The sequence below is a fragment of the Nuphar pumila genome, chromosome 17, assembly GCF_984573655.1.
Source record: "Nuphar pumila chromosome 17, dmNupPumi1.hap1.1, whole genome shotgun sequence".
Taxonomy (NCBI): domain Eukaryota; kingdom Viridiplantae; phylum Streptophyta; class Magnoliopsida; order Nymphaeales; family Nymphaeaceae; genus Nuphar; species Nuphar pumila.
This window is the reverse complement of record NC_143265.1, coordinates 51924447-51996535: the sequence shown is the minus strand read 5'-3', so window position 1 is coordinate 51996535 and position 72089 is coordinate 51924447. Positions and strand designations below refer to the sequence as shown.

At 37.0% G+C, this 72089-nt stretch overlaps 2 protein-coding genes across 2 annotated transcripts in view; both read right to left on the bottom strand.

Annotated features, from left to right (window-relative positions):
* The window catches only part of LOC149811961 (mucin-like protein), a 23425-nt gene extending 20263 nt beyond the window's left edge, over positions 1 to 3162 (bottom strand). Inside the window, exon 1 of the mRNA XM_089992668.1 lies at positions 2620 to 3162. Coding sequence (XP_089848794.1) covers positions 2620 to 3143 — 524 coding nt within the window. The 5' untranslated portion in view covers positions 3144 to 3162. The remainder of the gene's footprint in view (positions 1 to 2619) is intronic.
* Positions 3163 to 55664: 52502 nt separating this feature from the next.
* On the bottom strand, positions 55665 to 68789 carry LOC149811960 (transcription factor BHLH062-like). The gene is made up of 5 exons (XM_089993148.1): positions 68667 to 68789; positions 67299 to 67390; positions 64016 to 64125; positions 63094 to 63221; positions 55665 to 56724 (listed from the first exon to the last, which is right to left on the bottom strand). Exons 2-5 carry the CDS (start codon positions 67364 to 67366, stop codon positions 56137 to 56139), a joined length of 894 nt encoding a protein of 297 aa, XP_089849274.1. The 5' UTR covers positions 67367 to 67390; positions 68667 to 68789; the 3' UTR covers positions 55665 to 56136.
* Between the last annotated feature and the right edge of the window lie 3300 nt (positions 68790 to 72089).

Sequence of the window (72089 nt, the reverse complement as noted above, 5' to 3'; positions counted from 1 at the left end):
ATGTGGGCTTCGGTATGTTCTACTATCTGCTGCGATAAACATAAGGAAAAGACATAATGCCATCTAAGTATGCTCTTCTAGTGAAATGACAATATAATATACTTTGTATGTTCATGGAATTTTGAATTTTTGGCTATATGAATGGCACTCAATTGTCACAATAGAATTCCATCCCACATGTCAATTTCACCCCCATAAACTCGGCCATATTATTGCAGCAGCAGTTTGAGTTATAGTTCTATACTCAGCTTATGCAGTAGACAATGTCACTCTCTGCTGCTTTTTATCCTTCTAAGAAACCAACGAATCACCCAAGAAAATGCAAAATCCAGATATAGAATATCCATTCTTAGATGATCCTCCAAAACATTAATCAAAATATGCTCTCAGCTCCAACTTTGATGATGCAGAGAAGAACAATCTATGATGCATGACATCACAAACATATTGAATAATCCTAAGGACAACTCTCAAATGAGCAGACCTAGGTGCACTCATAAATTGATACACATCATGCAATGCAAAGGTGATGTCTGGTAAGGAAATGATCAAATAGATCAAACTTCTTACAAGCTTCCCATATATAATATGTTTCTCCAACAACTCACCATCATCATGTCTCAATTTAGTTTATGGGAGTATCAACATGTTTATAGTCATCAAACAATTTAGACTTTCTATCAGATCAGCTGCATACTTATGCTGAATCAGAAGATATCCTCGTTTAGAATGCAACCTCAATGCCTAGAAAATACTTCAACTTCTCCAGGTCCTGCATCTCAAATGCATCAACAAGCCTCCTCTTTACATTTGCAATAACAAGTGGATCATCACTTGCAATGATCATATCATCTACATAAACTAGCAATAGGCAATGTCCAATACCAGATGTTGGCACAAATAAGGTAGATAATGAAAACTTTGCCTAAAACCAAGATTCTTTACCACAAAGCTGAACTTTTTAAACCATGCTTAAGGAGCTTTCTTTGATCCGTACAAAGCTTATTTGAGTATGCAAACTCTTTTTTCTTGATCTGTCACCCCTTGTAATAACTCCATATATGAAACATCTTCAAGGTCTCAATTCAAAAATGCATTCTTTACATCTAACTAATACAAATCTAAACACTTTGTTGATACTACCAATAGAGTTTTAATGGTGGTCATATACGCTACTAGTGCAAAGTCTACACCATATTGTTGACGGTACCATTTAGCTATAAATCTTCCTTTGTACAGTTGAATTATCTCATCAGCTTTGACCTTCACTTTACACACCCAATTGCATCCAACCATATTTCTTCTTTCAAAGGAGTTTCACTAGATCCCAAGCTTTCATTCTTTTCAAAGCATTCAATTCTTCACTCATAACTTGCCGCCAGTTAAGATCCACAGTAACTTTATTAGATGTCTTGGATTCATGGTAGGAATAAACTAAAATAATTAAAGTTTGATGAATAGCAGAAAAAGACAAAAGAAACAAAATGAGTATGAGGTACGCAGAACATGTAAGGACCCCAATTAACCCTTGTAAAAATAGTGAATTTTTTTTTTAAACAATTGCGGAAACTCACCCAAGGATCAGGGGCATTACAGATTTAATATACCAAACCACAAATCATATCGTGTATTGAATCAACTAAAGAAATAAATCAAACTTTATTAATTTAATCAAACTGTCAAATAGTCTAAAACACAAAAATCATCTATATCAATTTGAACCATCTTTTCAGAACTGAGAAACCAGTCACAAAGCTCGCAGTCGCCAGCCAGCAAGTCCAAGACATCAGTTTTAAGAAAACGGGTACCAACCGAGTGCTCGTACGAATTCCTCTGAAAATAGGCTCTTTTATAATAATTTTTAAACTATCAAAATCATGTTAGCCTATTAAAAAAGGGGGCAATTAACTATTTAATAATCTGAAAATTATAGTAAGTTTTTTGTCTACCATTGTTTCTTAATCCTTAAGTAAAAGGATATTTAACTAGAATCATTTTTAAAGTTGTCCCTTTAAGTTTCCTAATTTAATTGAGTACATATTTGGAAACTAAGTTGTAATCTAGTTAAACATGGACACTTGGTTTTCTGATTCAAAATATTGTAAGAGCCCATTTAGAACGCCCAATTCTGTTCAATTAAGATAATTTAATTTGATTTACTAAAAATATATATATATATATACAAATCTAAATCTAGATCCTGTTTGGCTCTGCCTGACGATCTCTACAAATATCACAAGCATCACTTCTATGCAAAAAAAGAAGTCGAATCAACATAAGAAATAAAAAAATAAGACCTATACCCTTTACTAATCTGATTCAAGGAAATGCACTAAAATATGAGTTCTCCGTCAAAAGAGTTGAGAAACTAGAGAAAACCCGCGAAGAAACACAAAAAACCAAAAAACACCCACACTAGGAAACAAGAAGAAGAACTTACTCGGACAGCTACCAAGAAAAATGGATCAAAACACAATAATAAACACCAAAACCCAAACTACGCACAAGAGGAAACACGAAGAACTCATCGCCCCAGGAACCAACCGAGCAAAATCCACCAGGAAAACCAAAATTCGAACCACCCACAAGAGGAAACAAGAAGAATAGAAGAGCACTCACTCAGAGCAGCTATCGAGCAGCCGATCGATGTCATCGCGGCCACCGGCGAGCGTCCCCAGCTTCGCCTCCGCCTCTTTCGCGATCTCCTTCATCCACATACTAGCGTGGATCGCCTGCTTCCTTGGTCTGTAGTCCTTCGACGGGTCTTTCACGGGCAGCGCTGGCGGGGGTGACGGCAGGTCGGGGCCCTTCCTGGAGCTCCTCCGCTGGTCCCAATTCTCGTTCATCTCCTCGACGAAGGCCTTGGTGTCGGGATCGAGCTGGGAGGGGAAGACGACAGAGGAGGGCCCGGTGTCGCAGTGGACGTCGGCCTCCCAGGGGGCTCTGCTCTGCGCCACCACGTCCTCCGGCAGCCAAGACGACTCCCACGCCTCGTTCCATTCCTCGTCACCGCCGACCTCGGGCCCTGTGGTCGTTCTTCTTCTTCCGGAGGAGGAAAAGGAGGAGATAGTCGTGGAGAGTGGGAGTGGCGGTGGTGGCAACAGGCGCGATATGACGCCCGCCTTGCTCCTCAAACTCTGCATTCTCTCTCTCAAGGACCAAGGGGTTGAATTGAAACTGGAAACGAGCCGAGGCCAACAAAATTTTAGGTTGTTCTTGGTTTGCTAAAAACCATCCGCACACGATATTGAGCTTGTCTCCGAACTAGGGTGTCAACAGGTCGGGTTTGGTTGGAATCAGGTGGAACCAGACTTGGACCCCGCTTTGGGTACGGTGCAATCAGGTTTATTATAAGAAAAACCATACCCAGACTTGATAATAACTACATGAACCAGACTCAGACCATACTTGGTAAAATCATATTTTTTATTATTTTTATATTAAAAAATTATGAGTCTTAATCAGAACTCGGGTTGGGTCTGAAAAAAAAAATTTACAAACTATACACGAGTCTATGTATTAATCGGACATTCAAGTCTGGATGCAACGTGTAACGCCCCGAATTTTCAAAAGAAAGCTAAGTTAAAATTTTCATGAATTTCTTTTTTTTTCTTTGCAGCGAAACTTAGAAAAGCTTTTAGCAGCGAAATCAGACGATAATGAGTCGTCGGTTTTAGAAAACTCCAAGCACGTTGCAGGTATGTGGTCAAGCAACTCATTGACCACCTAAGTGTTCCATTTTATCGAAAACCACATGTTTATTACAACATCACTACTTGAGAAAGCAGTATAGGTTCAATAAAAGGAAGTAGTACAACTCTGTCTAGAGAAACCATGAAACTCGATGCCGCCTTGCTCCGCATATCGTCACGTAGGTACAACACCTGAAATTCTCATTAAACGGGGTCAGAACCACTGATGGTCTGGTAAGCATGCAATCATGTAACCATTCAACTCAAGCAATGCGTTTGACCACTCAGGGTCGCAGTTCGTAATAGCGACCCTCAAGCCTCCAAAACTTAGCGTATATCGCAAGAGCCTCCTCAGGGCTATGAGTTGAACATTTGCTCAAGTCTTCACGACTTAGCCTTGACCTCTCTCGGGTCTCAAAGTGATGTCTAGCTCAAGTCTTCATACTTGGCACATCCGCATCCCACGCATCTAAGGACAGCTCCTCGAGCTTCGCTTAGTCGTGCAGATACAACACAGGTCTTTGCCCAGTCGGTCCAGTAGTATACCGAACATGACACCTTCACAAAGGTTATGCGGGACTGACACAACAACGTCATCCACTCATACATTCAAGCATCGCTGGACCTAAGTTAATGCATTGTTTCGGTATTTGACCTCTTCCACCCTTGGTACGCGGGCGAAACATTGTCCGGGCATCAACGCGACGTTCTGGAGGTTGATTATTTTATGTATTTTAGATACTTCAGAGGCCTGTTGACCCTATCCATAGTAGGGCAGTGTGTTTCAACTGGGAGAACCCTACTAGGCCCATATTCGGATGCATCCTCTACTTGCAGTAGTTGAGTTCAATCCTTAGATCTTAAGGATAACCACGACCCCAAAACCCATGAGTGACTGAGGCCATCGTGGACTCTATCAGGTCCAAAGTAAAATACGTGTCACTCAAGGTTGTACCATCACTGTCATTCCACAGTGAGCATAATTCCTGAAGGGGTCTGCCAGTCTTACAATTACTTAGACAAAATCTACATGCCATTTAGGCAGCCCGTGCCTTAGCACTACGGGAGTATGTACCCGACCCCATTCAGTCCGCTCCAACACATTCATTACTGAGGGGGTACCCCTAACACGATTTTCAACCGTGGGGCATGTGCGACCTTAAGTCTTATTCATTTGCATGCAGAACACCGCTCTTGGCACTTCGGCCACCACGAGCATCACACATCTTTGGGTGGAAACAACACACTCTGGCTCTTCGGCCCTTACGAGTTTGGTTGCGTAATCATTCTCAATGAGCATGCATATGACTCGATCTAAATAGATCGGCTACTCGGCGTATTTTTATGCAACGAGTCCAAACCTAACCAAGGCGCAACCTCTACTCCGGCTCAGCGGCCCTTACGAGCAAGGTGCCCTCGTAGGCACAAGGATACGAGTCGTTCTGGCATCGTTCCATCAACGGACATCATTATGCCGTTCAACTGGTTCTGGCAGCTCTTCTGTCAACCATTTTGTCAGCACCTCCCCTGCTCTATTGGCAGCGGTGCGACGAACCTTTCTACGTTGTAGAAGACATTCCATGAACCGGGTAGCACTCGGCTATATGCCAGAGTATCCTGCTACGTTCTTTCTGAGCTATTCTTAGCTTCTTCAGAAATTTCTGCAGCACTTCCTCTCTTTTATGAAGAAAGCGTGCGTTTCTTTTATCTATTTCAGCAACATCTCCCCTCTTTGACGGAAAATTGCTACGCTTAACTCGGGAAATGGATGCGCACCGTTGTGCGTACGTTGCATCCATCAAGGTTGCAGGAACCCTGGGCCATAGTCAGGCCATACGTAAGTGACTTAGTCTTTACAAAAGAGCATTTTGCCAAAAAACGAAGCCTTTCCAATAGGAGCTTCATTCGTCAAGCAGAATCTTGAACGACGAGCGGTCAGAGAATCACATTGGCGATTTGGAGTTGATCTACATTTAAACGCTCATTTACGCGTCATATATGTAGTATAAGCATAAGCCTGTGCTTTATACAGCGGCGTCGTAAAGGAAATGTATATACTATTGTTCAGGGTGTGTAACTGAACGAAATATTCTACATATATAACAAAACAAGAGCCTTGGCGTCATTCAATGCGACAGCGTAAGTAAATACATTGCAGAAAGCAGAAGCCTTGGCATCATATGACGCAACGGCGTAAGTAAACGCATAATCGGAAGTGCAATAATCGTAAATTGCAGAAAACAAGAGCCTTGGCATCATACGACGCGATGACAAAGGTAAATTACATAGCCTGTGCGATATAGGACGCGTCGGCAGAATCAACAGATATACACCTAGATTCGCATCCAACGATAGTTGCGAGGTGAGCGGGTGAATACCGAAGTGTTCTGAAGGGCTCAACCAAGAACTAGGGTGAGATACAATTTTTTTAAAAACGCATATACTGCGTGTTTGAACATAGATATATCCGACTATAGTTACGCGACGAGCGGGTGAACACCGAAGTGTCCAAAAAGGGCTTAATCAAGAACTAAAGCAAGATACTACTTCAGAAAGTATATGCTATATACAAACAATCAAATACTTGAGAGAGATGGATCAACGAAGCGAACTTACTTCAAATCGTGGAAGAAACGGCTCCGGGTTGCTTCTTTGGCTTCGAGCCTTCCTTCGAGAGGTCAGACTAAGTCAGATGAAGCTGACTTAGTTAAAAAAGAGGTAGAGCAGGTCAAGCTACTCAACCTAGGTGGTTTGAACCAAACATGGTTCGTTCCCAGTCAACTGGGTTCAGCAGGTTCGAACTCAGCTCAAGTAGGCTAAGTCTGGGTTCAAAAATCCAAACTAGAATATAGACCAAAAAGGACTTTGACTTTGACTTTAAACCTAACTAGGTTCAAGTCAAGTCAACTAGGTTTGGACTAGGTCAAGTGGGTTCAGACCAAGGTCAGGTGGGTTAGGACCAGGTCAGGCAGGCTCAGGCTAAGTCAGGCAGGCTCAGACCAGGTCAGGTGGGCTAGGCTAGGTAGGGGAGGTTTAGGAGAGAGAGAGAAGGCAAGAGAGAGAGGGGGGGTCGAAATTATGAGAAGAGAGAGAGTGGGGAGGGCTATTTATAGCCCAAGCCCACCTCCTCTTGGGAATTTTTACCCCCCTTTTGCCCCTTAGCTTTATTTTAATTCCAGTAGGTTCCTTTTGAGGTGGGGCCCACAAGATATTTCCATAGGATATTTTGTGGGTTCCATAAGATATTTTCTGAGGAATATTTTTGTGGGTCCCACCAACATTTCCGTGGGTCCTGCAAAAATTTTGGGTTTTCGGTGATTTTTTTCCGAAAAATTTTGAGTACGACATTCTTTTCGTATTGACGTAACTAAGAAAGTTGGATCAAGGAAATCCTTTAATTTTGTTTCGTTAGGAAGTTATGGCTTTCAGAGTGTTTGAGCATATATTCGCAAAGCGACGAATATCTTAAGTATAACTGGCTCACAGAAATTGATTTGTTTCGCATTCTGAGAAAAAATACTATTTTTACCAATAAATGCCTCATGAATTTTATTCAGAGATCATCTGAAAAATTGCCGGTCTTACATCATTACCCCCTTAAAGAAATTTCGTCCGCGAAATTCAGTTAAGAGTACAAAGTAAAGAGTTCAGGATATTTATCCCGCATATCCGATTCGGGCTCCCAAGTGCAATCATCGATTCCATGATGCTGTCACCTCACTTTAACAAGTGGAATGACCTTCGTCCTTAGCACTTGCTCCCGGCGGTCCATGATCTCTACTGGCCTTTCTTCCACAGTCATATCTTCCCGGATGTCAATGTCTTCATGTTGAATGACGTGAGAATGATCATGAACGTACTTTCTAAGCATTGACACGTGAAATACATCATGTATTTGCGCGTATTGCGGTGGCAATGCTACACGGTAGGCAGTCTCTCTGATTCGGCTCAAAACTTCGAAGGGACCAACGAATCTGGGGCTGAGCTTCCCCTTCTTTTCAAAACGAAACACACTCTTGGTTGGAGAGACCTTGATAAAAACCTTATCTCCAACCGTAAAAGTAAGCTCCCTACGCCGCCGATCGGCGTAGCTCTTCTGTCGACTCTGAGCAGTCAGTAGCTTCTTTCTGATCATATGGACCTGCTCAGTGTAATGCTGCAACACAATGTGCGAGTCCAAGGTTCGCTCACCCACTTCACCCCAATGGATTGGTGATCGATAGGGTCGCCCGTACAAGGCTTCATATGGTGCCATCCCAATACTAGCGTGGTGGCTGTTATTATAAGCAAATTCAGCCAACGCTATGTGGGAATCTCAATCACCCTTCCATTCCAGCATACAGGCTCTTAGTATATCTTCAAGACTCTGTATGGTTCGTTCTGATTGCTTATTTGTTTGGGGATGGAATGCTGTACTGAACTTGAGTTTCGTCCCCAGGGCTTTCTGAAGCTGCTCCCAGAAGTGAGAGGTGAACTTCGGGTCACGATCAGATATGATCGATATCGGCACTCCGTGGAGTCTGACGATTTCCCGAATGTAGATTTCTGCCAATCGCTCTGTTGAATACCTAGTGTTGATTGGCAGGAAGTGAGCAGACTTGGTGAGTCTGTCCATGATTACCCATATTGAATCATGTTGTCTCTTGGATCCAGGCAATCCAACGATGAAATCCATCGTAATGCCTTCCTATTTCCATTCCAGAATCTCGATTCGTTGCATTTTTCTACCAGGTCGTTGATTTTCGATCTTTACTTGCTGGCAGATCAAACACTTCGAGACAAACGTAGCCACATCACGCTTCATACCCCTCCACCAGTACTTTCTCTGCAAGTCCCGAAACATTTTTGTACCTCCAAGGTGGATAGTGTACTTGCTACTATGAGTCTCCTAGAGTACTTCCTGTCTTAGCTCAGGGTTATTTGGAACCCAAATCCTTTCTTCCATCCATATTCCTCCATCTTCTTTCAAATGGAAGAAAGTGTCATCTTTTTTAGCACGAGCTTTCAATTCCAAGTACTGAGGATCCTTGAACTGTTTGGCTACGATGCGATCGATGATCACGATATGGATCGTCAGGCATGACAATCGAATCTTTCCTGGATCAACCAAAAATGGCTTCCAACTGACGAAATCCTCCATCAGCTTCCATTGTCCGGTGAGGCTGGCCAGAGTGCCAACAGTCTTGCGACTAAGGGCATCCGCTACGACATTCGCCTTTTCAGGGTGATAGGAAAGCGTGAACTCATAGTCTTTGAGGAATTTCAGCCATCGGCGTTGCCGCATATTGAGTTCTTTTTGAGAAAAGACATATTTTAGGCTTTTATGGTCCGACATGACCTCAAATTTCTCTCCATACAGGTAGTGTTGCCAGATTTTAAGCGCAAACACTACCGCGGCAAGCTTCAAGTCGTGGGTTGGATAGTTTTTCTCATGGACTCTCAACTGTCGTGACGCATAGGCGATTACTTTGCCGTGTTGCATCAATACGCAACCCAGACCTGTTCCTGAGGCATCAGTATAAGCAACGAAGTCTCCCTGACCAGAAGGTAAGGTAAGGACAGAGGCAGTGGTAAGCCTCTGTTTGAGAAGCTCAAAGCACTCCTTACACTGGTCAGTCCATTCGAACTTCACTCCCTTTTCAGTAATCTCGTCATGGGTACGACGATTTGGGAGAAGTCTTGTATGAACTTCCGATAATAACCGGCAAGTCCAAGGAAGCTACAGACCTCAGTGATATTTTCTGGCTGCTTTCAGTCCATCACAGCTTCCATCTTCGCAGGATCCACTGCGATTCCATCTTTTGAGATCACATAGCCAAGGAACATCACTTTGTCTAGCCAGAATTTACATTTTGAAAACTTGGCATAAAGCTGATTATCTTGAAGGGTTTTCAAGACGATTCTCAAGTGCTCCGTGTGTTGTTCCTCATTCTCTGAATAAACGAGAATGTCATCGATAAAGACGATGACAAAGTTGTCCATTCATCAGGTCCATGAAGGCAGCAGGCGCATTAGTGAGTCTGAAGGGCATTACTACGAACTCATAATGGCCATATCTCGTTCTGAAGACAGTCTTGGGTATATCATCTTTCTTTACTCTAAGCTGATGGTACCCAGACCTAAGGTCGATCTTGGAGAACACCCTCGCTGTTCTGAGCTGATCGAACAAGTCCTCAATTCGAGGCAACGGGTACTTATTTTTAACAGTTGCCTGGTTAAGCATCTGATAATCGATGCATAACCGAAGGGATCCATCCTTCTTCTTTACAAATAGCACCGGGGCTCCCTACGGTGATACACTCGAACGGATGAACCCTTGTTCCATCAGTTCTTTCAACTGACACTTCAACTCACTGAGTTCAGCAGACGCCATTCGATACAGGGCTTTAGATATCGGCGTTGTTCCAGGTAAGGATTGAATTCCAAATTCAACCTCACGAAGTGGCGGAAGTCCTGACAATTCTTCAGGAAATACATCGGAAAACTCCTGCACCACTTCCAAACTCTCAAGGGGTTGTTCGTTGGATCCTTCCGCCGAGAGACTCAACAGGAAGGCCACACATCCCTTCCTAAGGTATTTTTGTACCTTAAGTGCTGATATGAGCCTTTTTTGTGGAACTGGTTTAGATAACCGGTATTCCATTTTATGCAAACCGGGTCGAGATAGAATTACTCTGCCCTCGCGACACAGAATCTTGGCATTATTCTGAGCCAACCAATTCATTCCCAGAATTACATCGTACTGTATCATATCAATCAGGATGGCGTCAGTAGGCAAGTGTTGCCCTGCTATCTCAATATCCAAGTTCTTCACACACCGGATACATTTGGTGCGTGAACCCAACGGGTTATATACTTCGATCATTTTATCAACCGGTTGCACCGAGGCGTAGAGTTGTTCGGTGAAATCATCAGAGATAAAGGTATGAGTAGCACCACAATCAAACAAGACGTAAGCTGCATGTCCATTAACAGGTACAGTGCCTTCAATCAGGTCACCATTTTCGACTTTTTCAGTCATTACAACATATACACGACCTGCAGCAGGCATTTGTTCTACTCTAGGTGGAGGTCGTTGAAACTAAGAACGTTGTGGTGCTGGTCGAGAGGGTTCAGCAGATCTGGCATTACTCCTCTGCTCATCTGCAGCCTTCTTGGCACAATCCCTTATAAAATGGCCCATCTTGCCACAATACAAGCAACCACCAATGTCACGAGGACATGGCTTTTCGGGGTGGTTCACATGACACCTTGGGCAGCTGAAGTTGGACTGCTGACCATTCAGAGTTGTGTTCTGTCTTGGCCTCACGACTTGTTGAGTGTTGTTCCCTCCTTGGAACTTCTTCTTTTAAAAGGGTTGTTGTGAACCCTGGTCACTTGGGAATGTCCTTTTACGATTCCCATCATTCACTATGGGCTTCTTTGCTACGATCACTTTAGATCGCGCCCAATCCTCTTTGATTTTTGAAGCCACTGCTACCGCAGCCTGAAAAGTCGAAGGCAAGCTTGTTTCCACCCTCGATTGCAGCCCTTCGCGCAGACCATTCACATATTTGTCAGCCCTTTCTTGGTCTGTTTCGAACAATCGAGAGCAGTAGCGCTCTAGATTCTAAAATTTTGTGGTATAGTCCATCAGACTCATACTGCCATGTTCCAACTGCAGAAACTCCATCTTTTTCTTGTTTCTGGAATGCAACGGGAAGTAGTTACCCATAAAAGTCCTTCGAAAGTCAGTCCAAGGAATGACTTCGACTTGTGAGAACTGGATAAGTTTAGTGGTATCCCACCACTTCCGTGCATTATCCTTCAATCGATACGTGCCAAAGTTGGTCTTCTTCTCTTCTGGTACTCCCAGTACTGAGAAGGCACATTCTGTCTCTTCGATCCAACTCTTTGCGAGCTCCGAATTGGCTCTGCCAATGAAAACTGGCAGGTCAAGCTTGAGGAACTTCTCATAAGTCACTCCTCCCAGGTTCTCGTTTCGTGGTGCGACTGGTTATGGCCTCGTTTCACGAATGGTTGTAACCAGGTTGTTGAGTGTCTCCAGCAGGAATCCTTGCGTATGGGACTCCTCAATTGACATGGTTCTCCTCGTCGTAGGAGCCATTTATCTAATCACACACAAGCACTTGTTTTTAGTTTCTCGATGTATATGAGGAAGTAAAAGCTTTATTTACTTAATATACATCACATTTACACAAGCATTGCCTTAAACAAAACGTCATGTTGTACTGACACACTTTAGGCGTTGAGAAACTATATACATGAGTCTACTGACTCCAAAACATCACCAGTCTTCTTAAGACCTGGATTTCTTTGATGAAGACGAACTAAAAAAGGTCCATTTATTGCCACATGGCCTTGGTGCGGGCACTACTATCTTTGGCTTGGGCGGCACTTCTGCACTCTCAAGCGAATATTGGGGATATATGAGGGAAGCCAGTCCACTCTCCCAGTCGGCAAGATCAAGACTCTGGGAGTCTGAAATAATGATCGACGATCGAAAGGAATCCCCTCTTTCGTTCCTGCCATTTAAGCTTGGCGTATGTGATGTCGGATGGTAGCTTGGCGAGTGATAGACCTCCGCAGGGAAGTTCAAATCAAAATCCCTCAGCTTTGGTAATTCATCAGAAGATGTTGGGGTATGGTTGCTCCCAACACTAAAGTGATGCAGTCTACTGACACACGAAGTCTCATCCTTGAGACCCTTTGATGACCGCCGACCCATATCGGCAGTACATTTCCTTTGGCATTCGTTGGCGGAATGCCCATCTTCCCCACAATATTGATAGTCTTGGACTTCATACGGGCATATCCACTCATCGTGCATGACCTTACAACGATAACAGTATCCGCGCGAGTCATGAGTTGCCATCTATACAAAGATGCACCCAGATCAGAACAAAAGTATAAAAGCATATACTTATAGTGCGATATCGTGAACATGATGGATCTTGAACCAGGTTTCCCAGACACATGCTCTGATACCAATTCTGTAACGCCCCGGATTTCCAAAACAAAGCTAAGTTAAAATTTTCATGAATTTCTTTTTTTTCTTTGCAGCAGAACTTAGAAAAGCTTTTAGCAGCAAAATCAGACGATAATGAGTCGTCGGTTTTAGAAAACTCCGAGCAAGTTGCAGGTATGTGACCAAGCAACTCATTGACCACCAAAGTGTTCCATTTTATCAAAAACCACATGTTTATTACAACATCACTGCTTAGGAAAGCAGTATAGGTTCAATAAAAGAAAGTAGTACAACTCTGTATAGAGAAACCCTTGAACTCGATGCCGCCTTACTCCGCATATCGCCACGCAGGTACAACACCTGAAATCTTCATTAAACGGGGTCAGAACCACTGATGGTCTGGTAAGCATGCAATCATTTAACCGTTCAACTCAAGCAATGCGTTTGACCACTTAGGGTCGTAGTTCGTAATAGCGATGCTCAAGCCTCCAAGTCTTAGCGTATATCGCAAGAGCCTCCTTAGGGCTATGAGTTGAACATTCGCTCAAGTCTTCACGACTTAGCCTTGACCTCTCTCGGGTCTCAAAGTGATGTCTAGCTCAAGTCTTCATACTTGGCACATCCGCATCCCACGCATCTAAGGACAGCTCCTCGAGCTTCGCTTAGTCGTGCAGATACAACACAGGTCTTTGCCCAGTCGGTCCAGTAGTATACCGAACATGACACCTTCACAAAGGTTATGCGGGACTGACACAACAACGTCATCCACTCATACATTCAAGCATTGCTGGACCTAAGTTAATGCATTGTTTCGGTATTTGACCTCTTCCACCCTTGGTACGCGGGCGAAACATTGTCCGGGCATCAACGCGACGTTCTGGAGGTTGATTATTTTATGTATTTTAGATACTTCAGAGGCCTGTTGACCCTATCCATAGTAGGGCAGTGTGTTTCAACTGGGAGAACCCTACTAGGCCCATATTCGGATGCATCCTCTACTTGCAGTAGTTGAGTTCAATCCTTAGATCTTAAGGATAACCACGACCCCAAAACCCATGAGTGACTGAGGCCATCGTGGACTCTATCAGGTCCAAAGTAAAATACGTGTCACTCAAGGTTGTACCATCACTGTCATTCCACAGTGAGCATAATTCCTGAAGGGGTCTGCCAGTCTTACAATTACTTAGACAAAATCTACATGCCATTTAGGCAGCCCGTGCCTTAGCACTACGGGAGTATGTACCCGACCACATTCAGTCCGCTCCAACACAATCATTACTGAGGGGGTACCCTTAACACGATTTTCAACCGCAGGGCATGTGCGACCTTAAGTCTTATTCATATGTATGCAGAACACCGCTCTTGGCACTTCGGCCACCACGAGCATCACACATCTTTGGGTGGAAACAATACACTCTGGCTCTTCGGCCCTTACGAGTCTGGTTGCGTAATTGTTCTCAATGAGCATGCATATGGCTCGATCTAAATAGATCGGCTACTCGGTGTATTTTTACGCAACGAGTCCAAACCTAGCCAAGGCGCAACCTCTACTCCGGCTCAGCGGCCCTTACGAGCAAGGTGCCCTCGTAGGCACAAGGATACGAGTCGTTCTGGCATCGTTCCATCAACGGACATCATTATGCCGTTCAACTGGTTCTGGCAACTCTTCTGCCAACCATTTTGTCAGCACCTCCCCTGCTCTATTGGCAGTGGTGCGACGAACCCTTCTACGTTGTAGAAGACATTCCATGAACCGGGTAGCACTCGGCTATATGTCAGAGTATCCTGCTACGTTCTTTCTGAGCTATTCTTAGCTTCTTCAGAAATTTCTGCAGCACTTCCTCTCTTTTATGAAGAAAGCGTGCGTTTCTTTTATCTATTTCAGCGACATCTCCCCTCTTTGACGGGAAATCGCTACGCTTAACTCGGGAAATGGATGTGCACCGTTGTGCGTACGTTGCATCCATCAAGGTTGCAGGAACCCTGGGTCATAGTCAAGCCATACGTAATTGACTTAGTCTTTACAAAAGAGCATTTTGCCAAAAAACGAAGCCTTTCCAATAGGAGCTTCATTCGTCAAGCAGAATCTTGAACGACGAGCGGTCAGAGAATCACATTGGCGATTTGGAGTTGATCTACATTTGAACGCTCATTTACGCGCCATATATGTAGTATAAGCATAAGCATGTGCTTTATACAGCGACGTCGTAAAGGAAATGCATATACTATTGTTCAGGGTGTGTAACTGAACGAAATATTCTACATATATAACAAAACAGGAGCCTTGGCGTCATTCAACGCGACAACGTAAGTAAATGCATTGCAGAAAGCAGGAGCCTTGGCATCATACGACGCAACGACATAAGTAAACACATAATCGGAAGTGCAATAATCGTAAATTGCAGAAAACAAGAGCCTTGGCATCATATGACGCGACGACAAAGGTAAATTACATAGCCTGTGCGATATAGGACGCGTCGGCAGAATCAACAGATATACACCTAGATCCGTATCCAACGATAGTTGCGAGGTGAGCGGGTGAACACCGAAGTGTTCTGAAGGGCTCAACCAAGAACTAGGGTGAGATACAATTTTTTTAAAAATGATATACTGCATGTTTGAACATTGATATATCCGACTATAGTTACGCGACGAGCGGGTGAACACCGAAGTGTCCAAAAAGAGCTCAATCAAGAACTAAAGCAAGATACTACTTCAGAAAGTATATGCTATATACAAACAATCAAATACTTGAGAGAGATGGATCAACGAAGCGAACTTACTTCAAATCGTGGAAGAAACGGCTCCGGGTTGCTTCTTTGGCTTTGAGCCTTCCTTCGAGAGGTCAGATTAAGTCAGATGAAGCTGACTTAGTTAAAAAAGAGGTAGAGCAGGTCAAGCTACTCAACCTAGGTGGTTTGAACCAAACATGGTTCGTTCCCAGTCAACTGGGTTCAGCAGGTTCGAACTCAGCTCAAGTAGGCTAAGTCTGGGTTCAGAAATCCAAACTAGAATATAGACCAAAAAGGACTTTGACTTTGACTTTAAACTTAACTAGGTTCAAGTCAAGTCAACTAGGTTTGGACTAGGTCAAGTGGGTTCAGACCAAGGTCAGGTGGGTTAGGACCAGGTCAGGCAGGCTCAGGCTAAGTCAGGCAGGCTCAGACCAGGTCAGGTGGGCTAGGCTAGGTAGGGGAGGTTTAGGAGAGAGAGAGAAGGCAAGAGAGAGAGGGGGGGTCGAAATTATGAGAAGAGAGAGAGTGGGGAGGGCTATTTATAGCCCAAGCCCACCTCCTCTTGGGAATTTTTACCCCCCTTTTGCCCCTTAGCTTTATTTTAATTCCAGTAGGTTCCTTTTGAGGTGGGGCCCACAAGATATTTCCATAGGATATTTTGTGGGTCCCATAAGATATTTTCTGAGGAATATTTCTGTGGGTCCCACCAACATTTCCGTGGGTCCCGCAAAAATTTTGGGTTTTCGGTGATTTTTTTCCGAAAAATTTTGAGTACGACATTCTTTTCGTATTGACGTAACTAAGAAAGTTGGATAAAGGAAATCCTTTAATTTTGTTTCGTTAGGAAGTTATGGCTTTCAGAGTGTTTGAGCATATATTCGCAAAGCGACGAATATCTTAAGTATAACTGGCTCACAGAAATTGATTTGTTTCGCATTCTGAGAAAAAAATGCTATTTTTACCAATAAATGCCTCATGAATTTTATTCAGAGATCATCTAAAAAATTGCGGGTCTTACACAACGCTCTAATTTTTTATCCTAAAAATCATATTTTTTTTAAATGTTTTAAAAATCATAGCAACAATTTGAAACTGAATAAAAGCTTTGTGCGAGTTACAGATCCATCATATCATTCACATGTAAATTTAAATTTTAACAGCCATATTTAATAAAAGTCCATTACAAAATTTTAATAAATAATATCAAAGTCTTATTCATAATCCATAACATAAATGTGAATGTTCTCAATGCAAAACACTATCGTAATTAGAAAAGATTTGGTTCAGTTCCCTCCGCAACCTTCCACTATCACATTGGTCCTCTATTCACTATCTAAAAATAAAGTTTTCATAATAGGGTCAGACATTTCAACACTCATATACGTAGATATCAATATACTTTAAAGATACATATAATGTAACGCTTTACACGATTTACAACCATTCACACTTGCATATTGCTTTCAATACGAAGTAGTTACATATTTATGAACAAGTAAACATGCATGAACAATAAATAATATATGCATTTACTATTGCAGAACGATAAACTATTTATGCATGAGTGGCTTTATTATCTTTAATTACATTTTTTTTAAATGATGCATGATATAATATAATTAAACGAACAATCTTAAGTTCTCACTTTTTAGCCCCGTGAGTATGGTCACAGGCTTAAACCTTGATCAGGGTTATGGTGCAAGTAGTATATTCGTTCAATTGTGGTTCTGGTCGGGAACCTTTCACCAGTTTTGGGTGAGGGACGACCAAAGCGAGAAAGGCGCCCAACATAATCAACCAGATACATCAGACTTTTACTCATGAATTTCTTATCCTCTACACTGCAGTCTAATGTTGAGGGTTCTCGTATCTTCATGGCTGGGGAGGAGCAACCTTCCGTGCTCAAAATCTTTATCCACGAAGCCATACATACCACTTACCCTCTCCTTAGTATCATATTTTAGTTTCACATGATTAACTTTTTTAATTCATTAGTTTTATGCAACACACACTTATGAATCAAATTTAAGGATTCGGCTTCTTACGGGGCAATGGATGCACATTCTTAAAAATGCAAACTTTATCAATTATGTATCAAAACATTTTTTTATTATTTTTGGCTTAAGCACTCATTTATCAATAGGCAATGATCATAAACAATTTGATGCATACTTTATTCACTTAAATATCATTTTGCATTGTAAATCATTTGTGCCACAAACACCATAATCATATCATATCTCTAATTAGATACTCAATACTTGGATACAATCAATATTTGATTACATATGCAGTACCAATCATTTCACATAAAAATATGTTTGAATGTCTGGCAAAATATCGCATGCATTGCTAACCCGGCCCTTAGTCGGTTTGGGATTCGTGGGACCCCTAATTTGTCTAACTGTTACGACTATCACAAAATCGTGTACAATTTGTGGACAGAGCTGATTTTTTCATATTATAAAAAATTATGTAAGCTTTCTGATACCACAAACTATTCATAAAAATTCCTCCGTATGAGAAAGATATGATCAATTTAGTGTTTACCTATACATTTATGTTCTAACTATCATTGTTTTGTGCGCAGTCTTGGAATAGAGCCCAAAATTTCACAGTCTCTATAAAATTTTATTATCTTTTCAATGCAATAAATCGTTCATAAAAACTTCTTTGGACGAGGGAGATACAAATGATCTACCGAACGAATATCAGGCTAAAAATACGAAATAACGAGAAACAAGCATTCGAGTGAGTAGAAATAGGCCACCCAAATTGAAATTTTGATAAGTTCTCAATAATAGTACTTCATACACTATTTCAAAATTCTCTAATCATAACAATACATATTTTTTATAGACAAAACTTATTTTCACAACCATTAGACTGAAAAATATGATCCGGCTTCCTAAAAACTATTTTCTCAAAAAAGTTTTCGGCATTTTTCTTAAATTCATGCATATATCCATAAATTGTTTCACAACATGGCATAATTTCAAATTTTCTATATTGACATCATATAACATGGATGCGAGAATTAAGTCAAGCACACTAACTAAATTTTTCACGCAAAAAAACTATTATATAACTCCCTATTACATTCGAAACCAATTTTATTTCTGGTAAAACCCATCATGAGCGGTTGGCATAAAATCTTAGGTTCTTAAATAAAAAAATTCTTTCTACGGACTGAACTGACTCCCACTGAGTAATCTGATTAGTCCCTTCTTAATTAACATATTTTTGGATTCATAAAGGGTTTTCATCAAAAAACCCTTCATGGCTCGAATCCGGGGTAATCAGTTATGCCTGATTTGCTCGTATTCGAATACAATTTAACAACATATATTTTCTTTTTTTTGTTAAGACTCGAGACCCGTCTTTTCTCACACATATATGTGTGTATATACTTTTGATTCAAAGTGTATACACACATATGCGTACCAAACTCTAATCTTAATTAAGACTCCCTAAATCTGATTTTGACTAAACTAATTTTTTAAAAAGTTTTAAATTTGAAAATTGTCTGTACTCTAAACATGATAAATCTGACGTTGAATCCTCACATTAGAGGTTCAATACAAGATATATCTATTTCGAATCAGAATAAACTCGTGTATAAAAGTTTCAATCTACGTAAAGAGAATAGAACCCCCTACCTCGATTTGTCAAAATCGGTAGACGCGATAACCAAATGACCGATTCATTGGCTAGAACCGCACAACTCCTTCGAAGTGTGGCTGCAATACCTTGGTTGAACTCCCTCTAATAAAGTTCCAAAACTCCTCAACAACAATGGAGGGAGAATGAGATGAAAAGAGGGAGAAAAGAGATAAGAGAATTGGAGAGAAGAGAAAGAAAGTAGAGAAAAAGGAAAAGCCAAATAGAAGGGAGGGGTGTGAACTCCTCTTTCTCTCTCTCTCTCTCTCTCTCTCTCTCTCTATATATATATATATATATATATATATATATATATATATATATATATTCAACCTAAGCCAACCTTCTTAAAAATCTTCACTCAATCCCAGCTTATAGTTTCCAAAAACACAATCATATTTCACAAAAAATAATTCTCTTGCATATATCACACTCTACTAGATATGTTTATATCTTTTGTTTCTAAGTTTAAAAACCTATATATGAAGTTATACAATATAAATATATAGTATATAGATATATCTACGTATAGTAGCTTACCTCATTATAAGAATTCTGCAGATTAGCGACGGACGCTATCCGATGATAATTTGTCGCTAATCCATTTAGCGATGGATTGGCGACGGCTTAGCGATGGATAGTGTTCGTCAAAATTTCCTGGTCGCTAATTAGTGACAGAACTAATATGTCGCTTCTTTCATCGCTAATTCGCGATGGATTAGCGAATGTCATGATCCATCGCTAAATAAGGACTGATTTGGTTTTGCGACAGATACATATCTGTCGATAATCCAATGCTAAAATTTAACGATGGATATGTTTCCATCACTAAGTTTCGTCGTCAATTTATCGACAGATTCACAACGGATTACATTTCATCGCAAAACATCGGCTGATTTAGTTTTTGAGACAGATAAATATCTGCCCCTAATCTATCGCTAAATTCATGATGGATATTAGCAATAAACAATATCCATCGCCAATTCATCGTAAAATTTAAAAAAAAATATTTGAAATATAAATATCAAGAAAAAAATTTCTCGTTATACAATTTATATAACCTGTGTATAAAAAATAAAGTATACATAAAAAATACATATACAAAGCCGGTGAAACAAATTTAATACAAGTTATAAGTGAAACAAATCTAACAACCCACTATAATCATCGCCAAGTTCAAATTAGTTACAAGTGAACATATACAAAGAGTTTCGTTTGAAACAACAAGTACGTGAAACAAATTCAACACATGAATCTAATCATCGCCAAGATTTGAAGCATCATCCTCTTCATTGTCTCGATCTGCCCCTTCACCTATGCCTCCATCAACTTCTCTACGCTGATCATCTCCAGCATCTTACAAGAGAACCGAAATGTTAGTAATGATAAACAAAATATAATGAAATAAATTATATGCAATGCACCTAATCTAAGGCAATCAAAATAACAGGGTTGAATGACACATAGACTAGCAATAAAGTGAAGGACATTAACAGAATTCAGATATGTGTTCTAAGGCTGACAAAAAAAATTCATAGTGATTCAATCATGCAGATATGTATTCTAAGGTTGTCAAAAAAATGTCATAGTGATTCAAGAATGCATATATGGTTTATAAGGTTGTCAAATAAATGTGTTATGTATCACAATCATGCATATATGTGTTATAAGGCAGTCAAAAAACTTTTATAGTGATGAAATCATGCTTATATGTGTTTTAAGGTTGTCAAAAAACTTTCATAGTGATAAAATCATGCATATATGTGTTATAAGGCAATTAAAAAATTTTCATAGTGATGAAATCATGCTTATATATGTTCTAAGGTTGTCAAAAAACTTTTATAGTAATTCAATCATGCATATATGTGTTATAAGACAATAAAAAAACATTCATAGTGATGAAATCATGCTTATATGAGTTCTAAGGTTGTCATAAAACTTTTATAGTAATTCAATCATGCATATATGTGTTATAAGGCAGTAAAAAAACTTTTATAGTGATGAAATCATGCTTATATGTGTTCTAAGATTGTCAAAAAACTTTCATAGTGATTCAATCATGCATATATGTGTTATAAGGCAGTCAAAAAACCTTCATAGTAATGAAATCATGCTTATATATGTTCTAAGGTTGTCAAAAAACTTTCATAGTAATTCAATCATGCATATATGTGTTATAAGGCAGTCAAAAAACTTTCATAGTGATGAAATCATGCTTATATGTGTTCTAAGGTTGTCAAAAAACTTTTATAGTAATTCAATCATGCATATATGTGTTATAAGACAGTCAAAAACTTTCATAGCAATGAAATCATGCTTACATGTGTTCTAATGCTAGCAATAAAAAATTATAGTGATTCAATCATTCATATATGTATTCAATCATGCATATACTAGCTTAAAATCTAACAACATGAAACAAATGACATGAAACTTTATACCTGACGAGCACCATAGCTCATGTTGAATGCAGACGAAGTTCCCCTATCCCAAAAAAAGTTGCACAACTCACTATGGACAAGGTTGGGAATGACTTCATGTAAAAAGTCATGCATTGTGTCCTGAAGAAGCTGCCAGACACTATCCCAATAAACAACAGGGTCAATCAGACGGTGGGAGTTGATGATGGTTGGAGAACTCTGAGATCCCTAACTGCAGGAGGCAACGACTGGTGTGGTGTTCATGTTACTCCTAAACCTGAACACACAACCCTTTTTTGGTTCACCGGTTGCAGTCACCCATGCTGCAGGATCAAAAGGCGGATGCTGAGTGAAGTTATCACTGTATCTCTCTACCATTTGTTGCTCGTATGACTCCTACAAAGTAATGATTATAGTATAAATTAATAATTAATAATTATAATATTTATGATAATGTAATTCATGGTAATTTATATATTACAATATTTATTAATACAATAAATACATATTGTTGTCGCTCTCGCCTTCTCTAATACGAACTCTCTCATGCTCTTATGTTTATGTGTTTCAACAAACACATCCTTGTAAGGCACAATGCCTCATTTTTTGGCTTCCTACAAAGTTAAATGATAAAAAAATCAATTAGAAAGTATGCAGAAATATTTATAAATTTGACAATATATATATATATATATATATATATATATATATATATATATATATATATATTGATGAGTTACCATTTTCTTCTGGTGGCTCTCAAAAGTCCTAGAACCACGTGTGTGTAGATGGGCATCAGACATTTTCGCTCGAATTTGTACAGACTTTACTGAGCGGTTTCGAAATTCATATCTCGCCCACTTGTCACATATTGCATCTCAATAATTTGTCCTAATAGTAGAAGAGTCATGGCTCTTCCACTGCAGTTGATCATTTATCCCACCAGCTGCTTTTATTGTTGCAATCTTCATATTATGCAACATATTGGCAAATCGACTGACAGTCACCTTCTGCCATACTAGCCTCACGTTCTGCTCCTTCGCAGTCGCGAAGCGATTCTAAGCCTACAAATAATTTCAGAAAGTTAGTGCATATGATTATAACAAAAAATTAAATATGAAACACATTAGCTATGATAAACAATTATATATCATGAATGAGGACCATAATCTTTCCAACACCTCCTTCGGGTACTCTTTTCATTAAGCGACCGATCCTGATAGATGCTGAACTAGTGACTTCCTAATTTCTTATATTACTTTTTATAGCTCGAACCTCACGCTGCACATGAATTGGTATACATTAACAATCGACTATCGATATACACTATTTATAAGATAAGTATTAGACAAGTGACAATGTAATACTTACGGTCGACTATCGATATACACTATTTGAATAAGTCATCATGTGTCAGACTGAGAAGATCATGCATCTGCAGTTGTCTTGTGAAGTGTCTGAGTAGCTGGTGTAAGTGGGCCATGTGCAGGCAAAACAACATCTACAAAATAATGAGTTCAAAATTTATACAATGCATATATAAACTAATCAACTATACAATTATTTAAATGATATACCTATTGAAGCATTACGTGAAGATGAAAGCTGAGACTAGCTATCACTGAGCTGGGATCTTATAAAGACGATTAACAAGTAATAATTTTTATATCAATATATAAGCAAAAATATAATGAATTTCTATATTTAAATATAACACAAAGACATCTACCTAAGGATGTTTCACAGCCTCCACTTGATCCTCGACCACTGGGTGCTCGACCACTGTAACCTCAACAAATCATATTTTAATAAATAAAAATATCATTTGGATCAGTTACATAACTCTTGATCTTAGCATGGACATGACATATGCATGAAATGTAAAGATTTAAAGGTCCTACATGAATCAGTTTTATAACTATGCATGAACTGTGCATGTACATGCTAAGTATGCATAAAATGTAACATGATATGCAATTTCATGAACATGGATACATAATCAAATCAAAAATAACTTCATGCAATCATGCATACAGTCACATCAAACATGACAATGCATTCAAATCATTCATATCACAACAATGTCAAACATGTACCTGCAACACACACACTCCAATATCCCGCTAACTACAACCATGACTAGCATGGTCTCTGAAATACAAACATAAGAGCATATGTGAAAGTGATGTGGTATATATTACAAGATATATTTCACTAGCTCGAGTATGCTTTCTCATCACTTGTTTGACTTTCATATTCTTCTTCTTTCTCCCCCTCCTCTTCGCCTTTTTCTTCATTGGGCACACATCTACTTGGTATATCATTTGGATCACATTCTTCCATACGTATGCCATCGAACAATAGAGATGTGTCATACAAACCATGTGTGACATCGTGACCATAAGAGAAGTCATACATATCATCTGATTGATAGTAATCACCCTCTTCAACAATCTTGTTTTCTTGTAACTGATCATACTCGGAGTATAGTTTAGACTTCACCTTACAAACCGCCCACCATTCATTTCTATCTAACTTCCTTGTATTCGGATATGAAGTATAATAAACTTGTTGAGCTTGCGATGCTAATATGAATGGTTCATATGTTTCAAACCTTGATTTATAATTCACCTTCATAATGCATGAGGCTTTGTCGACTCTTGTTGTTGTGGGATCAAATCAGATACACTAGAATAAAGTTACAATGTTCTTCAATAACACCATAGTAGTCAAGTTCATTTTTATCGTAACTGCTACCCTTGACACACACCACTATTCATCATTGACTTATTTACATCGTAGTCTTTTATATGAAATCAATAACCATTTATGATGTACTTGTTGTAACATTGCACAACTTTGGTCGAACCATTTTGTAAATCACATATTTCTTGATCATTAACATCACCATGGCGGACCTACAAGTATAAACAATGACTGTAATTACGGCCAATTAAGTAACATATTATTGTTTACACGAAAATGCATGTCATCATTTTTACCAACTCTTTGAACCATGCCCCAAACTTATTTTCACGTTCTTTGTGTACTTTTGAATCAGTGAGATGTAGAAGCTCTCTTTGCAACTTCAGATCAAATCGTCTATACTTAACAAATATTTATATTACTGAATCATGTAGGCACGTAGAGAACTTAGTGTTACATATTAAGTATACTTACTCGATGTAGGGGTCGATCGCTGATCAATTAAAAAGGATATAGATTTGTGTTGCGTCTTGCTCTCGATCTTTCAAGAGTCTTGATCGGCAACTACCAAAGGCATGCCCAAGTGGTTTAAATATTCGTAGTTTGTCAACCACAGTAACTTGTTCTCCATCATCATTACGAGGTGGGCAAGTGTAACGTGTTGGAATGTGAAGTTCAAAGTACATAGATGAGAAATTTAAAATCTCTTCTAAAGTATACGTCTCAGAAATTGAACCCTCCACTCTTATTTTATTCCGAACCTTTTTTTTTAGGTCAAATATGCATCTGTCAATAATATATATCTCGTAATACAATAAATTCCCAATAGCATTAGAGAGAAAAGTATAAATAAAAATATACCTTTCAAATGGGTACATCCATCGATATTGCACAGACCACCAACCCTAAGTTCATATGGTAAATGTATGATCACATGTTCCATAACATCGAAGAATGCTGGAGGAAATATATTCTCTAGCTGACAAATAGTAGTGATGACAGAATCCTCGAGATTCTTTACCTCAGTTACTACAACTTTTGATGCACATAATGTTCTAAAAAATCTACTCAACTTGGATAATACCCCCCATATAGGTTTGTCTACCATATCATGAAATGCTAGGGGAATCAACCATTGCATAATGACATGACAATCATGGCTCTTCAACCCATATAATTGTCCTTCATCTATCTTCATAGCCCGAGTGGTTGCTCTTTTGTAATCGGTATTTTAAAACATCTTTTTCATTCAAACACTTTGGAAAATCGACAACCAAATAATAAAACCAACTTTCCACTTTCGTGGTGAGTATGGATCGATTCACAGGGAACGAGATATACTCAATTTGAATCTAAACTTTGCACTTTATTGATATTACAAAATTAACTTGTTCAATTACAATTAATAATACAACGAACTCAAAATTGAACAAGTATAAAAACAAAACTACGAAGTGACTCAAGCGCTAGGTTATAGGGGCATTGTCATCATTTCAATGATGAATTACGCTAATCAAACTTTGACAAAATGCACTAACCTGCAGCTGTGTACCACCTACAAAACAAAAATTAAAGTTAGCAAAGGTTATGATTATACGTAAGAAAACTAAGTCTATGTGAATGCTAAAGTTAACTATTAAACCAAACTATGCTTAAAATGAAAATAACAAGAATTAATTATACTAACTAAACTAAACTAAGCTGAAAATAACACTGCAATTATACTAAGACTCTGCTGCTAAACTTATAAACAAAATTACACACTTACGTAAAATAGAAAATGATAATTCTACCCCTGTGCAACACTAAACCCTTGCAGAAACTGAACAGTTGAATGCTTAAACGGAGTTTAAACGGAGTGATTCTTGTTTTGTTGAATTTCTGACTCATCCAGAAATCCACCAGAACTTTCGGAATGTAAAAATCACTCCGGGAACTCTAGATATAGGCATCACAAATTCAGTTAAATTTCTGTAACGGGACTATCGTAAAAAATAAATTTGCAAGGAATAGAAACTAATGACTCTCTACGCTAGACTCCTAATTACACTAACTTAAACTCACACCCTACTATATACTAACTAATTAAGCTGCTAAAACAGTGAAATGGCAAAGAAAACATAGATTGTACCCTTCCTTAAAATCGTCAAACTCGGCTAGACGAATCTAGCCGATTTTGACACAAGGGTTTTTACACTAATCAAATGCTTATAAGAAGAACTAATCTACACTAATATTCAAGCTTAACAAGATAGGATATGCTAATTAACACCCTACTACATACTAATAACAGCAACACAAAGGATTTTTTTTATCTTAAAAACCGGCAAAACCGACTAAAAGGACTCTAGCCGATTTTGACATGTGAGGGCTAAAACGAATGCACCCATGCACAAAATGAGCAAAAGGGAACTAATCTAACTTAGCTAAATGAAATATTCTAAACTACTCTAAGTAACACTAATATACTGCGCTGCTGTTATGAAAAACAAACTGCATTTACCTTCTAAAAAAATGCCTAAATCAGCTAGAACTACTCTATCCGATTTTTGGCATAAGGGCTAAAATAAATGTGCAAATGCATAAAATGGAAGAACTAAGCTAAGCTACGCTTAAACAATCGAAATCTCAAAATCTATGCTATTTAAACATAATTAAAACATGCTGTTAAAATGAAAAATAACATAATATACCCTCTCTAGAAAAATGCCTAAATCGACTAGACTACTCTAGCCAATTTTGACATAGGGGCTACAATGCATATCCGTATGAGAATGTAATCGAAAAGCAATGAAATACAGAACTAAAGATAATTATACATGCTTAAAAACAATGCTAAACTACATAAAATAAACTAATATCACCCTCTTTGAAAAACGGCAAAACCGGCTAGAACTACCCTAGCTGATTTTGGCACAAGGGTCAAATACACTAAAACTAGCACAAAAACACCAAAATAACTACACGACACTACTTAGACTCGATCTTAGCATGCTGGTCTGAGCACATTTTACTACACTAAGGTTGAATAAAAATAAGAATCTATGAAGAAACAAAAATACTACGACTAATAGGTTTTAACTAGAAGAAAAGGAGAAGAGAAAATACACCTCAAATGGGCCATCTTACGAATGGAGAGGTAGTGGGGAGAGGTTTAGATTGTGGAACTACGCTGCTAAGCTCTATGGTGGCTGTGCTTCACGTCAACATGGTGGTGGCTGTGTTGCAAGAGCTGCATCCAAGAAGGTACCGAGTTGTGGAGTGGAGAACCAAGCCGTGCTCGGGTGGAAAAGAGGGTCAGAAGGGAAGGGCTGGCCATTCCTAGTGGTGTAGATGGCACACCATCTGGGAATGGCACCTCCCTTGGTCTGCAAATCGTGCAAAATACAATAAAAATACACGTTAAATATGGAGCACAAGGGAGAGAAAGATGATGAAAGTAAAAGAAAATGAAGAAGATGAGAAAGAAGAGAAGAAATGAAGAAGGGTGATTAAAAAATGGAGAAGAAGAAATATGGCATGGAGAGGGTGGCGTGGAGGAGAAGAGGGGCTTCAGCTGGGCATAAATCCCTAGGCAAAAATGATTGCCTAGGGTTTTGTGCCAATTTTTATACTAAAATCCATTTTTTTAAAAATGCCAAAAAGAAGATTAAAATGGAAATTTTAGCTAGGCACCTTTTTCAGAGGGTTTTTTTTTCAAATGTTTTTTGAAATGGGTTTGGGTCTTGTGTGGGTTGGATCTTGGTGTTTATGCATTGATCCAAGACCCAAAATGGCTATTTGGTCAGATCTTGATCCGATTGACCTCGAACTCCGAACCCGTGCACTTAAAATGCAATAACTTACTCAATTTAACTCTGATTCGAGTGAAATTCAAATTGTAGCTCATTCGTGCTCAAATGCATCTAAGTGTGGGTTCTAAGCCTATGAATATTACCTCAATGCATGAATAAATGATTAGATTGATGCACATTTCATGCCTCATCACCAAGCAATGTTAGAGATGTATCTATCTGAAAATCTCAACTATCTCAACCACTGACATACCTGCTTTACTTGATCTGGTCCAAGCATGTACCTTGCCTTTGGTTTCAGTACTTTGCCATTGTACTCTTAGAGTTTCAATTCTGGTCTTTTACATATTACTTTTAAATTCGTACGAGCCTTTGGATTATCCTTCGTTTTCCCTTTGACATTTATTACCGTATTGAACACATTATTAAATATATTTTTTTCCACATGCATAACATCCAAATTATGTCGTATCAATAAAGTTGGCCAATATGGTAGTTCTCAAAATATAGATTTCTTTATACAATTGTGATCTTTCTCAAATCCAAAGAAGGAAATCAGACTACAAGCATTTGTCAGTTCATATGAAAGTATCACAATCGTCTTAAAATCTCTATGCTAGACAACCGTGTAGGTGGACCTTCTATTTCAGTTGTGCCTGCTCGGAACACATTCCTTTGTCATCGAAACAGATGATCGCTGAGTAGAAATTGACGGTGACAATCAAACCAGCACGACTTCCTTCCATGTGTCAATCTAAAAGATTTTGTATCCTCCATGCAGTACGAACATGCCAACCTCTCATGTGTGCTCCAACAAGATAACATACCATATGCAGAGAAGTCACTAATTATTCATAGAACAATAACCTTTATATTGAAGTTTTGTTTTTTGTGGGCATCGTACGTGAGAACACCGTCATCCCACAATATTTTTAGTTTATCAATCAATGACTTTAAATATACATCAAGATTTTGGCCCGGAGACGTCAGACCAGGGATCAATAGAGACAAAAAAATATTTTGACGCTTCATACACAAGCTTGGAGGAAGGTTGTATGGGGTGACAAATACTGGCCAACACGAGTATGGGGTTGATCTACCCCCAAATGAATTAAATTCATTTGTACATAAACCGAGCCTAACATTTTTCACTTCCATTGCGAAGGTCTGATGAGTACGATCAAAGTGCTTCCAAGCTTTCGCGTCAACAGGATGTGTGATCCTGTCTTCATCATGTCAAACTTTATTTGCATGACATCTCATGTGTTTAGCTGTCATCAAAGACATATACAGTTGTTGCAATCTAAGGTTGAGAGGGAAGTAGCGGAGTGACTTGTATGACACTTCTTTTGACCTCGTGCTAGCATTGCCCCTTGTCTTTGGCTTGAACCAAGGATGCTCACATGATGAACATGATCTGTTATTTTCTTGATCTTTGAAATACAACATGCAGTGATTTAGACAAGCATCTGTCTTTTGATACCCTATACCTAGATCGTTGATCATAACCTTCGCACAGTAGAAATTTTATGGTAATTTCTCATCTTTGGGCAACATAGTCTTCACAATAGAAAACAGACGGTCAAAACATGATTGGCTCAAATTATACTCTGACTTTAAATTCAGTAGTTGAAGAACTGCAGATAAGATAGTGTGACTCTCGCAACCATTCCACAACGGCTCATCAGTATCTCTAAGTAAGTCATAAAATCTACTAGCTGCATTGTTTGCTGCTTTTTTCTCTACCCCAGTTGGTACATCACTAGGACCCATAGCAAAACTTAGTTCTAATACTGTGGCATCAAATATCAAATTTACATATGAATTATTGAGCACCACATCCACTCGTGCATCAAAATTATTTCAAAATTCTTCACCATGAAACGTTCAATTCTGATAACCACTCACAAAACCCTTCCTTTATAGGTGATGTCTAACGCCATGAGGTTCTACAAATCGATTGTTCTTACATATTGTGCAGGGGCACCTAATCCGACCGATGGGATCCACTGTACTGATACTTGCTGTTGCAAATTCAATAAAACTGTCAACACCATCCATATATTCAAGAGGCACCTCATTATCAATTATCCTATGGTACATCCATTACAGTTTACAGTCATTTTATCCTATAATGTTACAGATATTATCTTCACCAGTTAAAAGAGAATCATAATAATGTGTCGATGAAAAAAATATCAAATTTGTCATGCATTGATGGTGGATGTAATGATTTGATATATATATATATATATATATATATATATATATATATATATATATATATATTTAGAAAGATGAAATCACATTCATAAACATGATACATTCAATTTAAGCATGTTTTCATGATATAATTTTATATGAAATTCATAATTAAATCGAAAATAACTTCATGCAAGCATGGATAGTCATGTCAGACATTGCAATACATTCAATCATTCATATCACAACAATGTCAAACATGTACCTGCAACAAACATACTTCAATATCCCGCTAACTACTACCATGACTAGCATGGAATTCAAACTATAAAAATAAGAACACTTCCTATTCTCATATATTCAAATTATGCTCAGCAAGATCTCCAAACTCCAGCAAAACAGTCTTAGAGATCCACAACTAAGTGAGTGTGTGAGCAGGAAAGTGTTGCATCCAATAAAGTAAATAACATGTGATGCACTTGCATCACTTACTCACCACAGGTATTTACCCGATTTGCATGCTTTTGCATTTGCATTTTTTTTGTTTCTTTTCACATGGCATTTTAAGCCACATGTGATGCTTAACATTAAGCATTGCATATTTTGCTCTGCTACACACCTGCAATGCACATTTATATACGAGCTAAAGGTGCACATTTTGCTTAGCATTCTTATATCCACTTTCCCCTACCTTGGGGGTTTTGGGGGTTGCACACGTCTCGAGTATACGAGCTAAAACTCTCAGGCCGTGGGGATCATGTAGCTACGTCGTGCGAGCTACGAAGGTACAATATATTAGCATGCTAAATAATAAAAATGAAAGAAGAAGAAGGGGCAGGGGACACACCCTTATCAGACAAGAAAATGAAAAGGGGCAAGGGGAAAAACCCTCGTGCCGAAAACCCAAAAGCAATAGGGGGCCTCGCCCTTGCCAGCCAAAGGGATAACAAGGGCAGGGGCAGGAACCCATCAAGAGGCGGCAGGGGCTCCACCCCTGCCTGGTAGAGAGAGAGAGAGAGAGAGAGAGAGAGAGAGAGGTGATATACCTGTAGACTCACCGATGAAGGGGTTCCGGTCGTGGGTTGGCTGTAGAGTGAGGCTATCAGAACAAAAGGATGATCAACGACAAGCTCACCGGCGTGGGTCATGGGAGAAGAGAGCGATCAAGGAGGTTGTGGAGGGGGGAAGACAAGAGGGGGAGGAAGAAGAGGAGGTCGGCGAGGGTCGCTGGTGGGGGGAAACTTCGACGGCTGCCGGCCGGAGGGTGGAGGTCGGACGGGAGAGGAGAGAGGGTGAAGAGGGACGAGGGTGGCAGTGAGAGGGGAGGTGTGGTTGTGAGAGAGAGAGAGGAGGAAGGCAAAGAGGGTTCGACCCTCTGTGCCCTTTTAAAGGCACGTCGAGGCTACCAGAGAGGGAGGTGGGGTTGCCCAGCGAGGCTGCTAGAGAGGGAGGATGGGGTTGCCGGTGAGCTGCAGGCCAACACGAGGATGGAGAAGAGAGACGAGACGAGAAGAAAAAAGATAAAGAAGAAGACAACAGAGAGGGGGGAAGAGAATACTTGAGAGGGCCGGACGCGGAGTGGGGGTCACCGACATTGGATGGCTAGAATACGACGAGCGGGAGAGAGGGCTCAACCAAGGGAAAGGGGCAACAGAGGGGGAACGACCAAGGGAGGTCAGAGGGAGGTGGTCGGTGATGTCTCTGAAGGGAGTTGTTGGTAGGATGTTGGAGGGCGGGGTGGAGATGATGAGTAGCACTGGGAAGTTCGGCGAAAGAGGGGAGAGAAAGAGAGCATAGTTCATTTCGTGCCCTAGCTGCATCGTTTTACATCGAACATTAGTGACAGAAAAATTCTATCTCAAAATCCATCGCTAATTAGCAACAAATTAGCAATAAAAAAAATCTGTCGCTCATTAGCGATAGATTTTGAGACAAATTTTTTTTCTATCGCAAATTCTGCAATTAACTCCAATTTTAGGGATGACTAATTTTCTCTCGCTAATTCGTCGCAAAATTGCGACGAATTATTTCTGTCGTAAATTATCGTCGCTAATTCATGTTTTTCTTATAGTGCCTCTCAAAGGAGGTTCAACCAAGCCCAAGAGGGCCTACCAAGAGGAAGGCATCCCTCTTGATCAAAACTTTCCTTAAAAAAATGTTGTTAAAACTAGATATTTCAACCCCTCCTTTTTCTTTTAAATAACATAGAAAGTTGACTTTTTAATTACTTGTTTTCTTTATATATATTTTTTAAATAGGGTTTCAGCCCAAAATAGGAGGGCCCACTAGGGTGGGACGTCCCACCCTAGGGATGCCTATTTTCAAAATTGCTAAACCTAAAAAATACCTAAGTGAGCTCTTGTGCCTCACAAAGTCTTATTTCATTTTAGGAAAGTTTCTAATTTCTTTGACTTTAGGTTTAAGGAGATCCTAAACAAAATTTTCCAGATTTTATTCAATGTAAGAGACTCCATTTTGGCTTGACCCACATAGGAGGGATGTCCAACCCATTGGACTCCTACTATTCTATATATTCTAATTAATCCCTAAGTTTTATTCCATATAAATTTTGAAATTCTAAATTCTAAATATTTTTTTCTACTTTGGATTTCAAACCCAACTAAGGTCCAATTCTAATTTAGTAAAACTCTATTTATCCATATCCAAATGAGATTTGAATTTATCTCTCATTAAATCCAAATTCAAATTTATGTTTAATTAAATCCGAATTCAAATTTGTGTGAAATTATATCTAAATTAATTTCAAAATTAACTTCAATTAAACTCAAATTCACTTGAGATTAAAGTTTGACTCTTCATAATATGCAAATAAAATCTCAATTTAGTCTTAATTAAAATTTTATATTTTACCAAAATATAAAAATTCACTTTTTTATTATTTAATAATTATAAAAAATTCAAATTTGATTTCAATTTCAAATTAATGTATAATTCAAACTTGTTTTGACATTTAATTAAATCTTAATTTAGATTTGAATCAAACCCAAATCCAATTATAATTTTTTAGATATATTTATTAAATTCAAATTAAATCCAAATATGATCCAAATTCAGATTAAATCTGATTAGATTTCAAAAATCTCGATTTAGAATAAATTCCCAATTTGAAATATATTCTAAATTCAGATTAAAATTGGGTTGCAATTATTTTTGCCTTAATTTCAAATAATATTTTACATTAAATTTGCCTTTATTTTTTGTAAAATATTAAAAATTCATGGTTTTTACACTGGACCTGGATCTTAATCGGGTCTTATTATTTATCACCATACTTGGACCCTATAAGGTTTGGTCCAAGTTAGGTTTGGGTAAACTCGACTTGTTGACACCCCTACTTTGAACTTAGCCTACCAAGTTTAAACTTGATTTGGTTTGAAAAGAAACTATTCAGAACTTTTATAAATTTTCAAGCAGTAAAAATTCTTTTTTGCTAAAAAACACAACCCAGGTGATAATTTCTAGAAAATGGCCATGTCAAGTCTGCAATATCATATTTGTGAAAAAGTTATTGAAAATGCCCAGTACATATGTAGTTTGCTTATTTAATGGTTTATATATTATCATGATCATGTGTGTGTATACATACATACATAGATATAGGGTAATATTTGCTACCCTTGTGGGTAAGGATCCCCTAATGAAACTTTTAATAATTTTATTTTTTTCAGTTGTTTTGCACATTTGACCCTCCAGATGTGAGCAACATATTAAGTCTAGTGCAAACTGACTACTACTGGATCATGTTTTTCTAATGTATATATTAGATTTTACAAGGGTTGAAAAGTCAACGACCTCTAATATACCAAAATTTTAAACTTAAAAAATATATTGAGCATCGAAAAAGTATCCAATGCTCTCTCTCTTGTGAATGATGGGAGGATTATGACAATGTTTTAGCTATTTTTAAAAAGACATTTAAACCTAGCTTAATATATGTGTCATTTTAAGAAAGTTTCCAGGGCAAAATATTTTTTTGCATCATTGCACATCATTGTTTCTTTATAAACTCTCTCTCTCTCTCTATATATATATATATATGTGTGTGTGTGTGTGTGTGTGTGTGTGTGTGTGTGTGTGTGTGTGGACCACCTTGGATCCCATTCTTTTTTAGTTTGGATTGATCTCATTCATTTCTTCTTGTTGTGTATCTGGGTCAGGTATTTGATTAAGTTTTGGAGTTGTTACTTTGGTTTTATTTGTTTGTGATGGGATCCATCTTGGATTGATTTATATTTGCTTTAGTATTTGTTTTGGTTTGTACTGGATCGTATCAATACTGAACCTGATCCTCCCCTGAACTATATAAGGGTGACTTAGCCTCAAAATAAGTCATCTTAAATGTCTTTTGAGAATTTTTCTCTCTGAGATAGCTTTTTTTTTTCTTCTCCTTTCACATTTTTTTTAAGGTACAATCATTAGTATTGAGGATCTCCCTTTAATTGAACCCACCACCTCTGATTGTCAGGAACGTGTTCCTCCCTTTGATTGCGGCATCCGGTTTCTCAAGATTTATGAGCACATCAACGAGGGCCAAGCCCTTCACAATTTATGAGAAACTAGTTAGGGCACTGCTCCCAAGATCGATGCCCAAACATTGGTTGCAGAGCCAACTTGATTCTTGGCATGAATCGACAATGACTTTCATCTACTGCGCGATGAAGAGACAGTGTTTGATGCTTTGACGTAGCTGCCCTCTATCGTCGACCACCACCATCGACCCATAACCGATATTGTTGCTCCCTTTCTCTCATTTTCATTCACTCGAGGGAAGCACCACCGCTTGTGCCATGTTGCTGGAGATCCCACCGCAGCAAGCCCTCTCCCTCTCACGTTGCTCCCCCTTTCATTCCCTCTCCCAAAGCTGAGCCCATCAGAGATCCCTCTCCCTTTCAACCTCATCGGTGGACCCTGTTGGAGTTCCCTCTCCCTCTTTCCCCTATGTCGTTGCTTCCTTCACTTGTGATGCCAGATCTGTAGTGTGTAGGCCACCATGACACCAGATGTATAGTTTTCATGCACCAATCATCATCGACCTCTCACTATCAACTAGTCGCACCTTGGCCTACCGCCCATTCTCCTCGCTGCCCTCTAGCCTCTGCAGAATGATTGCTTAATGATATGAAGATCATAAACATGCTGCCTCTGCACCAGATTTCTACACAGTCACTATCATTCCCTGACCATCACAACAATGACTGCCATTTGATTATTGTTTTGTGGCACCGATGCCACCATTCTTAGGTCGCTATAGTGATTATTGTTGCTTGATCCCCATCCTGCTACATCATCGTTGTTGTTCTCAGGCTGCCATAAAGACCGTTGCCACTTGAGCCATAGCCAACACGTATGACTGACGCCACCGTAAGCTCCCTGTCGATGTTCTCATTTACATGGATTGAACAAGCTCATATGCTTCTAGTCTTGAAATTTTTTAAAAAAAAATTGTTATTTCAAACATGCCGCCATTGTTGGCATGTGATTTGAGGAGTTGGGAGATTGTAGGCATATCAGAATGCGCTTGACGAAAGGAATTATGTAACACTTGAGATTTTTTGATAAATTTTGAGAAATAAAGATAAAATCCATGCTTCACAATTTGTTTGAATTTCAATTAGAATTTAGATAATTTCAAATTATAATATCTAGATCTAGACATGGATCTCGAAAATGGTAAATAGGACCCATGAGGTGGGATGTCCAATAGGATGTAGATCCACTTGGGTTATGGAGTCCAAGATAGAGACTCAAGCCAAGTCAAAGTCCAAACAAGGTGGGACATCCCCACCTACTTTGTTTTTCCTTCTACTTATCTAATTATCTAGGTTGACTTCTTATTTAATTAAAAATCTTAATTAATTAGGATTCATAGATGGCTTCCCTATTTAATTAGGAGACCTTTTGGGGAGAATTATTTAAAGAGAGGCTTTTTTTCTCCTCCCATACATTTTTGGCTCTCTCTATATCTTCTTCCTCCCTCATGCCCCTCTTTGAAAAACATCTTGGGTATTGTTGCATCTCCATTGGTGGTGTATCTCGTGGGAAGGAGCCGACCGATGGAGATGAATTTCGGGAAGATCATAGTAAGATCTAACAATTTTTATGTATGTACACCTTAACTTGTATGTGTATAGTACTAGGATACAAGAACATGTCATGGGATGATCCTCAAATGCATATCAACACGTATAGCCGCCTAGATTCACATAGTCAATGATATTGTTTTGTGCATGAAGGTTTTAAAACCCAAATTGCTTTTTATGAAGCTGATTTTTATTCGTAACATGGAGAAAACATGTTCTCTCTTGAAAAACATTTGATTTTGAATGTTATGTTCATGTTATGTGTTGGATTTCTATTTATACAATATGATATATATGTGTATGAATATATTTAATATGTTTTTTAATGATTTAGAAACTATTGGATGATTTCTTGATGTTTCATTTTGAAATCATGAAGTTCTTGGTTGATTCTTGTTATTATGTTTAGTGTATTTTGATCTGCCCAATCATAATCATAAATTTGTTTCTCTCAAAACCTTAGACCCATGAATCTTGAAAATTTGTGAGGATGCTACATACATATAAAAGGTGTCGCAGATCAAATCCCAGACTTGGATGAGTTGTGGATTGGGAGATATGAACTCTGCAAGTCAACACAACAATTATGTCCTAATATTGAGTCTACAGAGCTAGAATATTTTATAAAAATCATATCTTTAATAATACTCAGGAACATCGACTGAGATTTTAAGGTGTGTTAGTCTAGATATGGAAGAACATAGGGTTAAAACCTTAAAGGTTGATTCATCATGGTTTAAAAACAAAAATTCATGATATTTAGTACATAATTTATAATTTTCTTAAACGCGTTCTATCAAATAACATAAACAATATATGTTTCAGGATTTTTAGCTCTTTCTTAGAATAAAGTTAAATTATGGATTTTTGTGGACTTGAATTTGATATGACAAGTCACCCATAATAAAAATCCCAAGCATCTAATTCTTCTTAGATAATTTATGATTGTTTTTTTATTGAAGAGATAAAATTGGACAAGACTATTCTGTGATTATAGATGAGTCAGTGTTACAAAATTTTTATTTCATATTTTGTAATGAGTTAAGGTCTGAGTGTTTGCTTGTATGCATATAACATGTGTAAGAACCTTTATTTAAATTCTCAAAGCCTAAATCATTATGTACGATTTATGATAATTTTTTTAATGATAGATAAATTTTTATATTATCCATCCCAAGTTAAGAAATTGTTTGGTTGAATGCATGAGATGGTTTCAGAAGTGAACTAGATGGATATATGATGGTTCCAGAAGTGAACTAGATAGACATGTGACATACTGATGTACGGTATGTTGGCCTACTGAGGCATGGGGTTTATGCAATCTTTTATAAAAATTCTTTTTGGAGTGTAAAAATTTAAATTTTGTCATGATGTTATAATGTGCATCATGATATTATGATACATTGCATGTGATGATAATGTGCAATAAGTCATGAAAAGCATGCATGCACATGAATGATCAAATGGTTTAAAAGAACCAATGTGGTGCCATAAGTGCATGAATATAATATGTGACATGTGATTATGATGTGCAATAAGTCATGAAAATCATGCATGCACACATGAATTCTCATAAATGAGCAAGTGGTTTAAAAGAACCAATATGGTATCATAAGACACAAAGATATGAAAAAGTATATATACACACATAAAGTTACCTCAAAGCATATGTGGGGGTATAAATGCTCAATTGATTTAAAGGTACCAAGGGCATACTAAATATGTTATCAACATGAATGTCCTAATAATCTGTGTAACTGTCATGAGTAGGCAGTATGATGCTCTTGCCATAAGGGTAATCTAAAAAGTTACCATGGAGCGGATGCAAGGTTACTTGGGCTATTTGGACAGGAAGAGTTGAATGTTAAATGACACATGTGATAAAATGCATTGACACCTTGCCTTAATAAAAAAGGAAATTCAATAACCTATTTAGTCCATAGCTTATCTTAGAGATGGTAGGTGGTACAAACTCTCATGAAACCCGTTATAATTCTTTTTGAGCAAGAAAGGTCATTTGGTCCCTAATCCTAAGGTTAGGGGGGTGAACTACCAATTTTGTTCTAGAGTGTATGTTCATGTTTTATATAAAAGTTTAGGATGCATCTTGTTTGTTGTTGCCACTAGTGGGGTATCTCTTTATCGCGAACCACTCAGAGTGAGTCAGTTTCAGTAAGTCACTCTGATCATTAAAATATATGACATAATAAACCACCGAGTAGTCTCCTCTTATTCAACGTCGTGTTTTGTGAGTGCCTATAAAAAGGGTAAACAAGAAAAACAAGGTCTTACATTTGAGCAAATTACTTTTCTAATAAACTCATGTTGAAATAATGCCCTTAATTATAAAAATACCTAATCATTGATATGCTAATATTTTATAATATGTTGCATGAATTTAATTGTCATAGTTGTCCATCTGATAGCATTATGATTATTATGTTGCATTGTATATGTTATGAAAAGATGTATAATTTAATGTATGCTTGGTTATATATACATATATATATATATATATATATATATATATATATATATATAATGTTATTGTGTTTCTACTGAAACTTGATGAGTTTGACCCCATATTATAAACATTTAGGTAATGAGTGAACGAGTTAGAGCAATGGCGGGATGCTACAGGCGGTACCGCGAACCAACTATTTTAGTCTTAAGAAGTTTTGAAAAATCAATCTATGACTATTAAGACTTATTATTTTTCTTTGATAATGTTGTGGGCCTTAGAGCTGAGTGCTTTCAAACAATTCATTCAATTGATGAATGATTTAAATTGGTTCATGAATTATATTGTCGCTCTTTTATCTTGAATTTTAGATTATTGAGTTGGACCCAATTCACGATTTAGACCTTGACCCAAGTCTGATACAAAGAATGGATCAAGTCCTATGTTGAGTTAGAGTACTAGTAACTGCCCAAAATTATAATCAGAATCAAAATGAATACTTCTGATGTATTATAAAGAGTTTAAAAAAAATGTATATTTTGGGGCATTGCAGCTTTGGAATCAATGCATAGGATAAAATTTTTGGTTCATGGCTCGTCCAACAATCTGACATCGCTCAAGTATGTTCCAGCATAATTCTTTGATATGCATGTTCTGATATTACTTGATGAAAATTTGTGTCTAATTGAGAACTTAAAACAATTTGATAGGAACATCACTCAATAGACATGACTACATGACCTAGAACTTATAATAATTTTGTTTGAATAGATGGTGTGAGGTGCTAGTTGTAACAACATTATGAACATGCTGGACGACCTAGTTGAGGTCGTGATGTAGTAGGAGACCATGATGCAGGCTATGAAAAATAACCTGCAACAAGTAGCTCAGGACATACAGGCTATAGGTGGAGGGGCCAAAATCACTTGATGATGTCATCCAAGTAGTAACATTGTTAGAAGAAGACTAGGCCAAAGGGCAGAAGTCCCAGTGGAATAAACTTTGGCAGCAACCTGGTGATTAGAGGAGTACCAACAAGAAGAATTTTGGTGGAAAGAAGTTCGCACCACCTGTTAAAAAGCAGAAGCATCATAGAAGAACCAAGCCATATGGGAGGAAAATCAATCATGTCAGAAGTACAATTGTTCTCACATTGGATAGATGTGCCTTCGTGACACAGGTGCCTATCTCTAATATAGGAAGATAGGCCATTACATTCGGTAATGTCGTGTGAAAGAGGTTGATGATCAGAAGCAACAACTGAGGGAGTTTAGTCCCAGCAGCAACCACAATAGACCATCCATAATAGGGTGGTACTTCGTATCTATGCTACCACTGCTGATCAATTGAAAAAGGGTGAGTTAGTGCAAGGTTTTATGTTAGTCACTAGTCAAGTTGCTTTTATTTTGTTTGATTGTGTGCAACCATTTGTTTATATATGAGAATTTGTCAAACAATTGAGGTTGAACATTGAGCCTCTGAATCACGCATTAGATGTATATAACCCTATTGGTTATAACTCTATGTGTGTAACTTATGCGTCAGACATATACATAAAATTAGATGGGAAAAATCTACCTACTAATTTTGTTATGCTTGATATGATTGAGTATGATGTCATATTGGGCATAGACTAGTTATTTAAACATTATGCTAGTGTCTTATGCTAAAAAAGGAAGGTTGTTTTATCTGGACCAGGTTTTTTAGATATGGAATTTAGATTATCTAGACCTATTCTAAAGGATTGAGTCATTTCTACATTAAAGACTTAGAAATATCTAAGAAAAGGATACACTGCTTTTCTAGTAAGTGTAACCCTGGTGGAGCATATGACCAAGCCGATAAAGGAGTTGAAGATAGTCTGTGAGTTTCCAAAGGTATTCTCAGATGAGCTGTCATGACTCCCTCTACATCATGAAGTAGTGTTTAGTTTTGGACTGATGTTTGAAACATTCCCAATTTCTAAGGCACCATATCGTATGGCACTGACAAAACTTGAGGAGCTGAAGGAGCAATTGCAGAAGCTATTGGAGTGAGGATTTATTCGACCAAGTGTATCATTATGGAGAGCACCAATATTATTTGTGAAGAAAAATGATGGTTCAATAAGGTTGTTTATCGACTACCAGATGCTCAACCAAGTTATTATTAAGAACAAGTATCCCTTGCCCCGTATCCAGGATCTATTTGATCAATTGCAGAAGGCCAAAGTATTCTCAAAGATTAACCTTAGATCTGGGTTTCATCAACTCATGGTCTAGGATAACAACATTACAAAGACAACTTTTTGAACGAGACATAAGCATTATGAGTTTATGGTGATGCATTTCAAACTCACTAATGCACCATCAACATTTATGGATTTGATGAATCTGGTATTTTGGCCATACCTGGACTCGTTCATGATTTTTTTCATTGATGAGATATCGGTGTATTCAGAAAGTGAAGAGTAGCATTAAGGCCACTTGAGAACTATATTTGGGACTCTTAGAGAACATCAATTATTTCTTAAGTTCTTAAAATGTAAACTTTGGCTTGAGAAGGTCATGTAATATCGAAGAATGAAGTATCTGTAGGCCCTACTAAGGTGGATGTTATGATGAATTGGGAACAACCGAAGAATGTTGGAGACATTACGAGTTTCCTCAATTTGGCAAGATATTATCAACAGTTTATTCAAGATTTTTCACGAATTGCCCTGCATATGACTAGGTGGTGCCTTGGCTAGTCTAGTGGAAAAATGATAAAAATTATTGAAGGATCTCATTTATTGTAAACCTTTCGCTCATGATTATGGTGCTATCAGGTTATCCAATTTGGTCATCCAACTTGAAATCATTACAAGGATAATTATTGGATAGGACACTGGGTATGAGAAATTGAAGGCACCCACTCAACAAGAAAATACCTCCTTATGGTTGTACGAGGATAAAAGCATTTGGATGAATGAGTGACTTTGGCAACCCAATGATAGTAAGTTAAGGGGGAAATTATTGGATGAGATATACAAAACTAAGTAAATCATTCACCTGAGGAGTATAAATATGTTTAAGGACTTGTAGCGAAGGTATTATTGGAATGACATGAAGCATGAAATTGCAAAGTATGTCTCGAAGTGCTTAACTTGCCAACAAATCAAAATTGAGCATAAGAGACCTGGCAAAATATTGCAGCAAATGGAGATTCTATAGTGAAAATATGAGGACATTACCATAGATTTTGTGGTGGGTTTATCCAGAACCCATCAGTAGCATGATGCTATTTGGGTAATAGTTGACAAACTCACCAAATCAACACAGATTTTGCCTATTCGGATTAGTCAATCCCTCGAGAGTCTGACAAATCTATATATCAAGGAGATAATTCGACTACACAGAGTGCTAGTCTCGATTATATCTCACAGTGATCCTCATTTTACCTCTCAATTTTGAGGATAATTGCAGCAGGCCTTGGATACAAAATTAAAGTTTAGTATGACTTTTTATTCATAAAAAGATCGTTAGTCAAAAAGAACTATAAAGACTTTAAAAAGTATGTTGCAAGTCTGTGTTTTAGATTAGAAGGGCGATTGGGATATGCATGTGGTACTTGCATAATTTGACTACAATAATAGTTATTATGCAAACATTGGGATAGCTCTGTATGAAGCTTTATATAGAAGGCCTCAGTCAATTGTCTATATATTGAGATGAAGTTGTTGAACGAACTATAAATACATCAATTATACTGCAATATTATACTCAGTAGGTATATATGATATAAAATAGATAGAATACAACTCAGAGTCGATATAAGAGCTACAGAGACCAATGATGCAAAGAACTCAATTTTGATGTGAGAGTGTTTGTCTTTGTCAAGGTATCTCATGTCAGTAAAAAATGCTTCAATACTAGCACGCATAAGAGGCACACCATTAAAAAGGTAATTTCTTGTAGTGTTGCCACTATCCAGACCAAAACATTTTGACATCTTTAAAATCTATAACTCTCTATTCCCGCATCCTATAAACCTGAAATTTGGATAGAGACTACCTCATAAGTTGTTAAGAACCAACTCACAAAATTTTAGAGTTTTATGTTGCACCATTAAGGATAACCAGATTTTTTCTCAAACCCAAATTAACCAACTTCAGTCTTACCCTTCCCATGTCCGAACCCTCAATCCATGCTCACAACATCCACCTACAACAAATAACAATTAAATTTGACATAAGAAGGTTGACAATCATATGTTGAAACAATGCATTCAAACATGATAGTAGAACGTCTAAATCCATAGGGAGCAACGTTTCATGAGAAACTATATATGCATATCTTACAACATAGACCCATTAAAATCTCAGCAATGATCAAATGAAATAGTGCACACAAACATAAAAAAAAATGTTGAAATCCATTGGGAGAAACATTTCATGAAAAGGGCAAAAGGACACCTACCGGAGAGTTCACCATGTCACAGAACAATCACTGTACTTGCCGGAATAGTCGCTGAAAAAAGACGTCGGAGACAGCAAGGACATGGAACAAGACAACAACACATTTTAAGCTGTTCCATAAAAACTGAGAGTGGAGTCGAATAAAAAGCATAATTTCAAAATATACCGCCTTTCGTCTTTTATATGTAAATGAGTTTCGCTAAAAAATGAGTTACATTGGTAAATGACAAGTTCTGCTAAAACTTTAAATGTTGGAGAGCTTCGCAACATGGTGACAACTCAGAAAGTTGAGTTTCGGTGTTTCTATGCCTATAAAGTCGAGTTTTGTTAAAACTTTAAAGGCTGGAGAGTTTCGTTCGATCGGTCACAGGGAGTGGCAGAGGGCTTTATGCTTCAACGAAAGGGTGTTATCCTAAAAAACACAGTCACCTCATACTTTCATTGTTTCGATGTATAGGCGAATCTCAGTTATACTGGTGAAAGCTGAGTTTTGTTGAAACTTTAAAGGTTGGAGAGTTTAGCTGAATTGGTGTTAGCAAATTTCTGCTAAAAGATAAAAATGACCCCAAAATTCAGTGGTTGGATATGCAAGGAATATTTTGATGTTTTATGGACACACTATGAAATACCATTATTCTCAGGAGCAGTACAGTTACTCAATACATTTTCTCTTAAAAGAACGAGTTTTATTTTTCTCTTTGGGTACTTTGAACAGGACTGAATTTCATTTGGTTTTTCAAAGATTTATTTAAAAAGACAACGTAGTTTTGCTACGGTTGAACCATGATGTTTTTTCTTAAAAATTAACACCTTTCCAAAGGCAGCATACCATTTTTTTTCAAATAATCACTAAGGCAGCATACCAATTTGTTATTTCCAGAACTTTCTTAACCTTGTACACATGGCATGGTGCAATGCCTTTCTGTTAGTGGCATCAAAATCCTCAGGAGGACTTGGACATTGAAGAAAACAAGGGGTATCCAAGATGAGAATCTATCGTTCTTCTGCAAGGCTCCTACAGAGATTGCCGCTTGAAGGGCTTTGAGAAGGCTCGAGAAATGGCTAAGATATTTTGGTCAAAGAAAATTGAATTAAGGTGCTGTTTGGTAGAAGATACATGAAATTAATTGAATTTTCAAGGAATAAATTGGAGAGATTTGCCTTATCAAAAAGTAAATTAATCACGAATATACTTTTTGAAATCCCTAGTCTTCTCCAAGGCCATTCCATATTCGACCCAAGTGCATCAAAAAAGTGTTCGTATGATAAAACAGTGACCTGAGAAAGTTGCTTATGGAACACCGTCAAGTCATGGCTTCCAATTCCCTAGTCACTGTGAGCTATGTACATCAGCTAATGAAGAAGCCTCACATCTTTTCTTGTTATGCCCTTTTACCGCAGGTATATGGAGAATATATGGGATCCAATGGAAACCATCTGGTAACCTGTGGAATGACATAAAATCGTGGTTCGCAGTCAAAATTAATGGGAGTGTAGTTAGGCAGAGTTGGGAAAGAACATTCCAAACTCTCATCTGGATCACATGGCAGATGCGTAATGCTCAGTTTTTTTATGGCAAAAGGAAAACAACGAATCGGATTCAACGAGAAGGGATTATAACAGCAAGAGAACATGTTCTGTGTGTGCTAAAAAATTCTGATGATGCAACGACTAGATGGAGACGCCTGACCTGTTGATTCCCTCCCTCCCCAACCCGAATGGCTTCATATCAGCATATGTGGAATTTTTCTAAACTCATGGAACTTTTGGGGGAGAAGGATATTCTTAATCTTGTGGACCATAATGCCAAGATGGTTTTAGAATCCGGTAGAACTGCCCTGGTGGTCAGAGTTCAAAGGTTTTGCGAAGGTAAGGATCCACTGCAAAATATTCCTCCCGAGGTGAGTTTTTTTTGTATAGATTCAACAAAATAGTTGTATGGAAATCTAGATTTAATTCGAACTTTATAACCAGATATCTAGCACAGTTAGCAAAAGGGGTATACAAAAGTCGTGGAAATACCACCCCCTTATTGGTTCCCTGATAAGGGTGATATATAATTTATTGTAACAGAAATTTACAATAGAATGAAATCTGGTAGGGGTCTGCCTAATCGCAGCTGGACTTTCAACAAAAAAAAAGAAGAGAAAGAGCTCATACGAAAAAACACTCACATTTCTCACTATAAAACCCTAATTTTCCTCCATTACAGCATCTTCATTGTCGTGCAGATTTGCTTTCTAGATTTCTAGCATGTTTTATGCAAGTATTCATAGTGGGTTTGCTATGAGGAAATATCTGCAAATTGTTCATCGTTCTATGTTTGTTTCTCTACTTTCCTGATTTTGCTCTTCTGCTCCCAGACTCTTATCACAATCTCAAAGATAACTCTCTCTCGAGTGCTTGGTGTTGTTGGAATCATTGATAGGAGCTCAGATGTTTTGCTGAAACCAAACGGGCAATTCATCTGTCAGGCATGGTTGTACTGCTAGGCTACTGCTCTAGGCCATGTCAACTGCTGAATTTGTATCCGGGCTTCTGCTCTCTACTGATTCCCCGCACTAGTGATGTTCGGTAGGTATCAACTTCGTTGTCATCAAAATGAAAGATCAGGATCAGTCCATAGAGGGCATGCTTTTCTTCTCAGTAACATCTTTATGGGAGAGCATGGGAAACAGTGTCACTTGCTGTTCTACCAAGATTTCCTCTATTTGATGGATATTAGATGTCCTTTTTCCATTTTGTTTATTTTCCCTGTTTTGTGTCCTCTGGTCCTTTTCCCTATTTTTGCTCTTTCTCTCTTATCTGTGCTCAATACCTCCTATGAGAAACGAATTTTGACCTGTCAAAGAAAAGTTAGCATTGAAGAAATGAATTGTTACCTGTCAAAGATAAAGAGGGCCACTTACTAGGTTTGAACTGCATCTATACCTAGAATTGCCCTACTCTGTTCACGGCTCTTTTCCACTAATTCCAAAGTTGCTTTGTGAAAAAAAAATAATGACAATTAAAGTTGCAACTTGGTTGAGAAGCTGATAGCAACAATGTCAGTTTGATTGTATATGCAACCATGATTCCTAATTATATGACATCTGATAGTTTTGGTAGTATGCATGTTATATATATATATATATATATATATATGGAAAATGACAATATTGTATGACAAAAATGATGTTTTTTTAAAAACCTATAATTTGTTAAAATCTGCCCGATGTCCAATTTCACATGTTTTCAACTTTTTTTAAGACATTATAGCTACTCTTTTTAAAAAACCAATATAGATCTCCAACTAAGTTGATGTAAAATATCCATACCCTTTTAGAAGCTATCTTACACCAACCACATATCATATTATTCAGTTAACAACAAACACTCAAAAAACCAATAACTCTCGTAACCTATTCAACCCCAACCACATCTATTAATTGCTCATGTCTACATAAAAAGAAAAAAACTTAGAAACAATGGTAATTGCTGGAATGAAGCAAAAAAACTAACTGGAAAAGTTGATAAGAGAAATTAAGAAAAAAACTTTCACAAGAATCACTACAAGAGTATAAAAAAAAGGATTAGGATTCTAGAGAAAAAAGGATTACTGCTCATTCCACACATAAACGAAAAAAATAAAAAAAAATAAATACAAATCCCTAGTTATATACAGATAAATTTGCATGCTAAATGAAACTTTGCATTGTTTAAAGTCAACAACATGTGAAAGTTTGTGAATTCTGCAAACTTTTTATGAATTTTGCATCAAAAGGTAGAATTTTGCAATCACCAAAATGAAATTTACACTCTAATCGTCGATATATATATATATATATATATATATATATATATATAAACACTCATTTAGCACCAGTTACCAATCACTCTCTCTATATATATAGTGATTGGTAGTTGGGTGTTAAATGAGCATGCTAAATGAGTTTTCAGTCTTTTTTCATTTTCTATATAAATTTTGACCATACAAATGTGATCTATGTACTTGATTTTATAGGGATTAGCTCTTGAAGCATTCAATTCTAACACATGGGTAGATTTTTATAAGGTTCAAAAAATCAATGGTCCAAAATCTTTGTAAATTTTCAAGGCTCCAAATATCATTTTTTTCATCAAAAACACATGATCCAGGTGTGGATTCCTCATAAATCCACCATGCCCAACACATTTATGGAGTCAAAACTACGAAAAAACACCAAAAGGGCAGAAAAACCCATTTAGCATGTATCATTTATCCCTTAACTATTAATTTCTCTCTCTCTCCCTCTCATTCTCTATATAGATTTGCACGCAAAAATGAAATCTTGCATGCAAAAGTAGTCATTTTTTAATCATATATTGTGAAAAAATCATGATTTTTGCAGAAATATTATGCAAATTTTATTTTTAGTGAGATTTAGCGAAAACGGGAGAGCATTGTGAAATAACATGCAAAAATGAGAAGATCTGTGAATGCTAAAGGTAAAAAGGTCCTAAAAAGTTAGGAACCTGCAAAATTGAACATTGAGGATTTCAAAATTTGTGGGGGCATTTAGAGAAACATGTCAAATTTGCCATGTAGTATATATATATATATATATATATATATATATATATATATAGAGAGAGAGAGAGAGAGAGAACTAAACATATTAGGCCCAATTTCTCAATTAGCCCCATTCTGCCCCATAGGTCTTAAGTGTTTTATGATAGATTTGAACCATTAGATGTGTTTAGCATGCTCAATTGAGTGAGAATCGACTATTGGTCATGATGTTTTTTATGAAAAACATGTTTTTCTGAGAAAAAAATTGGTACCTTCATAGCCATTAATTTTGGATCACTAGAAAAGCTTGTATATCACATCTATGGTGTTAGACGTGAGAAAAAATGCTTAAAACTACGATTTTTAAGGGGCCTAACGACACCTAACAAAAAAGGGGCCTAAGGATCACATTACTCATATATATATATATATATATATATATGAGAACTGAAAATATGAGAACTAATGTGTGAACTGTGATTTTCATGAATTTTTTGTTCTTTTCTCTTTCATCTAACAATACATATGTGATCTGCTGCATGTTTGGTTTTATAAGGACCTACTTTTGAATTGTCCGATTTTGATGCATAAATGAGATTTTTTAAGGCTTTAAAATCAATGTCTCGTAATCTTCATAAATATTCAAGCATTCAAAAATCATATTTTTTCATCGAAAATACACGATCCAATGGTTGATTCCAAGCAAACTCGTCATGCCAAGCACATCCACATCCACATGGTTGGATTTGCAAAAAAAAGTGCTGGAAATGCCCATATTGTTGAACTCCTAGACTAATTTTGATAATAACAAAACTTTCTAATGGACTAATGGTTATACCTCAAGTGTGTAGGGATTTTAACTGACTTTACGTGAAGAAAATATTCACATTGCAGTGCCAAAAATTCCTTCAAAAAGTCTCAAAAAGATCATACTTTGAAATAAGGTGTTTAAGCAAAAATACAATGAGTTTACTAATTAAGTGTCGACTCCTGGAAAACACATGTTGACTCATGAAGAGCCCAAAAACAAAGTTCAAAAGAATATCATGTTGAAAGGCAAAGTATGTCTACCCGCGTGAATGACATGTCGACTCTCGACAAACCAAATGCATGCCTGCTTGAACTGAGCTCAAAGTGTCAACCCTTAAAGATGAAGTGTCGACTCACAAAAAAAATAAAAAGGTATCGACTTTCGGGATTGAAGTGCTGACCCTAAAAATGTCAACATCCTTGAATAACTTATTGACCTCTAGCAACTGAATGTTTGAATATCTATTGTGCACAGAAGTGTCGACATTCATAAAGTTAGTGTCGACCCCTCTAGCAATCAAAAAGTGAAATGTCGACCCTTTGATTTGAATGTTGGCATCTGCTGAAGAACGGAGCTTTGAACGAAGTTGAAAATATGAATGAAGTGTCGACCCAAATGATGACATTTTTACCCTCAGAGAATATATGTCGACACATGAAGTTAAATGTCAACATGTAAGAGCAATGGGCGATTCTAATGGTCATAAATCCATTTGAAATTCTTGGTTTGTATGCCTAACGCTTCTCCCAATGGACCAAGATCATTTTCAAGTATTTATTGAAGAGGAAAAACTACTCCAATACTGTTGAATTTGTGGAAACAAATGAAATCATCAAGCTCTTCAAGATCAAAGCTCTCAAGTGTTCTAAAGCATTACAATTTCTTTGCTTAGTGTTGAAATTATTTTTAGCTTTTCTGCATTGGGTTTCACTCACCCTTGCACATAACTGTGTTCACATTTGTATAGTGTAAAAGTGTGATTGTATTCAACCATTTATATTGGTAACTCTTGGGTTAAATTACGGTGACTCAGTAAAGCTCACGGTTGGGTTTCACAAGTAATGTAAAACTATTGTTATTGGTTCCTAGCACCTTGAAGCTAGGAGATTTGGTTCCTAACACGTGAAAGTAGGGGTATAGTGGATTGGGCAAGAGTGCCAAGAGGATGTAGATCGGGTTTGGCCGAACCTCTATAAACCTTGCGTAGTAATTTGCTTATTTTTTTTTGCTTCCGCATCACTTTTCTTGATTTATTTATATAAGTCCGTGTGAAAACCGAAAGAATTTTAAAACCCAATTCACCTCCTTCTTGTGTGTTTCGCCATATCGGGACTCAACAATATTTCTAATTCTCATATTCTATTGATTATATATATATATACACGGTACTCCTGAAGTATCTACTCTCTTATTAGCTATTGGATCTTTTGAGATCCAACGACTGTGATGCATTCCAAAATATAATGTATGCCATACCTTAAATGACACTCTTTCACTCATCCTTTCCCATGCAATAACCTTAAAACTTCTCTCTTTCTCATTATTTTTCATGCAACTGCCTTAAATGACACACTCTCTCTCACAAATGATATGGTGGTAGAATAGTGACAAATATTGCGAGATTTATAAAAATCTCACGATAATATTGTGAAAAATTGCCTAAAAGTTTAAAATGGCAATTTCTTGCGAGATTTACAAAATATTGAGAGATTTATGAAAAAAACATAAAGACCGTGATTTAAACAAGATATTTATGTTTTAAATGGCTATTTATTGCAAAAAATCATGTATTTTTTATTTTTAAATCATTTTTATTAATATTTTCTTATAAAAAATAAATTATATATTTTTAAATTATTTTTTTATTGCCAAGATTTTGCCGAAAAAAATGCGAGATTTATGGAATTCTTTCAATTTCTCATGAGTTTTTGAAAAACAAGAAATTGCCGATAAAAACGTTTGTCACTATGGGTGGTGGATCTTAAATAGCTCTCTCTCACACACACTAAATGGATGATGGCATGTAGACATGCCATCAGCCATGTCCATGTATGTCTTTTGGTTTTCTAAAAAAAAAAAAAACGTTAGTTTCCAACCATCGGTCTATTGCCATCCATGTATGTCTTGAAAGTAAAATGTATTTGTATCCAGAATTCTACAATGTGTTGCAAGTCAGATCCAGATACAAACTAGACCCAATCATTGAAAGCTCGATCCAATGCCAGGTCAACGTCTCATACCCATTTGCAACTCTATTATGCAGTATTATGAGAATTGAATCAAATAGTCACCAAAACGATTGGCTTCAAGTTTGAATCAAGTCCTACTTAAAATTTCTCTGATTCAACCCGAAATCAGCAGAATTGGGCTGAATCTCCCCAGTTCAAGTTGATTCACGATTGAATGAATCCTTTTTCTTGTAAATTTTTATGATTTTTTTGAATTAAAAATAAATAAATCAACAGACTCTGCCCTATTCAAGTCAGCTTGTACCGGCTGATTCCCTAAATCATTTTGAGGATCGATTAGGGCTAGAAACCAATTTCCAACAACATCGTACTCTTTGATGCATCAATTGGGACCATATGTCTATCGACGCGAGTGAATCTGTTAATGGATCGGGTTTTGACCAATCACCATCCCGATCACTGTCTAATAGAATCAAAATTGAAACCAATGAAATGGATCACATTAATGATTTGAGATGCACCCATAAGATCTGAATAGTACGACAAATTGACATCTAGTTTGTGATATTCTAACCAGAATCGGACCCAGCTCTGACCCGAGTTCGGGTTAAGATTCACTTGTTATAAAAGTATTACAGTTAGGCTGCCGTAGGTCTTTCACGTGAGACATACAACTACATGGATGATGCCATCATCCATGTCCAATACCTACGACGGTTTCTATTTGCATTGTGAGGGAGAGAGTGTCATTTAAGGTTGCATGGGAAAGGATGAGAACGAGAGAAATTTTAAGGTTGTTACATAGAAAAGGATGAGAGAGAGTGTATCATTTAAGGTATATTGCATGCATATTTAAAGTGAGAGCTGTTATATTTCTGCTGCATGCCACCGTATCATTAGAGTAATGCATTCTTTAGGCCTCTTTTCTTGTTAGGTCTAGTTAAGCCTTTTTAAAAATCTTAGTTTTAAGAATTATTTTTCATGTCTAACACCATATATTGATCTATAAGTTTTGTTTAGTGGGAATCGACTTTGGGATCATCGGAATCTGACTTGTATAAAGGTTTTTCAGGTGATCCAAAATCAATGGCTATAAAGGTACCAGTTTTTTCTAGCTCAGAAAAACAAGTTTTTTCATCAAAAAGGCAAGATCCAAGAGTTGATTCCCACTAAATAGAACATGCTAAACACAGCGAACTGTTCAGATCTATCATAAAACACTTAAAACCTATGAGGCAGAATGAGAAATTGGGCCTAATATGTTTAGTTCTCATATATATATATATATATATATATATATATATATATATATATATATATATATATATATATATATATATATATATATATATATATAGTCACTAGAATTTGAGAACTGAAAATATGAGAAGTATATGTGTGAACCATGATTTTAATGGATCTTTTGTTTTTTTCTCTTGAATCTAACCGTATGGATGTGATATACATGCATGGTTTTATAAGAACTAAGAACTCGCTCTTAAAATCAATGTCTCATAATCTTCATAAATATTCAAGCATTGAAAAATCATATTTTTCCTCTAAAGTATACGATCCAATGGTTGATTCATAGCAAATTCATCATGCCAAGCACATCCACATGATTGAATTTGCAAAAAAAGTGTTGGAAATGCCCCTATTTCTAGTTCTCATATTATAGTTCTCATATTCTACTCTCTCTCTCTCTCTCTCTCTCTCTCTCTCTATATATATATATATATATATATATATATATATATATATATATATATATATATATATATATATATATATATATGAATATGGGGAAAGGCCCTCTTCCTTTATAGAGATCACTATATACAAAAAATGAACAGACATGTACCAAAACACAAGAAAAACCCACCATTAAAACGGCAAGAAAATGCATCAAGCAATTACAATTGGCATATTGCATGTTATATTTGGAATTGAATTAGTAAATGAATTCAATCGTAAAGAGGCTTTGTAAAGGGGATTCGAGGTTGTCATGCTAAATTAGTTTAGGCCTGACAGGAAATGTCTTACACCTTTTTTTCTAAGAATGCATATTCAAGTCTAAGATATCCTAATCGTTGTACCCTAGAGTGTCTAACTGGAAATGCCGGCCTCGGTTGAATTAGAGAAGGCCTAAACCGTTGAAATTTATATATATATATATATATATATATATATATATATATATATATATATATATATATATATATATATATATATATATATATATATATATATAAAAGAATACTACAAGCGATCTGAGAGCGGTTTCTTGTTTGATGGAAAAACATTAAAGGCAATGCTTATTCAAAATAGTCCCTTATTCGTTTTTTGCACCCTTATTAATCCAATGAAAAAAAAACATATGGGTTGCCTTGTTTCTTGCAAGACCTTTCGGAAGGCAACACAGTCGTTTTTACTCACTTTTTGTAAATCAGTCCCTACCTTATAGCTTTTTTACAAAATGGTCCTAATGAGGGCAGAACAATGTTTTTAGATACCTTTGTTTTGTTTTTTTTTTCAAAATGGTCCTTGATGAGTGCAGACTAGCGGTGTCAACTGGTCGGGTTTGGTTTGAACTCAAGTGGAACCAAACCCAAACCTAGTTTGAGATGCTGGTACCGGGTCCTCACCGGGGTGCAATCAGACCCACCATAAGATAAACCACACTTGGATCCTATAAGGATTACATGAACCAGACCTGTTAAAATAATAATTTTTATCTTTTTTACATTAAAAATTTGTGAATCTTAGTCAGAACTCGAGTTGGGTTTGGGCCTGGTATGAAATTTTACAAAACATACTTGAATCCATATATTAATCGGACCCTTTGAGTATACTTTAAAAACTTGCCGGGTTGACCCGGTGACTCAGTTGACTCAGCTGAGATCACCCAATCACCGGGTCAAAAAACAGCTGCGACCCAACTTTAACAAAACTCAACTGAGTCATGCATATATACATATATAATATATTATATATATAATTACATATATTATATGAAATATAATATAAATATTATGTATATTATATATAAAAATATGATTATACATGTATTAATAAATTCATACATTAAATATATTATAAAAATAATGTATATTATATATAATATATTAGTAAAATAGTATAAAATATATATAATATATACATACATTTATATATTTTATATAAAATATAAAGTTAACATGACCCAGCCAAGTCACCCAGTTGACCCAACTGAATCATGAGTGACTCAAGGACAAGCGGAGTGATGAGTCACCCAGTTTTAAAACACTGCCTTTGGGTCCGACCCAGATACTAATCGGACCCTCTTATTTATCACCAAACCCTGTTGGGATCGGGTCAAACCCGACCCATTGACACCCCAGAAACAGTCATTTTTCACACTTTTTGCAAATTGGTCCCTACCTTATGTGATATTTGCACAATAGTTCCTCTAAGGGCAAAACCATCAATTTGCCTGACCTTAACGGTTTCTGTCAAAGGAAAAGAACTGCTGTTAACCTCAGGGATCCATTTGCAAAGGTTAACCAAACGGCAGGGACCAATTAGGAAAACCTGACAAGGCAGGGACTAATTTACAAATGGCTTATAAGGTGGGGACTATTTTTGCAAAAAACCCTATTTTTTTACTAGGCTAATCTTCAAATGTCCACCAAAAGTCCAGAAAAGGCTTGTTTGTTGCCCAGTAAAAAAAATCAACTGAAGTAAATTTGACGTACCCTGTGTCCCTTTAACCGCGTCTTTTTTTATTTTCTTTTGTGATATATAAGAGTTGGGGAAACGATTACTATATGAGTTCATCAGTTACTAGATCCATTGAAAATTTATGTAAAATATATCGATGTCTATGTGAAAAAGGTTAAGGGGTGAGATAAGAACAGCCATAACTATCAAGCCCTTTCTGATCATCCCCAACTGACCAGATCCAACCTGATTTTTTTCCAGTTCGACGTGGGTTCAGATATATATATCTTGGTCTGATAATATGAATCAGATCTGCAACATAATGAATTGGGACTCCAACCCATACCCATCTGGGATGCCTAATATCCATTCCAAACCTAAACTTGAATCTGTCTCATCGGTTCAAGTTTGGGTCTACTTCTATACCTAATGTAAGAAACGTGACTAATTAAAACTCGATCTATTTAATGTGATCATTCAGATCCAATATATAACTCGGATAAAATTTAAATAAAGATCATGCAAAGTTTGAGACCAAACTCAGTTCATATTAGGTAGGTTTAGGTCCAGTTTTTAGACCCAATACAGATTTGGGTTTGATGAGACCAGACCCAACCCAGTTATAATCTTAAATAAGGTAACAATGGTAATTGTGAAGAAGTTCTAAGGCCAAAAAAGAAAAGTTTAGGTGCGCCTGAAGGGCAGAGTGGTGCACCTCTCGAGTTTAAGCTAAATGAGGCGAATACTCAAAAAGGTAGAAAAACTTTGGTGTTTATATTAGTTATAGGGAGGGGGTTATTTGGAAATTATACTTTTTTTCTACAACTCAGCTTTCAAAAATGTGTTAAAAAGCAGGGAGTTTTCAAAACACGCCTAAATTTGCTCAAAATAAAAAACACACCTAAGTTTTCAATATTGTTAAAAACACATCTAAACGTTTTCATGGTTAATAAAAAAAACCACAGCTTTATTACCAATAAAATTGCTCTTAAATGTGTGCGATAATTTTGATGATAAGTCAGTAACTTTATCCTGTTAACTCAACCTGTGTTGATTATAACCCAACTTAAATGGAAAGAAGTGTGTTTTTGATTAACATAAATTTAGGTGTTGTTAACACCACCAAAAACTTAGATGTGTTTTTTATTATTGCAAAAACTTTAGTCATGTTTTCGAAAAATTCTCTTAAAAAGCAATATCGGAACCATAGCAGAAACTGTATAACTCAACTAATTACAATCGATCGACAAAGTCACAATGTAACATGATTAATCAGCTAAATTATCAACATTAGGTGACAAGATTTTTCATCCTTACCATGACAATCTGGTTGGGTACAATTCAAAAGGAAAGATGAAATATTCATGGTAAACTACTCAATGGAACATGGCAATTATGCCAACACATTTATCTGTACTGAAAGGGTGTAGTAACAACCAAGGGACCTAGCAAGAGTATATCTAACGCTGTAACTGCCTAAGCATCCAATCAGCTGATGATCATGATCATATATCTACCATACCATCATTATTGTCATCATCATCGACATTATGACTATCACAATTCACACATTATTGCCAAGTGTGTTATCAATCTCCCTTAACATGCCCTCAAGGCGATCCATTTCTCAGCACCAATTGCTAATAATCGAAGCCGCAGAACATATTTAAGATGATGCGAAATCGAATCACTCTTAATATTCAAAGCACACCTTGATTACTGTTCTTTATGTTCAAACAGAACCAAGCCCATTGGTAGTTTCGCTGACATCACCAGACACTTCCCCTCTGCTAGTACTCAATTGTTCTTCCTCAGAAGTTGCTCTTGGATGCTGGGTTAGGAGCCGTGATGGCCATGAGTCTGAAAGGGTGGGATACCGTGCATGTGGTCTTCTCACATTAGAGGAAGGCAACGCAAGATGAGGCTGTGAGGTATTAGAATCGCCTTCATTATTAGGTTTTGAAGAGCTCTGTAGGTCAGGATGGAGTGGGAAGACAAAGAGAGGTCTGATAACGGAAGGCACAGCTTGATCAGTAGCCAGCAGTGTAGGTCCCATGACAGAAGGCATCATTTGATTGTTCGGCGTTGTAGTAGGCCTCATTACATGTTGATGTGCTTCCACAACAGGTGGCACTATCTGATCATTCAATGATGACAGGACTGCTGGGCCTACATTATATGTTGTCGTGGAAGATGGTACCTCCCTGGAATTGGTCCACGCTTCTGTCTGAATCCGCTCTTGTAACTGAGTTTGCAGTTTCTCAATCTCGGCTTCCAGGATTGTGTTTTCATCACTAAGTTCATTCTTCTCTTCAATGATCTGCTCGGAAATAAAGTTATCATGCATTCACTTGTTTGTACTCAACCAAAAAACGAAAAAGAAAAAATCATGCATACACTTGTGCATTTTGCTTGAGCAAACTGGGGCACCTTTCAGATTCTAAATTCCCTTTCTAGGACAGGTAGGAATGAAACGAAAATAAGACAGTTTACCATCAGATTGTAATGAAGAGGGGCGGAAGCACCAATAAAGCAAAAGACACTCTTTAAGAGTGATCACAAGAGCCAAGAACACAAACACTAAAAGTTTATACAAAAAACCAACAAGAGGAGAAAATGACTTAAAGTCATAAGTTGGATATTATTGAAGAAAGAAAGAAGAGGGTGAAAACCCAATGCCATTACAAGTGTGAGCCTTCTCTATTTATAGAGGAGGAGAGCTAAAGGAGGGACCATAAAGGGGGCTCCCTTCTAGTCGTTGGGAGCCCCAACGGTCATAAATATGATCCTTGGGGCCCCAACGACTAGATGGGTGGGGCCCCTTATGGTCCTTCAAAAAGAAAAAGAAGAAATAAAAAAAGAAAAAGAAAAAGGGGAAAAGAAAGAAAAAAAGAAAAATACAAAACCCCTATCGGGTTTTTTGTTGTACAGAAAATGAAATACATTATGTATATATACATATATGTATATACATACTTATATATATACGTATGTATATATATATAAGTATATGTATATGTATATATATATATATTTATATATACATAATTTAACATGCCCCCTCAAACTTTAAGGGGAGAAGACCGAAAGTTTGCTAAGAAGAAACATAAATCGTGGAGTTGGGAGCGCTTTGGTGATGAAGTCAGTCAGTTGATATTCTGAAGTAACGTATGGTAATGTGATAGTTCCTCTGAGATATTCGTCTCGAACATAATGGCAATCCATTTCGATATGCTTGGTCCGCTCGTGAAAAGTATGATTGCTTGCAATGTATATGGCACTTTTGTTATCACAGCAGAGCTTGGTGGAAGAGAAAATGAGGACGCCCATGTCACCAAGGAGACTTCTGAGCCATACGATTTCCATAGTTGTCATTGCCATGGCCCGATATTCAACTTCAGTGGATGATAGTGAGATCTTCTGCTCCTTGCATCTCCACAAAATGAGATTCACTTAAAAAAATGCAAAGACCAGTAGTTGAGATACGATCATTGGGATTTCCTCCCCAGTCAGCATCAGTAAAAGCAGTTAACTCAAGAGATGAGGAACAAGATAAGAAGAGTCCCTTGGAGATGGTATTTTTGATGTATCGCACAATTCTCATTACGGCTGCCATATGAACTGAAGTAGGTGCATGCTGAAACTGGCTTGCTGTATGAACCGAATGAGCTATATCTGGACGGGTGATGGATAGATAGGTGAGGGATCCAATTAATTGACGGTAGGGGGTTGGATCCTCAAGAAGAACACCATCCTCAAGTCGCAGTTTTGCATTGATAACTTCGGGAGTCTCAACTTTCTTTTCATCAGATATTCCTGAGTTGGTACAAATGTCTGCAGCTAATTTCATTTGAGATAGGATGTATACTCGCGCAGAATAAGCTACTTCAATTCCTAAAAAATATCTCAAGTATCCAAGGTCAGACATATCAAAAGTTTCTTTTAACATAGACTTTACATCATTTACCCCCTTTTTGTCACTCCCAGTGATGATCATATCATCAACATATAACAGAAGAATAACAATGAAGTCACCTGTCTTCTTAACAAAAAGAGCAGTGTCAGTATAGCAAGAAGTAAATCCTAAATTGATTAATACATTATTAAACTTGTCATACCAAGCTTTAGGAGCTTGCTTAAGTCCATATAAGGCCTTTTTAATTTTTTAAATTTTTTCATTTAAATTCATACCTGGAGGAGGTTCCATATACACTTCTTCATTTAAATTTTTATTTAAAAAGACATTTTTGACATCAAGTTGAAAAATTGGCCATTTTTTAATAGAGGCTATTGCAATAAGAGCTCGAACACTAGTCATTCGAGCAACTGGGGCAAACGTTTCATCATAATCTACCACATACTCTTGGGCATATCCTTTAGCTACTAACCTAGCCTTATATCTTTTTAATGAACCATCACTCTTTGTTTTTACTTTAAAAACCCATCTACATCCAATGGGTTTCTTGCCATTGGGTGGATCAATGATTTCCCAAGTTTGTGCTCTTTTAAGTGCATTAAGTTCTAGTTCCATTGCTTCATTCCAATGAGCATATTGTTTAGCATCATTGTAATGAGATGGTTCATGAAATAAGTGAAGAGCTAGTAGACATGTTCGAAAATTTGGAGAAAAAGAATCATAAGATACAAATCTATTTGGTACTTTAGAGATACGATTTAATCTTCTTTGAGAGGTTTCTTCAATCGACTCACTTTGAGAGAATTTTTCAAGGGCACAAGGTGGATTTCTTTCATTCCTTCTAGAGTAGACTTGGGTTTGTCTTGATACATTTTCTTCTAAATTTTGGTCATCATTTGGATGTTCAAAATGATCTTCTATGAGAGGTTCACTGGGATCAACATGATCATCTATGATTTTTTCTTGAGGTAACAAGTCAAATAAAAAAGAATAATCAATATTTTCATTTGGTTTATACGAAAAAACATTTTCTTCTTCTAGAAATGTGACATCTTTTGAGATATAAAGTTTGTTTTTGAGTATGTCAAAACATCGATAACCTTTTTGTTTTTCGCCGTATCCTAAGAAAATACACTCAATAGCCCTAGGAGAAAGTTTATCATTTTTGTGAGTTAGAACAAAGCATTTACATCCAAAAATTCTTAGTCTTTTATAATCGGGAGACATTGTAAAGTTTTTCAAATGGAGAAAGATTTTTCAAAGAAGATGAAGGGGTTCTATTGATAAGGTATGTTGAGGTTAGAACCGCTTCGGCCCAAAAGGATTTTGGAATATTTTTTGAAATTAATAAGGTTCTTGTGGTTTCTATTATGTGTCTATGTTTTCTTTCCGCAAGACCATTTTGTTGCGGAGTGTTGGGACAAGAACGTTGATGGCAAATTTCATTTTCTTTTAAATAGCTTTGAAATTCATTGGACATGTATTCTCCTCCCGAATCGGACCTAAGAATTGATAGATTTCCTAAAAATTGATTTTTGACCATTGCATGGAAATCTTTAAAGAAGGTGAACACTTCGGATTTGCGACTTAAAAAGTAAATCCAAGTAAATCGAGTGAAGTCATCAATAAAGACTACATAGTACGAAAATCCTCCTTTGGATAAAATAGGGGAAGGTCCCCATACATCGGTATGAATAAGTTCAAAAGGTCAAGTGGTGAAATAATTTCTTTGAGGGAATGGAATAACTTTAGATTTCCCAAAAATGCAATCTTTACAGGTTATATGTTTGTCTTTACAAGTATTGTCCAAAAAAAGAAAAAGAGACATCTTTACAAAATTTGGATGACCAAGTCTCTCATGCCAAATTTCAATACTTTTGTCCTTTATAAGATTGCAAAAAGACTTTGGAGGTAGAGTCAAAAAGTCCATAAAATAAAGATCACCCCTTCTATGGCCTTGCCCAATTAGCTTCCCTGACTAGAGATCCTGCACGGTGCAATCTTTGGGTGAGAAAGAGACTTGGCATCCATGATCGGTGATTTGGGAAACGGAAAAAAGATTTAGATTAATCTTTGGAACAATTCTTACTTTAGGAACGAAAAAGTTTTGAGAATTTTTAAAATCAAATGTTCCAATACTTTCAATTTTTAAAGATGTCCCATCGGCCGTTGAAACATAAGAAGATATGGGTTCGAAAAAAACATTAGAAAGAGAGTTTTTATGAGATGTCATATGAAAAGAAGCATCGGAGTCTAGTATCCACATACTTGGAGGTGATGAAGAATAGACGATGGCGGCTCCGGATGTTGAAGAAGAAGTCTTGAGAAGATGTTGGAGAACTTCGGAGATATGATTAAGAGTTTCTTTGATATCTCCCTCTTTGGTACTTTCTTCTTCCTTCTTTGGAGAATTTTCTCCAACCGCGACCACTTTTCCCTTAAGCTTTGGACAAACCGGTCTAATGTGTCCCGGTTCATTACAATAATGGCAAATCACTCTCTTTCTAGACCCATTATTTTTGTTAAAGTGAGGAGGTCTATACGCTTTTACATTTGATTCGGGCCTAGTAACGGCCAAAACTTCATCACTCTTAATGCTAAGGCCAAGTCGAGTTTCTTCTTGGCATATTTCGGCAAGGGCATCTTCAATGGGTAAGGCTTTACATTTATGGAGAAGGGATGCCCTAACTTGTTCAAATTCCGGTCGAAGACCATGGAGAAATTGGAAAAAATGCTCCTTTTCAATTTGTTCCCGTCTCAACTCAATATCTTTCGGAGCCACCCATTTAGGCTCAAGAAGAACAAGTTCATCCCAAAGAGGGGTTAAAGAGCTAAAGTAGTCCCGAACACTCATATCCATTTGTTTAGTGGAATGGATTTTTTCTTGACAAAAAAATTGTCTAGCAAGATCCTTTTGGGTATACATAACCTTAAGGAAGAACCATGCCTCATTGGCTCTTCTAAATTTAGCAATATTAGCACAATTTTTGAGGTCCACATTGTTCATAAACCATGCCAAAAATTTGGCATGGTTACTTTTCCAATCCTCAACTTTGGATTGATGGTCATTGATAGCTTTGATGCGCTCATCGCCATCTAAAGCTTTTTCAACCTCATTTTCAATTTTAGTGAGAACAAAAGAGGGTTCCGGAGTAGTTCCCATAACAAAACCCCAAAGTTTCTTACCTCTTAGATGATTTTTCATAGCGGAGGCCCACATAAGATAATTGGACCCATTGAGCTTAAAAGAAAGCTCAACTTTAGAATCACGTTCCATAGGTACCGAATAGTCTTCCTTTCTTCAAAAGCTTGAGAGGCACACGTCCCGAAAAAAAAACCCAAGAGAAGCCCGATCACCAACCTTGCTCTGATACCATGTAATGAAGAGGGGCGGAAGCACCAATAAAGCAAAAGACACTCTTTAAGAGTGATCACAAGAGCCAAGAACACAAACACTAAAAGTGTATACAAAAAACCCACAAGAGGAGAAAATGACTTAAAGTCATAAGTTGGATATTATTGAAGAAAGAAAGAAGAGGGTGAAAACCCAATGCCATTACAAGTGTGAGCCTCCTCTATTTATAGAGGAGGAGAGCTAAAGAGGGACCATAAAGGGGGCTCCCTTCTAGTCGTTGGGAGCCCCAACAGTCATAAATATGATCGTTGGGGCCCCAACGACTAGATGGGTGGGGCCCCTTATGGTCCTTCAAAAAGAAAAAGAAGAAATAAAAAAAGAAAAAGAAAAAGGGGAAAAAGAAAGAAAAAAAGAAAAATACAAAAGTGAAAAAGTACATGGTAATTTACCAAAACACCCCTATCGGGTTTTTGGTTGTATAGAAAATGAAATTCATTATGTATATATACATATATGTATATATATACGTATGTATATATATATAAGTATATGTATATATATATTTATATATACATAATTTAACACAGATCACTTGCTAAAACTATTTAACACATGACCAAAAAGTAAAAAATGTCTAATTATCTTGAAAGAATGGATCTTCAAACAGCAATGCTTTTCATGACTTGAAATTCTCTTACAGTTCCAATGCAATCTCCCATTGCTTTTAGGTTAAAGAAACAAAAGAATACCCAGAATATCTTGCTCTCGTACATAAAGACAAGAATGTCTAGCAAATTGTTCAATCAAATAACAAAAGTAAAAAGCCAAGAGAAAGAGAAGAAAGAACTCCTGATTGACAAACCTGTAACTTTTCTGGAAAAAACTATATTAAAACAAGTCACATTGAATCTCTCATGTTTTTTTTTAACAAGAATCTTGCAGGCAGTGAAAATCCTAATAGCATCACAAGAAATTCAAAACCTCACCTATTTAAGGTACATCTTAATTTTAACATTGCTTATTTCTGTAAATTTTCAACTTGATTTTAATATTTTTTATTTTTTAAATTTTTCATAAATGTTTATATATTTGTCCTTATATTATTTAACTATAGATAAACTGAGATTTTCCCAATACTTCCCAAAAATGCAATTTTTTATTTTATCGTGAGATACTCTTGATAAGAAAGTCCTGAGAATGAGATTCATGAATATGGTCAAGACTGGGCAAAAAGATCATGCAGAATAGTGGCTTCTTGGCCCTTGACAGAAAATTGGTTATCTTAATGCTAATGAAGAAACAGGTTAACCACTCAAAATGTGAAAAAGTGTCTCCAGTTTAGGAGGAGAAGGATCTCACAACAAGTCATATTTCTGAATGTGTAACAAATAAAGGAAATTTTGGTTGGAGGAGCTTACATAGCGAGACTCTGTCAAAAGGGCTGCATTTTCCCTCCTTAGATGGCCTACTTGAGTGAGCAAATCCCGCAAAATTCGTGTGGAATCTCCCAATATTGAAGCTTTTCCGTTGTTTTGTCGAGATGGTTCTGTGAATACAAATGTACTTGATTTTTAATTTACCAATATAACAAGGCATTGAAGTCATGACACATCATATGAATCCATATGATTCTGCAGGTTCTGAGTAAGTACAACAAGAAGTTAGAACAAGTTCTGATACATAGATAAAATAGCAGGATATTGGCAGGGCTTAAGATAGAGGTTCACTCTCCGGCCTATCTGGTTCCCAACAGAAAAAAATCTCTGAAAGAAAGCATGAGTAGTGAGTAGATACATTCAGAAGTGGCAAATACGTCATTGGTAAAAATGCTGACTGACAATCAAAATAACAGTAAATTACATTTGTTTCTTCAAATATACAGTCCCTTGTTTCTCAGATAGAATGCTACCCGATAAACTTTTGTGGACCACAAAATGGGACATTCAAGCAGCTCCATAATACTTTCGCAATTCTCATGCCACAATCAATGCCCTACACCCCAAAAATCTGCTACCACATAATTTCAGAGATAATATTGATGTAGAAGTCAATAGACATACGAAAGATATTAAGCTTTTTTTTTATTCGATTAATTGTCTAAAAAATGCACATAACTAGTAACAACATTCAAGCCCTTTTCCCAAATGAGGAGGATATCAGTAACTTTCAAATTAAACAAAGCTTATATCTTTTGTTGCCATTTTATACCAGTTCTTTCCATTTCCAGGTCTAACAAAGCAATAATTAAGCAGATGACATCAAACAGTGAAAATAAATACTGCAGTATCATACACAGATAGACCATGAAGAATTTGCCATAAGAGCATAAAACTAAATTACCTAGGGCATGACTCAAGTCAGAAAAGAGCTCATTCAAATGGTCTCGTTTCAGCTTCTCCCTCTCAGCTTTGTGAATTTTCTTTGCAACCTTACCAGTGCTCTTGCTTCTTCTACAATATATTGAGATTTCAAGTTCAATATTTAAGGCAGGTTAACACACATGTATGCCATAACTTGAAGTACATGTAAAACAACATGTGAACATATTAAACTGTTTTCCTAATCTAAAGAAAAGTTGTTCCATCGACCAAGAAAGATACAGAACTACAAGGATTGGCATATTCAAATAATACTCTTCTTAGCAGGCACGGACAGTAACAAAAGTGTGCCCTAACATCTGCAATCATCTAAAAGCACAAATACGATGTAACTATTTGCACAATGGAGCAGTTCATCTTAGGAAATTTAACTGTAGATCTCTTTATGGTGGGACATGATTGTGACCAGAAGTCTAGATCCTGGGCTCCCTTGCACTGATTCTCTTAGTCCAGCAAACTGTGACCCATGTCCTACATAGACATGCATGTGTGTACTCTGACAACCAACTAACTATAGCTTGTTGGCTGGACTCTCTCTCTCTCTCTCCACACGTGCATGCACATACACCAAAACAACCAGCCGGATGCCACCAACCACTTTGCGCATAGCCAGAACTAAAACAGCAGAACAAGCACATCTAATGGCTCCTATGACCACAGAAAACATATTATGAAACAAATGGAGCATGAACTTGAATTTCTATTAACTTAAATGTAAAAAGTACACCAAAAAAGTTGCATTAAACATTAATAACAGATGCATCTAATCCCTACAATAATGTAAATCCAATTCAAAGAATGAAGAATTTTCTTTACCCACCTTTTCTTCACTTTTTTTCCTTATATCAAATCAATCAATAACTCAATAAAAATGAAATTATTTTAAAAGCAATATATTTGACTTGTTATGCATAATATCTTTAGCTTAATTTGTATCGGTCTTAATTCTGCCCTGCAGTCGACTGGTTTTTCCTGCACAAGATTGCCTAAGGGTTATGCTTTTTCGAATCCAATCATAGATGCGATTTGGGTCATACTTGTACTCTTTTTTCTCTTAGCCTTTGTGTAGCAAGCTGATGTAAGTTTTCAATGAGACACTTGATACTGCGATAGAGATTCACAACTTATTGAAAAAAAATATATATTTTACCACTTAATAAGAAAGATGAGATAAGTAGGGAATCAAGACAAGAATGCATTATTCAAACATTGAACATTTTTCAATAGACTCCATGAATTTGGATCACCTCATTTCTTCAGTTTGACCATCCATGGAGCACATACTGCATTCTGATTCCCAACAATCAAATTGCATTGTAGGTTATAATGAGATCACTTAAATTCCTGCTAATTCCTTTCTTTTCTAACAACTACTTCATTACTTGGTATCCAATTTGTTCCTATACCTTATTATTATCACAATTTCTAAAGCAGCAACAACAATTAATACCTACCACAGTATCTTCACTGCTACTATTGACAATAAAGTTTAGCAGGAGGAGCTCCAAAAAACCCAAGGTAAAATTTTTCTACATAATTCTGCATTTTTTTTCTACAGGTCTACTTTATAAGTCCCTATAAAGCATCACACAGTTCATAAGTGTAATGTGGTGAATGCTTTATATTTAGTGGATAATTTCTAACCTGTTCGTCTTCATTTTTTTGTCATTTCACTGCCAATAGCATGACTTTTGGTCATCTATTTTCATTTTTAGTTAAAGATTTTTGCTTAAATTGTTGCATGCTATTGCTCTGACATATTTTTTTATATGTAATGGAATATGAATTTACACTACATTTCATAGATTTAGAAGATTTTTCTCACGCAGTGCTCTCTCCTAGCCAGCAACTTTAAATATGATCTGGCTTTTACTTTGTTTGTTTTACAATTTCTATACTTTTTAAATCCATAGTTTTTCTTATGTTCATTAAAATTTGTTAAACATGATTTCCAAACATATATTGGCTTAAAATCTTAAATCTTGTACCTGATTTGAGTGACATCATCTAATTTTGTTCCTTTCTCTATATGTTTTGGAAAGAAACATATAAAGAAAGGAACAAAATTAGGTTATCTCACTCAAATCAGGTACAAGATTTAAGATTTTAAACCAATATATGTTTGGAAATCATGTTTAACAAAAATTTAATGAACATAAGAAAAACTGCATGAGTAACCATGTCACAAAGATATGCTGATACAAGGATATTTGACCCAGGTTTGACTTGAAAGTTTGAAATTCTTTTGGAAATAGGACAGAACACAGATTTTTTAGTTTTTAATCAATAAAAGTTTTTTCCATATTTTAATATAAAAATGTATTTTTGTTGAAATAATATTAAAAAAGTATTAAAAGAATAAAATAACAGCGGTACATGTTAGTGTCTGTACCAGTGTGTCTGATCAAAACACCAAGGAAACGTGGCAAAATGGCATGTCCCTGTGACATAGATGAGTAATCAAAGTTGCAGGGTTATGCCATTTTGATTCTCATGATTAACGTGGTCAATTATTTCCTCTTCTTCAGCAGTCATTTTGGGCACCTAACATTTGGTCAATAGGTGACAAAATGTCCAAAATGGTGTTTGCTCTGTCACATGGATACAGCTGTAGTCTGTAGACATGGGGACATGGCCATTCTGGTGAAGTTTTTATTACATATGGGGATGCAGACATTTTTGCAAAAAATAAACATACTCTTCATAACTAAAAGTGTGATCAACCGGTAAAAAGCTTATTTCCATGCAAAACCAAAAACATTAAAACAATATGTCATTTTTCAAAAGTTGGGTACAGATGAAGTCTCTATTCACAAACAGAAGAAAGATAAACCTGTCGATGTCTTTGCTCTTTACTTATGGAAATAGAAAAGACAAATATTGTCCAAACCACATTGTCATAGAGAAAGCAATTGTGACAATTTCTGGATCCATTAATGTTCCATTAATCAATATATAAGGGTGTAATCTTGGTTTACATATTAATGTCAGCCCTGAAAAGCTTAAAGCATACACCATTGCAAGGAGAATGGCATGATGTAGTTTTTATTTTCATTGGTTTCTATTTTCACATTTTCAGCATTCATGTCTACTATACAAAGCTTAGTCCAAAGAGAAAAAGGACAGTGCCACAGTGAATGCAGAAAGTGTTTCCAATACCTCCAACTAAATGAATTCATATCAGATTCTGGACAAAACCTTTAAATAAACGCTAAAAGTGCCAGAAAAAGCCCGAAGAAACTGACCTTTCAACTGAGTCTTCATCTACAACATTTGTTTGGTTAGCCATTGGTTTATGAAAATCTGAATCCATAATCTGTCCCTTCAACAGCCTCAACTGCATAGCCCATGAAGAAAGCAAAATCCAAAGTGAGGACACACACAGACAAAAATGGACAAACACATGGAAAATTATGCTATGGTCTGAGTTGACAAAACAAAGCAATTTGAACATTAAGATTATCTTAAGCACGCAATGCTCGTACTATGCAGCGTCAACAGGAAAGTTGAATCAGCAGAATTGCACCATGTCAACCAAGGGTTCTCATGCTCGAATCCTTCTGGCGACCATGCCCAGCTTAATAAAGATAAAAATGAAATTTCCTCAATCTTTAACAAAACGTTTAGTAATTAGAACCGCTCCATGTGAGATTGACAAAATTAAAAGAAAAAAAAAACACTCAAAGGCCAAAGGAGCTAAAATTTTCCCTGTATTTGACAAACCACAGGAAAAAAACAACGGAAGAACCAAAATAAAAGAGGGAATCCTTTTCAAAGGCTTCAAAGCCACAATGAGATTCTAAAAGAAATCCACAGAACTCCATAGATGCAACTTAGAAAACTAAATGCATAAGCCCCACATCTGAAAGCCCTACCAATTTGATAAGAAACAAGGATCAAAAGAAAATTAGAGAATCCCCTCAGAACTCCCAAAACAAAATTTGTCTACGTAGCTCAATCAATGCCGATGATAAGTCAGAAAAAGACAAAGACTGATCTACAGATCCAAGTGAGACAACGAAAAAGGAAAAAGGAAGCATTAAAAAATAACTTGACAAAACACACACACACACACACACACACATACAAGGCAAAACCACCGAAAGGAAGAAGGTCAACTCCTGCCTGTAGACAAGATTCATCAGATGCAAACCCTACCGATAAGATCAAAAGAAGCAAACACATCCAAAATCTCATCATCATAAATCCAAAACGACCAAACATCAATTCGCAAACAAATTTTTTTTCACAGAAGTTCTCGAACAAATTCAATTGGCCAAGATCATCTAAAGATTAAAAAATAAAGCAAAATTCCACAAAAAAATGGAAGAAAAATAATCCATAAAGCCCTAGGGATGTGATCTACAGCGTATTAAGAAAAAAAAAAGGAAGAATCTACGGATAGAATACGAATCCAGAGGAAGAGATTCGTCCCGAAAAGAAAAAAAAAAAACTCCCAAGATCGAAACCCTAATTCCCGATGTCTAAACAGCAGAAAAATGGAGAAAAACCCGGGAAAACTGGACGGATAATCTCACTTGACCAAAAATTCAAGGGAAAAGGTCTGCATAATTAACAAAAAAAAAAAAGACAGGAAAACTTGAGGGCGTTACCTGATTATTTCCTGATCCTTCGATCTGAAGGACCTTCGGAACAAAGGGGAAACGAATTTATTTGTTTATTTTCCTTTTTTATTAATAGAAACGAAGAAAAGAAATTTGATGAATTAAGATCAAAGACAAGAGGAAGGGAAGCAAGGAAGAAGAAGGCGCGAAAGGGCGACGGCGCGCGTGTGGCGACCGTCGGCCTCTCCTAGAGGTGCGGGTGGACGGCACGTGCGCGGCACGAGCCGGGTACGCTACGCGGCCCAACCCCACCCCTCTCTCTCTCAAGAATTATCCACGGTCGGGTATGATCTGACACCGTCTAACAGGGTCCGGTTGCTCACTGCGACCCGATACCGAACTAGATCGGATCTGGTTGTGCACTCGACCCGATGCCGACCCAGATAAGATCTGGTTGTGCACTGTCACCACTTTTAACAAATATTTCCTGATACAGACCAAATTTTACATGATATTCCATGTTAGGTATCATGTTGATGAAATTCTTGATGCATACACAACTTTTCCTTCCAATAGCCAAATAAGGACCTGTTGTAACCTATGGTTAAACTCAACTACTTAACCAGGGTTAGATACCTTAAATTGTTAAAAATGACCTTTACTGCTTCTTTTTCTCCAGTCCTCTTTTCTTGTTGCGTTCAGCCAAAGGGTCTGATTATTTTACAGATTTGGGTATGGTTTGTGAAATTTCATATCAAAGCCAAGTCGGACTCATCAAGTTCTCATTAAGATTTGTGATTTTTCAATATAAAAAATAAAAAATATTATTTTATCGGGTATGGACCGGGTATAGTTGGTATATATATTTTTTATGGTAAATCCCATTGAACCTGAATATAGATCCACAACTAGCACCTCTAAATCAGATTTGGGTTCGGATTTACCTGAGTCAGAACCAGGTCCGACCTGTTGACAGCTCTAGATATGATCTGATACAGACCTGACTGGATCCGGTTGTGCACCGACTCTCTCTCTCTCTCTCTCTCTCTCTGACAAGTATGGCTGATATTTTGAAAATACTGATACCATACCCAAAAAATATGATATTTTCAGACCAGAAGTGGACCTAGTACGAGCACCTCAAAGTATGATAGGGTCCAGATACACAGGGACCAAATGAGGTCCAATCCGATGACTCTTGATCTCTTCTATTGATTGGCTGGGTCTGGGTTGGATATCATATTGAATCACATCAGTTTGTCTGGGCTTTTTAGTAGTTTAGGGATGTTGATAGATCGAGCATGGTTCCAAAATCCAACCGATAGGTTACTGTTTGAATGGACATGGACAGCCTTTCTGGATGCGATTAAATAAACGGGTCAGGACTGGTTTTGGCTCATCACCTCTCAATGCAATTATGATACCATGACCATGACCGAAAACGCTCTTTGATTAGGGATGCACACAGAATGGATACTGTTGGATCATGGTTGATCACAACACAAATCTGAATTTTAAACAATAAATCCAGATCCAAATCCAAGTTCTAACAAAACCCAGCGAATTGCATAGATGAATCCAGATTTTTGAATCTATATGGTACAATGGATCTGATTTGAGGGAAAAAAAATAAAAAAGGATGAAAACAAGCTGTGCACATATAAAAGTATAGACTGAATTGACTCGGATCTAAACATAGATCTGATAGAAAATCGGCATGGATCCAAATCCAAGAGAAAGTGCACATAAATAAGTCCAAATGTGGTTCAGATGCATGTTATGATCTTATTTTAAGGTGCATATCCAAGTCAGTCTCTGATACTCCAAGTATCCAAGGAATGGAAACGGGTTGGGTATGGGATGGGTCATAATTGGTCGGATGAGTTGGTCTAGCTCCAAATGACGTTCTAATGATATGCTGATGATACGAGTGCAGATTGAGAACACACCAAATATGGATTGGATCATATTTCGTTCTGAATCTGGGATTTCATATATAGTGGTTTTTGGATTTGAATAAGATGCAAGTAGCTATAGTACCGGATCCATTCGAAATTAAGCATTTTCTGAACAGAAAAGGTTAAATGGGTCTGGACAGACTATGTTACCGTTGATCACAACCACAAACCATGTTGCAGCAGTTTAATCATAACACATTTTCATGAATTGTGATGAGTTTCCACAGCACATTTTCAGCGGTTGGGCTTGGGTTAGGTATCTAGGACTAAGTTAACAATCAAAAGCAGGTCAGGTTTTGTTTGGTTCTTATAGAGTTTTAGGAGAAAATTTAGTTCTCTCAAACTACTACACAGAAAAATATCTGATTTTAGGACAAGGCTCTAGACACATTCCAGGAGGTCCTGTCCAAATTTCAGAGCCTAACACCATTAAGGAGATATGAACTCAGGAACAAGCGACATGGTTTAGGTTTTGGACTGGGTTAGAATTGTATTTTAACTATAGGTTGTATTAGAAAAATCATTTTTTTCTATTGGAATGAAGAAAAATTCTAATTTTTGAAAAGTAGGCTAGAGACACTTGAGAGAATTTAGAGTTAAAATTTCAACACAAGTTTGATAGAAATTTGCAGTTAAGATCCAGCAGATTCTGTTTAGTCTTAGAGGCTATTTGGAACAAGTGGGTCCAAACATGGTTTTGGGCTAAGGTCAATACTTGGGATTGACTTACCAGACTTGGGCTAGGTCGAACTAGGTCTGTTACAAGGTCTTGGCTAGCTGAGAAAAGTTTGGGCTCTACAAAATTGGCTTGAAAAATTATAGCAATCTTTGATGCAGTCCACCGTATGCAAGTAGACCTTGGCTGTAACCTTTGTCCATGTTGGCGAGCTTGACCAAAAAGGTCTAGTCACTGAGTTGGGTCGAGGACAAGCGCCTAAGAGTGAGGGAAACAAGTCAAAGGGTAGGGACTTACAATGGAGGGAGGGAGAGAGAGAAGGTCATGCCCTTTAGAGAGAGAAGAAAGAAGAGAGGGTCATGCCCAAGAGAGAGTGAGAGTAAAGATTTCATTCATTTAGCATGCTCTTAAATGAGGATTACAAAGGTTATATATACGCTCAAGAGATCTATTTATACTTCTCTAAAAGTTACCTGATGAAAGTAAATAAAAATCTAAACTAAGATAAAACTTACTAAGACTTACACTAAAAATGGATAAACCTACTTGAATTAAGCTAAACTTGGATAACCTAATTTTGGCTTCACTAAAACAAGTAGTCTTCTTTGAAGTAGCTAAAATTAGTCAAGCTACTTTAGGCCAGCCCACATGTTTTTCTAATCCTCCATAAATAAGGAAAGTCATCCCCTAGGTGGGCTCCACCTACTTCTTGTTTAAACTAGGACGAGCTCACCTGTGGCTCCCACTTAAGCCTTCAATGTTGAGATGAGGTGGCACTCTTGAAGTGGGTCTCACTTTTCTTACTTGATTGTTCTGATGATGTGGCATTCCAGGGGT

Excerpts from the sequence above, each read along its gene's own strand:
- LOC149811960 (XM_089993148.1), bottom strand. The coding sequence starts at position 67,366 with ATGGATTCAGATTTTCATAAACCAATGGCTAACCAAACAAATGTTGTA. Across the intron at positions 64,126-67,298 it reads GATGAAGACTCAGTTGAAAG|AAGAAGCAAGAGCACTGGTA; the intron begins GTCAGTTTCTTC and ends AATATATTGTAG. Across the intron at positions 63,222-64,015 it reads TGACTTGAGTCATGCCCTAG|AACCATCTCGACAAAACAAC; the intron begins GTAATTTAGTTT and ends TTGTATTCACAG.